General features: G+C 36.7%; 1 protein-coding gene across 1 annotated transcript; it reads right to left on the reverse strand.

Annotated features, from left to right (window-relative positions):
* Positions 1–47,447: 47,447 nt before the first annotated feature.
* LOC149845440 (protein SULFUR DEFICIENCY-INDUCED 1-like) lies at positions 47,448–51,381 on the reverse strand. Its single transcript, XM_089997627.1, has 4 exons — positions 51,207–51,381; positions 48,531–48,743; positions 48,278–48,433; positions 47,448–47,967 (listed from the first exon to the last, which is right to left on the reverse strand). Exons 1-4 carry the CDS (start codon positions 51,360–51,362, stop codon positions 47,551–47,553), a joined length of 942 nt encoding a protein of 313 aa, XP_089853753.1. The 5' UTR covers positions 51,363–51,381; the 3' UTR covers positions 47,448–47,550.
* Positions 51,382–72,089: the final 20,708 nt, after the last annotated feature.

Raw genomic sequence — 72,089 nt, forward strand, 5'->3', positions numbered from 1 at the left:
TTTTTCATAGTTGTCTCCAAAAATGACCTACGAATTTAACATCCCTATCTGATGTGATAGTTTTAGGAATCCCATGCAACTTATATATTTTCTTGGAAAACAAGTATGCTATATGAGATGCATCCATGGTTTTCTTACAGGGTATGAATCTAGCCATTTTTTAATATCTATCTACTACAACAAAAATGGTATTTAATCCATGCAAAGTTTTAGGCAGACCTAAAACAAAATCCATGGTTATGCATTGTCAAGGCTTTTCTAGAATAGGTAAAGGTAAATACAATCCTACGTTGGTAACATTACCTTTATCTATATGACATGTATGATATTTCTCAACGAACCTATTCACATCTTTTCTCATATGGGGCCAAAAATAAATCGAGGAAACTAATTTCATAGTTTTGTCTCTACTAAAATGTCCCTCATTATGTAATTCTAAAATTAATCTAAGCCTAAGGGAACAATCAGGAATACAAAGCAAATTTCGTTTAAATAAAAACCATCAACCAAGGAGAATTCATCATGATTATTTTCATTTACGTCATTAATAATTTTTGAAAAATAGTTATCATTGGCATATAATGAAGTAAACTTTTCAAAACCCCAAATAGATAATTTCATGGTAGAAAGTAACATATTTTTTTTACTTAGTGCATCAGCTACCATATTGTCCTTTCCTGCCTTATGTTTTAAAACAAAGGTGAATTCTTGTAAATATTCAACCCACTTGGCTCTACGTGCATTCAATTTATATTGACCATTGATATACTTTAATGCTTCATGGTCAGTATATAGGATGAACTCTTTATGCACTAAATAATGTCGCCAATGTATTAGCACGCTAACTATAGCATAGAATTATTTGTCATAGGTGCTATATTTGAGCTTGGCTTCATTCAACTTTTTGTTAAAGTAGGCAGTAGGTTTGCTTTCTTGACTCAACACAGTTCCTATGCCCATGCCAGATGTGTCACAGGATAACTTTATTCAGTGCAAAAGTCGTAAAGCATCTTTCATTGTGTCAATCATTAGTTAGTTTGTTGCAACTGAGGTTCTTGATTGTTAGTTAGGTAGTTTTGCTATTTCGTCATTTAGTGTAGGTTGTTACAAGTTGATTTCTTAAAATAGTTTAGTTCATGTTTAGTTTAGTTTAGTTTAGTTTAGTCAATTCAAATCTTGTTTTTACTGAATTCTTTTTATCATTAGTTCATAAATTTGTGTTAGTTGTCTGCGTACTGCTTGTTTTATGTTTTTGTGTTTTGCAAGAAAGCGTTGGAACGGTGAGCCCCTTTTTGTGCCCTAAAAGTATCCTCTGAGGTCCCCTCAAGCCCTCAAAAGCAGTGTTGTGAGAGGCGTACGCCTCAGTACCTGAAGCGTATGCCTCAGAGGCGAGGCACACGCTCAAGGTACTGAGGCGTTGTTGTGATGCGCCCCTCATCAACCTCCGACCAGTTGTGACCACCGACCACCGGAGTTGCTGTGCTGCAGCTGCTGCTCAGTCTTCTCCGACCACCGGACGACCGGCATATCCCTCGCTTCCGTACCAGCTGGGCGGGTGGTCCTTCTCTTACTGCCTCCCCTCCCACCGCTTCACTTCCATTCTAGTTGTGAGAGGCGTACGCCTCAGTATCTGAGGCGTACGCCTCAGAGGCGAAACGCAGGCTCAACGCCTCGCTTCGCCTCATCGCATTTAACAACCTTGCTCAAAAGTGTCCTCAGGGAGCCCTCAGAAAAGAAAAAGTTCAAGAAAACATGCATTACCTCAAGAGGGGACAAAAAGATTTGAAGCACTGAAGCCTTTTCTTTTCGTTTTAGCTTAGGATTTTTAGTTCTTTTATTTTTTTGGGTTTGTAATAAAACCATTTATTTATTTTGTTTAAGCCCTCTACGTAGGGCCATACTTCCTTAGTTAGTTAATTATTTAATTAACTCTTTTTATTTTGGTAATAAAGAGTAGTTTAGCTTGTGTTTAAATACAAGTATTTCCCGTTCCCTGAGTTTGACCTGGTCTCTACCACTAGTGAGAGCCACTTTTTATTATTTGATGTCTGGTTTTCACATGCTTTTCTTAAAAAAATCTTTTCAAAACTACAATGATCTTCAAAAAAGGACATCAAATTTTTGGCGCCGTTGTCGGGGAATGGTGAAATATGAGTATTCACTTTATTGCCTTGTGTTTGTTCTCGTATTTTAGGTTGTTAGTTTAATTTAGTTCTTTAATTAAAATTGTTTAGTTGATTAATTAGGATTGTTTAGTTTGCTTTTCGCATTTAGGCTTAGAACCACGTGTGTGCATACCGTAGAGACAAGCTTACTTTTTTGCACAACCCACCCTTTAGGATTCTCTTAGAAGTAACTCTGTATGATTGGTATCGTGCACATAGATTTCATTTTCGCAAATTCTCTGCTGAGTGCAACTGCATGGTGCTTGTTTATTTCTCGTTTTCAGTATTTGTTTCTGTTACTCGCTTTGTGGTTTGGCCGCTAGCGCGTTAGTTAGGTAGAAAAACTCAAATTAGGATGGTTGTTGCACCAGTCTACCTCGTGTTGTATGCAAGGGCAATGCTTGCTTGACCCCTTTATGGAAGGCAGCCCATATGTATGATGTATCATTAATAGCTTTAGTATTTTTTATGTTTTTAGGTAGTTTTTCTTCATGAGCGTCAAGCCTAGATCATGTATGTATTGCATTCTTTTGCATATTTCTATGAGTTGTGAACTGTGAGACATGTAAAACCTATGAAAAGTCATTTGTATGTCGTATCAAGTAAGGTTTCACAAAGTGGATCAGGTGACTTATACTCCTTTTTTCTCTTATTTATTTTTGTTTTCATATGCATTCCCTAAGTTTTATACAAGCATGGGGAGTGTCACTGAGGACAGTGTCATTCAAGCATGGGGGAGGGTGTAGTTGGCACACCCAAATTTTTTCTGTCTTAGTACTTGCACTTTTGATGACAACTCATGGGTCTACACTTAAAAGGAGTCCATGAGCACACTTGTCTTCTTTTAGATCTTTAGCTACATTAAGGTATTTTGGTATGTAAGCCAGTTTCAACCAGAACCGAGCATAGAATCAACAGCGTGTTGTAAATATTGCATCATACATTTGAAATGATTGGAAATTTCAGCACAAACCTAGGCTAATCTCCAGTGCAACATCATTCACCATGGATAGAGACCGTCCAATTCAGACATAAAGCATTTCATTTTTTTTATATCTCCAACAGAATGTATCCGACAATTTCTTCTTCTTTTCTTTCTTTTTGTTTTTGGGATCAAAAGGTATCAGATAAACAAGCAACGAATAATTTTTTCTTCTTTTTTTTCCCTTTTTGTTCCTGAAATATTTATCTTCTACTGCTTTCAGAATTTTGTTGTATCTTTGACAAAGGATATATAATGTTCCTCATATTGATATATCATATTAAAGGCTACAAGCCTACAACCATGCACAACCACATGGAGCATGGATGCATTCTAAGGGGTTGGTATCTGGGGAGGAAAAAAGAAAACCTGTTTCATGTCTGTACTTAGAAAATAATCAAACATCCTGAAGTTGTCACAAGTTCACCATGTGTCATCATAGATCATGAACTCATGTAATTTTATGGAGTTGTTCTCTTATGAAGGTTGTTGAAGCCTGCTAGGGTTTCTAGCAAATCAGAGAAAAGAGAGAGAGAGAGAGAGAGAGAGAGAGAGAGAGAGAGAATCGTTAATGCCCATTAGGTCTAATCTCACTTAAATAGAGAGATTAGACTATAACACCTTGTTTACAATAATGCCTTTGACCTTTTAAGTAGTTACCAAACTACCCATATGCATATGTACGATGACTGCTTCTCAACAATCCCCCTCAAGCTGGAGCATATATATCAATAATGCTCAGCTTGTCACAACATTTTAAAAAATTTGAACTCGCTAAGGGTTTTGTGAAGACATCAGCAATTTGGTTCTCTGAAGATATGTGCTTGGTGCAAATGTACCCAGTCTGGACCAGGTCACGTACATAGTGACAATCCACCTCAATATGCTTTGTCCGTTCATGAAACACTAGGTTGTTTGCAATATAAGTAGCAGCTCTATTATCACATATCATCTCTATAGGTAATGAGACTTTCACTTGGAGATCAGTCAACACAGATTTAACCTACATCATTTCAGCAACAGTTTGAGCCATAGCCTTATACTCTGACTCGACGCTTGACCTGGCAATGACAGTTTGTTTCTTACTTCTCCAAGTAACCAGATTCCCTCTAACAAACACACATAATCCAGTTGTGGACTTTCTATCAATAATCGACCCTGCATAATCTGCATCTGAATAGGCAGTAACATCTAAAGAAGGGTTTTGTTTAAACCATAGTCCTTTACCAGGGGAGAACTTTAGATATTTGAGGATCATCATTGCAGCCTCTCAGTGAGCCTTTGTAGGTTTGTCCATAAATTGACTTATCTTGCCCACAACTAAAGATATGTCATGTCTGGTCACAATCACATATAATAGCTTGCCAACCAAGGAGCGATAACGGCTACAGTCCACATACTCAGATCCGCTGTGAGGGGGTGAAACACGATGGATGAGGAGGAGAGGGGTGTTTGTTCATATAGGCAGAAGGAGCCCTCGAGAGAGATCCAGAATCATCCAGAAAGAGGGACAGGTCGACCCTCTGAAACTGAATTTCGTTAAGGGCTTTTTCTAAGCACGCCCTTCAATTTGTTGAAATTTTTAAAACAAGGCTCTTTTATAAGGTTTTTCCAAAGAAATGGTTTTTAACAAAAGACTATTTTCAAAAAGGCTTTCGAGCTATTTCTTTTTTGTATTTTCTCTTTTCTATTTATTTTTTTTGCTCTTTTCTCTATATTTTCTATTTTTTTTGTGTTTTTGAAAAAAAAATTCTAAAACTAAGGGATTTTTAAACTATTTTTATAAAAATTTACAAATATTTACAAAATAAGGGTTTTCTAAGAATTCAGGGTTATTCTCGGAAAATTTCTTCAGAAAATGGGTTTGGATCTTGATTTTGAGGAAAATTTCAAGTTTTGGACCTCGAATCAAAAATTATAGGACAGTGGATCCAAATGGACATTGGATGGACTGTTTGAGCCTTTTAGAAATTATTTTGGTAATTTTTGTAGTTTTAGTTTGAAAATTGGATAACGAGGCTCAGATTTGTGTTTGGATAATAGATCCGGATCCAAAATCGAGTCAGTTATAGAAAATAGATTTGATTCCAGTAAATCCTAGAAATAAACTAGAATTTTAAGTGAAAATGACTCAATTTACTCAGAAAATGGGGGCCAGAGACAAAAAAAGAATATTTACAAAATTTTGAAAAATTTGGGGTGTTCACACTACCCCAACCTATTTACTGATGACAAGATGAGGGCATTGAAGTACATGCAATGACACAAGGATGGGTTGCGGGTTCGAGTGATGACCAACCGGCCTACTAATTTTAGTGATGTGATCGATTCGGCTTTCGTACTGAACAAGGAATGAGAAAGGTTCAAGGGAGGCAGTCCAAGAAGCCAGGTGGCAGTAGCAGTGATAATGAAAATGGTGGAGCTCGAAAGCATCTAGTTACTGGAGGTAAGGCACAAAAAGCGCAATTCAAGAAGTAGAAGACCCTGCAGGGAGTCACCGAATCTATCCCAATCAAGTTTGACGTTAGGATGGGTTGAGTAGTGTATATATATATATATATATATATATATATATATATATATATATATATATATATATATATATATATATATATATATATATAATTTAAATATTTATCTCAATTCATGTGTTTTGAATCTATGTACCATAGCTACTTTAAGATCAAATTTCTGTTTATCAAGTTACTTTGGGACCTGATTTTCTGTTTATTGCCGCTACTTAAAGATTTAATTTTTTGTTTATCCCTACTACTGTTAAATTCGATTATTGTTTGAAATTAAGTGACATCTTAACCTTTCTTTGATGAAATTAACCTAGTTTGGATTTTTAAAGAAAATTTGAGAGTTGATTATAAAAATCTGAACCACTAAATGATGACTTAAATAAATGGAAATTGTTTATTTAAATATACATGTTAGTTTGAGGTATTAAGTCTGATTCTTTGCATTTTTTCATTACATGCTGAATCTCGTTAAGCGATTTAAACTTTAGATTTTTTTAAATTAAGTAAATCTAGATTTTGTTAAATAGGATTTCAAATTGGGATGTTATTAAATAAATCTAAGTTTTGTTAAACGCGTGAAAAAAATCTGGAATTTTGTGTATAAATATAAATTTTAAGGTGTGATTATAAAATCAAATTTTGTTGTGGTTGTGAATAAAATTCTGATTTTTTTAATCCAAGAACCCAATTTTTCCAAGTTAGTTCGAAATCCAAATAACTACAGTGATGCTACAAATCAAATTTTTATTTGGTTAAGAATATAGTTTTTTTAGGCTATTATATGGATGCAAATTTAGCTATAAATGTACATTTGTGTTTCATTTCATTTGATCAGATGAGAATATATATTCATATATTTTTATTTATGAGTCATATGTTAAAAGTGCGACTGTGATTTGTTTTAATAACACAGATTATGTAATGGCTATGGTTGAGCCATTCATGGCCTTTTTACGGTTGTGTATTTGTGCTTTGTTATTTAGATAATTGTGAAATGCATTGATATATTGATTTATAATGCTCCTGATCTAATTTCACATATAGCACAAATATTTCACTATTATAACTGACTGAGGTGATAACTCAATCAAATAATACATATTGATTTGCATGTTGTTCTTGCGTGAAAAAATCTTAATTAATTAAGAAATGTAAAAGAGACCCAAACAATGTAATTAATTTTCTTTCTTGATTGCCTTATAAAATGGTGAGATCCTTGAATGGTGGTTATGGGGGACCGTGAGGAGATTGAATTTCATGTGCACTGTTTATCCTAGGAACCTGACAGGTGATTCATGTTCCTAGACATGGTTGTAGAAAACTTCTACCACTTTTCTTGGGCGGTAGTGTTTTTTACCGTTATAGTTATTGATATACCAAGAAAAGTGACATCGAAGGGTGATGATATCCTCATCATCTCGACATTAGGTGATGATTCTTAATGTTCTAACTTAGAGTAATGATTCTCGACGTTAGTTGATGGACATGTGTGAGACCTAGATAATAAAATACAATTTGTGTATTTAAAATACAGTTGGGAACCGCCTTGGACCTTAGGATTTGACCCATTTGTAGTATTTATGAGATTTGTGTAAGATGAAAACTTAAAATGAGGTGCATTAAGCATACACATGCATTCAAAAGTAATGATTAATAATTAGATAAAAATTCATTCATTAAATTGGTTTATGCATTAACTATGCATTGGTTTATATAGCATATGATTTTTTATTGCCTATATTAAATTGGTTTATATTGCAAGTCTGTCTTAGCTGTGAATTGTGTTCTAAGGCTTTCTTAAATTTATATTTGTTTTAATGTATGTTTTTTTTCTTTATTGTTAGATTTTTGACAGGGTCTTGTACTAGAACTTTGATTTCTACCTTATTTTTAAAAACTTTTTTCAGATGTTGAGGCTCAGTCTTAGCTGAACAACGTGATGGCGGGATCGACTTGTTGGAGAGAATAATGATTTATGATTTGGTGTCCAAGATTCTAACGGTTATAAGATTGGATTGTGTTTAAACTTATAAACTTAAAGTTGAGTTTATTAAGTTGATTTTAATTTGAATTACATTTTTAGTTTGATTTAAATCATGGTTTGAAATGGGTGTTGTGTGATGGATATGAAATCTATGATATGCCCAAGGTTTATGGTTTTGCGTTTTCGCAATGATTTAAAAAAACCTAATAAAAAAATTTCTTCAAATTTTCAAAGTTGAGTTTGGGAGCCTTACACTTATAGTTGCTGTATTTTTTCTTTCCTTTCCAGATATTTGTTGGTTCCTAAGTTTCCAGATGATCCAAACCACAAATTAAAAAAGATATTTCCCAACTCCACCTTATACATTTGTTATCAATTTTGATAGCAAACCATGTTTCAATATCCCTTTTAAGGGACCCCCTTATGCTCCAAGAACCCCATATAGGTTAGTTGTCCATTTCCATAGATTTACAATGATCAGGCACCTGACAAAAAGGGAAGCAGATCAGGTCATGCTGAACATGAGCGTTTTTGCTCATGCCGACTTTGTGGTCGTCTGTTTGCATTTTGGATGAATGCCACGTGGTTTTGATGACTTTTGAGCTTTTTTAAAATGCAAATCGGATGGCCACGATGTCGGCATAAGCAAAAACGCTCATGTTCAACATGACCTGATCTGCTTCCCACAAAAAGGTGATTAGCATCCTCACAAGCTCTCACACAAAGCTCACATTAGCTTGAGAATTGAAATCCTCTCTTGGGCAGATTGCCCTGTTTGAGCAAGAGATCTTCTAGTTGCCTCCCAAGTTGATTTAATAGAAAACTCCCTCACTGGTGTCCATTCGAGGCGATACAGGGTTCTTGGAAACCAACATTGTGTATTGACAACTTCTTTTATCGATTCCAAATAGTAACAAAGGGGGGGGGGGGGCTCAACTACCATCAATTTGCTCCCTTTAATTTCTTTTAGGCTATGGCAGATCACCTTCTTTGTGTTGGGAGGGAGCAGATTTACAATAGGACCTCCAAAGCACCATCGATCAAACCAAAACTCAACCCTATCCCCCTTCATCAATCTTTTATCTCATGTAATTAAGAATGGCTTTTGCCCCGTGTTTAACACCTTGCCACCCTAATGACCCTCTTCTTTCCTGTTGGGGGACCTTCTTTAGGCATGGGATAGTACCACTACAAGAAAACACGTTGTTAGCGACGGAAGGTAGCGACTAAATAGTATCGTCGCTCGTTAGCGACGGATTACCGAGCGACAAACATCCGTCGCTATAATCAATGAAGCACACGAAACCAACGACGAACCATAGTCCGTCGCCCAGTCCGTCGCTATTTAGCGACGGAGTTTGCGACATACTATTTGGTCGTTACGACCGCACGATTTGCCGATGACTCTTGCGATAAACTCAAGTCCGTCGCTACTTAGCGATGGACGTGGCAACGGAGAGCAGTCTATCATGGGTTTCGTAAATTTGATTTACGTGGGCTTAGCGACGAAATTAATTCTGTCGCTAAGCCGTCACTAAGTTTTGAATAACCCTAATCCCAGCATGGTTGAATCACTATGACATTTGTTTGACAACTTTAGAACACATATCTGCATGATTGAATCACTATGAATTTTTTTTGTCAGCCTTAGAACAAATATATAAATGATTGAATCAGTAGAAAATTTTTTTGACAACCTTATACACATAAATACATGATTGAATCACTATAAATTTTTTTTGACAACCTTAGAACACATATATGCATGATTGAATCACTATGAAATTTTTTTTGACAACCTTAGAACACATATAAGCATGATTTCATCACTATGATTTTTTTTTTACAACCTCTGAATTCTGTTAATGTCCTTCACTTTATTGCTAGTTTATATGTCATTGGGCCATGTTACTTTGATTGCCTTATATTAGGCGCATTGCATATAATTTAGTTCATTATATTTTGTTTATCAATACTAACATTTCGGTTCTCTTGTAGGATGCTAGAGATGATCAGCGTAGAGGAGCTGATGGAGGCATGGATGGAAGGGCAGATCGAGAAAATGAAGAGGATGATGCACCGAAGCTTGGCGAGAAGCAGCTTTGTGTGTTGAATTTGTTTCACGTACTTGTTGTTTCAAACGAAACTCTTTGTATATGTTCACTTGTAACTAATTAGAACTTGACGAGGATTATACTGGGTTGTTAAATTTGTTTCACTTATGACTTGTGTTAAATTTGTTTCACTTATAACTTGTGTTAAATTTGTTTCACCTGCTTTGTGTATGTATTTTTTGCGTACTTTGTATTTTATACACAAGTTATATAAATTGTATAACAAGATTTTTTTCTCGATATTTATATTTCAAACAATTTTTTTTTTTTTTTAAATTTGTGACGAATTAGTGACGATTAATATTTATCACCAATTTAGCGACAGATATGGGACATATATTTATCTGTCTCAAAAATTGAATCAACCCATGTTTTGCGATAAAATGTAATCCATCGCTAACACATCACTAAATTGGCGATGGATATTAGAGACAGATACGTATTCATCATTAAATTTTAGTGATGGATTATCGATGGATATGTATCTGTCGTAAAACCATATCAGTGCTTATTTAGCAATGAATTAGCAACAGATCATGACATTCACTAATCCATCATGAATTAGCAACAAAATGAGCGACATATTAGTTATGTCGCTAATTAGTGACCAAGAAATTACGACGGACGCTATCCATCAGTAAGCCATTATTGATCCGTCACTAAATAGTTCAGCGACAAATTAACATTGGATAGCATCCGTCGTTAATCTACAGAATTCTTGTAGTGTTCCACCTTATCCCAACTCTGGTGAGACTAAGTAAGGATTATAAATAATCCACAAATACCAAACAAACTAGCAGGAAAATTATATTCAAGATCAAATGCTTCAAAGGTAACCTCTTAAATCAAACAAGATATATAACTAGTTTAAACTAAGGCAAGTTTAATCAAACTCATTTTATAAGTCAGAAGATAAGATTCCAGCAACAATATTAAAAGTCACTCAAACCCGAATAATATGAATAATCACGATGCTACTTCTTTCCAATTTGGCATGGGCACCACAGACAAGGAAGTAGCCACAACGGTTGGTATAAATTTTGAACAACTACTATGGACACATAAACAAGTTCACACACAGATGGAGCTATAGTCTGCACCACAGTCTGGTTGCAACAAGCTTCAACAAAACATCTCAATATAGGAGACGACTAGGGAAGATCCACCATGATTTTTCTTCAACAAACTTTTTCTGGAAAGAGTGATGACCCCCCTCAACATTTTCTTGGCTCATTTAAGGGAGGAAGAAAGGTAGCATGACCTTTCATTGGCCATGTTGGAGGCCACCCCCTTAGTGACTAATGAGAAGGCCAAATTTAAAATACTTTCTTTTAGATGGTCAAGAAGGAAGTGTCCTTCTATTGGCCACCTTAGAGGTGATTTAGGCTTAGAGAGACTTTAAGTGCACCTCCATCTGTACCAATAGGGAGTCAAGCTACACTCATCTTGACTTTGGTCAAATAAGTTCAAATGGGGTCCTTATTGGTGTAGCCATGGGGGAGGCCAATATGGATCTATTTAAGATGAATTGGATCTAGTCCAAGATTCAATTCGTATAAATGGATCTCGAACCATTTTAGAGAAAATTAAAATTGCTAAAAAAAATAAAAATAAAAGTCTATCTTGATACCCCATTCACTCTCTAGTGCCCTAAAATAATCATACCGGACACCAGAATTATCCATATTCGTAAGATTCGACACTTAAAAAAAATACAGAATTGATTCCAATATTCTAAAAAATGGAATCACTACATAAGGTAATTTCTGAGAAGCTAAAAACAAAATTCTCAAAAGCTGAGATGTGTCAAAAAGAAGGAGTTACCTCGGAGATCCATTTGGACCTGAATGGGTCTGAAGGAAATTGGATCTTCTAGGGTATCATATCTTAGATCGGATTTGGAGAGTTGGATTTGCATCCAACTCGTCTTCAATGCCTTGATCATCTGGATGCTTTGTATTACAAAGGCTCATGGTCTTGAGTTTGTGGTGAGAAGTCTTGTAGTTCAAATATTGAAATGGGTATAACATTATCATCATTAATGGAAGGAGCTTTATGATCTTGAAAAGAGAAAAAAATTTCATAAAATTTAGCATATCTACAGACAAATATCTTTTGGGATTCAAGATCATAAACTTTATAACTAACTTGACCATATGGATATCCTATAAAGATGCATTGTTTGGCATAAGTATAAAATTTTTGAGTATGATTGATGTTAAATACATAACATAAGCATCCAAATATTCTTAAATGATCATATTTGGGTACTTTGTTGTATAGCATCTCATAGGGAGTTTTACCTATCAAGGATTTTGAGGGGAGTCAATTTATAAGATATATTGTAGTAAGAACACATTTTCCCCAAAACTGGATTGGGAAATTGGATTGAAATCGGAGGGCCTAAGTCACATTTAATAAATCTCTATGTTTGTGTTCAACAACTCTGTTTTGTTGTGGAGTTGCTATGCAACTATATCGACAGTTGATTCCATTTTTTCTAAGATAAACTTGCATGTTATTTGAAAAAAAAATTGGTTTCATTGTCCGATATAGTGCCCAAAACATTGGTTTAAAATTGATTTTGAATTAATGCAATAAAATTTTTGATGATATTGAATGTCTCAAACTTATACTTTATAAGATACACCCATGTGCATCTACTGTAGTCATCCACTATGGTTAAAAAGAAATGAGCTCCTAACATAGATGGAGTTTGATATGCACCCCATATATCGCAATGTAGTAATTCGAATGATTTAAAAGATGATATAGTCTCATGGGAAAATGACAATCTGGTTTGTTTGGCCTTATGACAAATAGAACAATGTTCATGAGAAATTTTTTCATTAACTTTATTGAAATTAACAATAACTTGAAGTCGAGAATTTGATAAATGTTAAAGTCTAAGGTGCAAAATGGAAGGAGATGAAGCATTCAAGGCATGGTTACCACCATTCTTAAGGTTATAAAGATTCCCTTACAATCTACCCATTCCAATCTTTATCTTGAGTGCGGGTCTTGAAATACACAATGATTTTCTTTAAATACAACGTTATATTTCAAATCACAAATTAATTTACTAACTGAGATGAGGTTGAATTTGAAAAGAGAAACATATAAGACATTATGCAAGGTAATTTTTAATGACAATATGACACTGCTAATGTGAGTGACAAGAGCGAACATTCCATCAGGGAGGCCGATGGGTGGAAAAGAAATCGGCATAGGTGATGAAAGGTTAGATATTGAATTTGTGATATGATCTATGGCCCTTGAATCTATAATCCAATATTAAGATGCAGATAAACAAATTGATGGTTTAGGTATATTATTTGCAAGGTTGGTCATAAATGAAATGCTTTGGTTACTTAGATTGACAATGACTATTATCTTATCATATTGTGTTTTAGTAAGTTTGGGAATCAAAGAACTAGACATTGGCTTTTTAGGTTCGGTTGTGGAGTGACAGGCATTGACATTAGACTGGCTGTTGAAGCGAGTATTGGAAGAACCCCTTGATCGGTTAGGAAAACCATAAAGATAATAACATTTTCCCTTGATGTGGCCTAGACGCTCACAATGTTCGCATTTTGGGTTGGTGTGCGTCTGGGCTATCTTTGACGTGTCGGCTTTGATAGGCTGATTTCTTTGATTGATTGTCACAACAACTGGTTCATGGGCTGGTGTGAAATGAAGGTCATGTTGCCATTCTTCTTGAATGATCAATGAATAGGCCTTGGATATGTTTGGTAATTGTATCATGAGGAGTAATTGACTCTTGATGGCACTAAAGCTATCATTGAGGCCCATTAAAAATTGAATGAGCCTCTCTCGTTGTTGTTCTTGAATGACCTTCATGGCCCCACATGAGCAAGGTGGAATCTCAACATATGTGTTCATAACCCTTTCAGTTTGGTGAAATACACCGTTACTGAATATTGTCCTTGCTTAAGATTGATTATCTCTTATTAAATTTGATATATTCTGAGAGCGTTCGATTGAGAGAACCTCTCACGAAGCTCTGTTCAAACCTCAGCTGCAGTTTGAGCATAGATTACACTAGTTGCTAGGTCTTTGTGAATGGAATTGAGTAACCAGGATAGCACCATATTGTTGCACTGTTCCCACATAGAAACATTTGGTCACGATGATTCAGGTTTTCATGATTGATCCATTGACGAAATCTAATTTATTCTTGGCACTTAGTGCCATAACCATTGCTTTACTCCACATCGAGTAGTTGTCTCCATAAGCTGTTAAGACACTAGGGATATCCCCGGGTTATTTGAGTGATGGAAGAAAAATTGATTGACTGTCGATTCTTGTGTGTTCTCAAATGAACCGGCAACGTTGTGGATGCTATCAGAAGCCATTGATGATAGTTTGGAAATGCTGCCCACGAAGTTGATCTCACGTTACTATTACTTAGACCGATAGGATATCAATCCTCCTAATTATTTATGAGATTTAGCAAAGAAATGAACTACGATGCTTCTGGGGATCTTCAGCCAACCCAATAAACCGTCTACCATAACGAAAAGTGAGAGTCACCAATCATAGAGGTCCCTGCTCTGATACCATGAAGAAAACGGTTAGAAATTGGATTTATGATCAAATTGCTTATTCTTTACAAAAGGTGAAATACATAAATACAAATGTCGATTTATCTTGGTTGACCTTTTTTCCTAAAATGCAGGTAACAAATCAGCAGGCCGTTAACATCGAATAACGACTTATCTTGGTCAATCCAGTCCCTAAAATGTTGGTAATCGATAACAGCAAATAACGATGGGGATAAGCTAACAGCAGATAAAATGTAGGTAATCGTTAACAGCATATAGCGATGGGAATAAGCTACGGTTAATTTGATTTTTACAACACATTTTTACAGCAACTAATAGGTAGCAAACCATGAATGATGCATTTTAGAGAAATTTTCAAGAGGCTGAATAGTGAAGGGGGAAGTCACTGAACCATGTGGGTAATTGGGTATACCCAAGCCTATACTAAAGCCCAAACCTGTTAACATCCAAACCAATCATACTTTAATCCATATGGGTCTACATTTTTTCCAAAGATACATGGACCAGATTAAAAATGTCTCAGGTCTGAGTCTAATTCTTAGACCCAATAAAAAACAGGTCTAATCCAAACCTGACCCGCTACCCATATGGTTCACAGCCTTGAAAATGCGTATTTTGAAATGGTTCAGTTTGAGCTTGGCTGAATAGGTTTAAGGGGTGAATTTATTATTTTTAGCTTCGAAAAAAAGTATATATTTTTTGCAAATAAGACCCTTCGAACTCGGCATGTTTAGCTGGAGCTTGGCTTGACTCAATATAAGAACGAGCTAAGCTTGAATACCCTCTGTTTGGTTTGTTAAGCTTATTCACCAGCCCTAACATGAGTCTTTCATATCAAACCCTCTTATCATGTTCATCACTACCTAACCAGAGCAAATCCAGTACTCGGGCGAGAATACTTGTATAAGTGTTCTGCCCAACTAGGGGGACAACCCTGCGGGATTTGAACCCGAGACTCCTTAGTTAGGATAGAGTGACCCAAGCATCCAGCTATCTCATTTGACAGCCGGTAAGCTGCTGAAATTAGGGAGAAAAAAGGAGAAAAAGAAACCTGGAGCTTATAGCCAAGTTTGTGTTCATCTCTTAACGAAAAAAGATCAGATGCAATGTGATTGCACACTTTTAGTGTGCCGCTGCACCTGATCACCCTCCATCTTGGAGATAGGGTCTGTCAGTTGTGGGGCCGAAGAAATGATGAGGTCCGATCAGGTGTAGCGGCACACTAAAAGTGTGCAATCACATAGCACCCGATCATCCCTCCCTCTTAACGTGGTCTTAATGGCATTGTTTCGAAGTCATTAGGTTTTGATTGCTTTCATTCCTTGATGGCTGGCTGTAATTATCCACGGAGGTTGAATATGTAAGCAATTGTGTGCTTTTTGCTTAAAAATTCCTGAAAGTAGAAATCTTGTTTTTCATAGAAAACTAGAATAAATAATGCTGTCTAATGAAGGGTGGTCATCTAGAAGGAAATTCCCCACCAAAATTTGGAAGACTTGATCAATTTGCATGTTTTCTTCCACTTGAAGACGAGCAACTAGGATTACAATAATGTGTATATGTAAACCGTGTTGATTTAACATGATTTGGCTTCATGCTAGCTGATAATTTTTTTATATAGATTAACTAAGGCTTGCAATTGATATTCACCGTCTATTTTAGGATTCCAGGTCATATCAAATGACTAACAGCTACATGATACAAGGGAAAAAATGCTAATTTTATTAATAAGAATTGAGCCCCGCAATTTATTTATTTATTTTTTTTTTACGATGAACCCTAGAACCCGAGTCACTTGATGAGCCCACCCCCTTTAAGGTAAACCCTGAGTGGGGTCACTGACACTCGAGTTCTAGAGAAGCTCACCAATTAAAGGCACCCATACACCTTGTGGGAGTCGAACCTGAGATGAAGGAGTCGGCACCTGTGTGGTTGGGTTAAGTCCATAAAAACATCAAAAAACAAGCTGAGTCAAGTCTGGCGCATCACGCACTGACAAGGAGAAGCTAGATCAGGGTCAATGAGATTGACCACAAAAGTTATGAACCTCTAAAATGGTTTCTCTGTTATGGGTTTCAATTTTCAAACCGCTTGTGGTCAGCCTTGCAATGGTGGACGTACGTCAGTTGGAAAAGGATGCTCAGCTTGTGTGGCAGGAGCAGTTAGTGCACGTCACTTTGTTTTGGGATGTTGAAAGTTTGAATCCCAATGGTATAGTTGTATAACTAGTAGTAGGGTTTGCTTTACCTCAGCTTTTCTCACACCTTAACGTTAAAGTTTCCCTCTCTTAAAGCGTAGTCCATCAGCAATCTGTGGCAGGGATTTTAATATACTGCAGAAACTCCCTCGTTGGGAAGGCCCTTGGTGCACGCAAAGCTAAGAGTCTGGCAGGAAGGTCCACCCACCGTTTCCGCCTGATGGTTGCCCAGAAACAGACGGCTGTTGGCCGCAGAATAGTAACCAAAGGTTCCCTTCCTTCTTCCTACCATGTTTATCCTTCAACCAATTAGAGAATCTTATGGCCCGTTTGCATGTCACGGATCGAGAAAACCCTCCAGTTTTTGTGGAGCCCACAGGTGCATGCAAACATGGCACCCACTTTTCACGAGGAAAGTGGAGGCCAAAATCAACACAAACCCCTCTTTTTTACCGCGGTTTCAATTCATTTACCGTGGAAGGAGGACTATCACAGGTGGAGACAGCTATCTGAGGTGCACTCTAAGGGTGGGAAGCGCGAAGTCGCTTCTCGTTACATTGAAAAGCACTTCCCTTTCACTTTTTAATTCTATTCTTCTCACTTATTAGCCGCTTCCTACTCACTATTTTTTAAAGTTTTTTATATTAATATATACTATTTTTTTACTGTAACAAGCTTGCACAATCATAAGTATGTTGTTCCTTGCCTTTCACGTCATTTGTCTACTTGTTTCCATGTCTTTTCTTATTTGATTCCTACGTACATTTTTGTACGCTTTTCATGAACTTTTACAATCACTTCGTAATTGAATCTCGCTTGGCACTTCGTGAACACTTGCTTTTCCACCTCTGCTCCGTATCCATTTCGTTTTAGGGTTAAGTATGTGGGGGGTGGGGGAAGGGTGTTGCGTGTTCTCTACATTGTGTATTCGGGGTCTGAATGAGTGTCATGTATATAAGCATGTAGGGTTCGTATTCCCGTGTGTGTCAGCATCACTTAGCATCAGAGTCCGGTGTGATTGCAAAGACTTAAGTACCATTTTCTGCTATTCTCGCCATGAAATGACGGTTTGAGAAAAAGATAAAAATATCTTTCATTAAAAAAAAAAAAATTCGACAGTTCAAAAAAAGGACAAAAATATCCTTCATCTAGAAAGTCGAGGATGATGTTAACTCTTCAAAGTCTAAACATTTCGTTTTCGCCCTAAGCAGTAAACTTTTGCACCATATGCTGTAACAGAAGCTCCCTTTGACAACGCACCCTTTACCATCGTCTACTGCCACCGGAGCAGCCTTTGTCGTAGTCTCAAGTCCAAGTTCTCGCATTTATTTTTAGCTTGTATTACAACACATTGCCGCCTTCTCGTTCCTGCCTTGTGTTACAAAACATTCTCGGGTTCGCGATTGACTAGTTCGATCATTGGTGGGCGTCACAGGGGCATTTGTCGGTCATCTCTTTTTACAGTCTTCTCTTCTTTTTTGTTGTCGTTAGGTAGTATGGAAGAAAACAATGACGCACAAATATTCCAACAAGTGTCATTAAAGCATTGTGAGTACCTTTTCATGTCATCATGCTATTGTTGAAGAACGTATGTCATCGTGAGTGCCATTAAAGCATTGCTTTGTTATTGTAGGTGGATCTTGTCTTTTCAATGGTTGAAAAATGAAGGATATTTATAAGACGTTGAGACTTGTTGACAAGAATGCTTATTTACAGATGCGAGAAAGGGCCTTTACCCCATTCGGTATCGTCCATTCACTCAGTATATGCAATGTATCACAAATCACAATTGTAGTAACATACTACCGATTTGTGAGATATTGTTTTGTTTGTTAATATCGATTTGTAAGCTATTATGCTGAATTTTTGTATCGATTTGAAATATATTTTGCGATATGTATATCGATTTGTAAGATATCATGTGTTTTGTAGTGTCGATTTGTAAGATATTATGTTAAATTTTTGTATTGATTTATAATATATTTTGCGATATGTATATCAATTCGTAAGATATTATGTGTTTTGTAGTGTCAATTTGTAAGCTATTATACTGAATTGCCGTATCGATTTGTAATATATTATGCGATATGCATATCGATTTGTAAGATATTATATATTTTTTAGTATTGATTTGTAAGATATTTGTAGAAAGAATTTTAAAATATGTGTATGCAGAAATACATTGTTGCGAGCGTGCGGTGGCGATTTTTGTATTCAAATCGCTGCTCATTTAGCAATTTTTATTGAAATCGCTTCACAACGTCGTAGATATAATTAAATTGTTGTCACTTGAATCGCTATCGTCAACACACATGTATGGCAAATCATTTCTTTTATTGGCATGGTAAGTAACAACTCGATGCATAGTATAAGCAAATAAGAAATCGCTATTGCTTTTATATTGTGATTCATTCAATCATTTCTTTGACTTGCTTAACCTTATCGGTATCTATTTAACGCAAAATGATATCTTGCTTATGACAGTGGTGAGCTTATCACCTGGTTGTAGTGAAGATGATTTATCTCAATCATTGAAAAGTTATGGAGAAGTGAACATGTGCACTAATGATGCACATGATAAGAAGGGTGCATGCATTGGATTCACTCTTGACTTGAATGTTCCAGTAGAAGAAATGCAATTCGATACTGATGTATACGATCATGACAGTACACTTGATAAAGGTGCAGGCACTAAGAATGTACATAATAGTACACTTGACTCTGTTCCCATAGAAGTAATGCAATTTAATAATAAGGAAGCTGCATATAAATTTTATAATGATTATGTCTTAAAACTTGGCTTCAGTGTTTGGTCAAAAAATGCACAGAGTGTCGTGGTGAGAAAGGCATATGTTTGTTCTAAAGAAGGTTGGAAGAAGTCAAGTGAAAACCCAACAAGGAGCAAGCCAGATTCAAGATGGATGTCCAGCAAGAATGGTGTTAAGAAGACTTTCGAATGGGAAATATGTAGTTCATACTTTAATCAGTGATCATAACCATGATTTATCTGCTTCATTTATGACTCCTATGTTAAGGTCACGTCGTAAAGTAACTGAAATGCATTACACCATGAAAGACATACAATTTGTGCACGCACATAGATGGTGGTCGTGAGAATGTGTCATTCACACCTATGGATCTATGAAACCACTTGAGAAGAAAGATGACATATAATATGAAGAATGGAGAAATATGTTCTTTGGTTGACTACTTACAGAAGAAATCTAGCATCGACTCTAGTTTCTTTAGTGCAATGCAACTGGATGAAGATGGATATGCTGTGAATATTTAGATATACGACCTTGAATATTGTCTGTGGTTATAAAATTTATATGCAGAAAATGAGAAGTAAGCATTGGTATGTGGAAGACTACTTTTGTGCATGTATGATATGCACACAAAAAGTTGAATCTATGCATGCCATACTGAAAAAAACCTTGTATTCATGTTTAACAATGTTTCGCTTCATGAAACAATATGAATTATTTGTAAACGGTCTTAGACAGAATAAGCTTGAACAAGATGTGAAATGCTTCAATATATGCCCTTTAACTTTGGACATGAAAATATTGATGCGATTTACAGATTTGTATACACTAACTGTATTTGAATAGATCAAGAAGAAGGTTATACAGGTCATGAATTGCAATATAGAAGGACGCGTGCAAACCGAGAATATGCAGAAATACCATATTGTATGGGAAGGAGAAGAGCATTCGAAAAGGCAAGAAGCACATGTTACATACAATATTGACAATGAAACAAGTGAATGTGCATGCAAAATGTATGAATTCAATGGTATTTTATGTCATCATGCATTAAAGACACTTAATCAAGAGAAGATACCTGAGTCATATTTAATGCGAAGATAGACGAGACAAGCAAAGGTTGAACTGCTAGATACAGATAATGTCAGTCAATCTGGTATTAATGAGAAGTGTCACATAGCCTCCCGTTACCAACAACTATGTTGGTCACTTATTCATGTTATATATTTGGCATCGAAAAGTGAAGAAGCCTATGTATGCATGAGAAAAGTGTCAAGAAAGTTACTTGAAAACGTGCAGTTAATTCACCATCAGTCTGTTGCAGCTCATGAAGACTGGTCCAAGAAAATGGGAGCGAACAATGAAGGTGAAAATCATGCTTCCCTTGACACTCATGAAAAGTTGCACTGGAGCGTAAACATCATCTTCAACAAGTTAGGAGTGAACATTATAGATTATGATGGAAAAATTTACCTAGTGAAGGGTATCAAAAGAAAACCTGCCTTTGATCCCAGTCGTCGGAGGACAAAGAGTGAACTAGAATTGGTTGGCAAGAAAAGGTCTAAGAAACAACCAACCTCTAAGCAAGCAACCAAGCCCTTCGCATGAACAGGCATGTAATACATTATATTGCTTCCCATGTAAATTGCATTACTTGCAGCTTATCAATATCTAACTTGTGTAATTTTCAACATGCATCAATACCCTACAGACGTGCACTACAACGTTGTAACCTTCAATCCTCCCGACCAGTTTTTTCAGAACAATAGCTTCAGTTTTACAAGTCTTTTGGTATGTAATCAATGTTGGGATGATGTTTGTATTTCTTGTAAAACTTAATGTAGTGTCTTATATTGTTCGGTTTCATAAAAGGCTCAGATCAATTCGAAAGCGAGCTATGGAACACAGGAATTGCGTGTGAATTTTGTTTAAGTCTTACCATAAAGTTAGTTGTTATGACTCTTTGCATGACCCAATTTTCACATTGTCAGATTTGTTAAGAGTTTAACAAAACAGGAGTTGAATATGCTTAGACACTGGATAATCTTATTAAGAAAGAGTATTTGGATGAAGCCATTTTCATGAATCATGAGCCACAAAAATAGAATTGTTTGTTTTTGTGGATCATCGTTCATGAAAATGGCTTCATCCAAAAAACTATGGAACACAAAAATGGCATATGAATTCTGTTTAATAATGTATCTTTCACATGTATAAATCGTTGTAATATGTATCATTCACATGTATAAATTGATGTCTCATCTAGCCTACAGAGCTATAATTTTGATACCGTAGGTAAATCGTCATTGCTCAATGCTTATATAATTAGTGAAAATTATTGTCTCATCTAGCCTTCACATATACAAATTGTTAAACATATACTATATCATCCATATTGTATGGGATGACCTTTACCCCATCCGGTATTGTCCATTTACTCAGTATATGCAATGTATCACAAATTGCGGTTGTAGTAACATACTACTGATTTGTGAGATATTGTTTTGTTTGTTAATATCGATTTATAAGTTATTATGCTGCATTTTCATATCGATTTATAATATATTTTGCTATATGTATATTGATTTGTACAACTGGATGAAAATTGCAATGTGCATGAGTACAAATCGCGATAAAAGTGCATGGACAAATCGTTGTCTCGTCTATAAATCGACGTAAAATTCAACAAAAAATTTGAGGTAAATTCGAAGTGATTTATAGCATGATACCAATTTAAGTTTTATACAGAAACAATATTTTAGTAACAGTTACAAATCAATGAGTAAATCATGATATTATATATCGATATCATTCACAAAGACAAACAAAGATATATCATTATCGTGGTAGCTTCTTAAACACAAATCGACGTTATTTACAACCACATTCATTTACCAAAAATATTAGTATCTAGTTACAATACATCATGACCAATGGCCGAAATGACTGATTAATAAATGGCCAAAAAGAAAAACAATAAACAAAGCCACACGATGTATAGACTTAGTAAAGAACAAATCAAGAATAATTCAATGATACAAATCGAGGTAACTTTATAAATACAAATCAATTTCGTTCACAAAGACTAATAAAGACATATCATTATCGCGGTAACTTCATAAATATAAATCAATTTCGTTCACAAAGATATATCGTTGTCGCGGTAACTTTAAAACTGCAAATCAATGTGATTTATAACCGCAATCATTTACGAAAAAACCTAGTCTTTTTTACCTGACCACAATGGTTTGGCTTAGACAAAATACATGGCCATCATCATAAAAAAAACAGATATCATCACCAGTAAGTAATTATATGGATGTTTTGGTGATCGCTTCTGTAAAAATGGGAGTCTCTAAAAGATAGATATGCATTTGACAGAAATGTCCTCCCATAGATATTGTAACTAAATACTAATATTTTTTGTATATAAATATGGTTGTAAATCATGTTGTAAATCATGTGGATTTATAGTTACGAAGTTACGGCAAAAATGATGTCTTTGTTTGTCTTTGTGAACAAAATCAATTTGTATTTAAGAAGTTAAATCATTTTGTATCATTGAAGTAAAACATGAAATCCTTAAACCTAAACCCCAAACCCTAAACCCTCAACCCCAATCGCCCGTAAAAGCGATTAAAAAATATCATTGACATAGACATAGCCTGTAAAAGCAAATCGTGATAGCACGTAGCTTTCATACGCCATTGTGTAAATCACGATGGTATGTATTGTTCACTTAGACAAAGCTTATTGTCTAAAAGACAAACATCATTGTGTAAATTGTGATGGTATAACGATTTACACAATGACGTCTATGTCGGCCACAACTGGATGAAAATCGCACTGTGCATGAGTACAAATCATGGTAAAAGTACATGATTAATGTTTGTACAAATCGTTGCAGTCATTTATCAATGTTTGTGCAAATCGTTTCAGCCTTATATAAACGTTTGTTCAATTTTAATTTACGAAGGCCGATTATTACAATGATTTGTTCAGTGACATTTGTGTGCTACACTAATTAAAATAAATTTATACACTTATAGAATGTCATGTTACAAAAAAAAGTTCATTTTTACTGTACACAACGTTAATCGCTTTTACAATTTTCATTTACGAAGGGCGAACATAACAACAATTTGCTTTTACTACACATAACAGTCCAACTTATTGACATGTTTAGTAAAATTAAAATTTTATTTATTTTAACCCAGAGGGATTTACATAATTTGTATACATAGTCTTACAAAATTTGTATACAAAATTTAGTTGTAGAGTCTATAAAATCTGTTAGAAGTCAATGTACATCATATTACTCCTGGAGGGGGGAAGGAGTCTCGTCGTTCGTTGCCTTCTAGGTTTTCTTGTCGGTTGGGTTTTTTTCTCTTTCATAGTTAGAAACCTCATCACTTTTTTGCATAGTTCTGTGCAGAATTCAGGTATATCATCCTGCAACAAAAATGTAATGTGACACCAATATATAAATTGAGTCCCTAATAATAGAGGATAATAAAGAGCATACAATATCAAAATCAGGTTTTTGTCCATTGTATATTGCTTCAATATACTTCATTACAAATATGCCACAATCGACGCCATTGTTTTGTAAAGGAGCATCATGTGTTGAGCGAAACCTTCACTCGCCAATGTCGACACCCAAAACGTCTTTGACGAATCCTACATGTGGTTAATGCAGAAGCAAGTAAATTCCTGGCCACCGTACATGATACGATACCCTTATAGAAGGAAACTTACCAAATGCAAAATGTCACAATGTACACCAGCATGAAAGTTCAATGAGTTGTAGCACCATATTTGTTTTTTCTGTAAATTCATCACGTATAAGTCCCAATGTTGAGCAGTTTGCCAGAGTGTAGGAATCAATATCTGCAAATTGATAAAATATCTTACAAATCAATAGTACAAATCATGTTAGGACTGTTATGCCTAAACCTTGGACAAGCGGTTTCTTTACTTATCTTTTCACTTGACCAAAAGTCTCCACAGTGATCATCGTTACCCCAGTATGGTAGTCCATCTTGAAATCCAATAGAGTATGACAATCAGTGGACGAAACTTTGTTGAACGAAACAATGATAATAGTAAGGTTAAAACACGAAGCAACAAGAGTAAATAAAAAATAAATAAACATATAAGAGAACCGATATACCACGAAATAAGGGGTGACGATGTGTCTAGTATTAGTTGTTGCGTTGCTTTGAATATACATGGAAAAATCGAATATAGTCTATTTGCAATAAATATGCATGTTAACACATACATACCCATGGCATACGTAATATATAACTTATAGTAGTTTCATATGTATAAAATTACTTATAGTGTTTTCTTCTGCAAATTTGTTTTGCAGCCGTTTGATGTTATCTTGTAGCTCTTTGCTGAGTTTTTGGGTACCGCTTTTTGTGGATGTTCTACTGACATTAGCAGAATATTTAAGAAACAATATTGAAATTCCTTTCTACAGTACACAACACAAATCAAATATATGCCATAAAAGAGACAAATTTTGAAAAAACTTGTCACGAGGTTTAGACAATATATGCCTGATTTGCCATCACTGGTCGTGTAACTATCATCTTCTCCTTCCTCGACATCGATACCCCCTTTGCGATGAAGCAGGTTATATATTCGATTCACGAACATGTCATTTATAAAGAAAACGTCGGTTTATCTGTTCCTTGTTCATGAAACAAAGCGAAGCGACACCGTCCTGAACTTGTGTGTTGAGTCATTCATATATAAAAGAAATGTCATTTCACATACCATCAGTTTTCAAAAAATACCACCAGTTTTTAAAAAGCACGAGCAAATAAATTGCATTGCACATTAATTAAATTAAAAAATGTCATTTCATCTGCCTTTTTCAAAACTAGTCAATGTGATAGGACGTATCAAGCAAATCACGATAGCACGTATAATTACAGTGAAATCGATTTGCAACTAAGTCTCGATTTATAGTTTACTAAGTCTAAATATTGTGTTAATTTATTTATTATTTTTCTTGACATATCATTCACATTAACAAAGCTCGTAACAACAAATCGCGATAGGATAAATCGTTCACATTACCAATAAATATTATGTTGATTTATTTTTTCATCCACTTTTTCATCTTTTAACAGTCATTGTGTAAATCAAGATAGAAAAATCATTAACATAGACAAAGCTCGTCAAAGCAAATCACGATAGAACAAATCATTGCAGTGAAATCGATTTGCAACTGTAACTTAAATCGGTATCAAGTTGTAAATCGATTTGTATTTAAGAAGTAACCTCGATTTTTACTTTATCTATTGTAAACATTGTCTCAATTTTTTTATTGTTTTATTTTTCTGCCTTTTATTAATCAATCATTATGTAAATCACGAAAGGATATATTGTTCACATAGACAAAGCTCGTCAACACTAAACCCCAAACCCCAATCCCTACACCCAAAAATTCAAAAACCTAAAACACAAAGCTCATCAATCGCGATATTATATATCGATATCATTCACAAAGACAAACAAAGATATATTATTATCGCAGTAGCTTCTTAAATACAAATCGACATTATTTACAACCACATTCATTTACCAAAAATATTAGTATCTAGTTACAATACATCATGACCAATGGCCGAAATGACTGATTAATAAATGGCCAAAAAGAAAATTAATAAACAAAGCCACACAATTTATAGACTTAGTAAAGTACAAATCGAGAATAATTCAACGATACAAATCGATGTAACTTTATAAATACAAATCGATTTCATTCACAAAGACAAAAAAAGACATATCATTGTCGTGGTAACTTCCTAAACCCTAACCCCTAAACCCCTAAACTCTAAACCCCTAAAACCCTAAACCCTAAACCCTAAACCCTAAACCCTAAACCCTAAACCCTAAACCCTAAACCCTAAACCCTAAACCCTAAAACATAAGACCCTAAACCCTAAACCTAAAACATAAAACCTAAACCTAAAACATAAAACCTAAACCTAAACCTAAACCCTAAACCCCAATCCCTGCAACATAAAACCCAAAACCCTAAACCCTACAACCTAAACCCTAAACCATAAATCCTAAACGCTAAACCCTAAACCCTAAACCCTAATCCCTAAACCCTAAACCTCAATCCCTAAAACATAAAACCACAAACCCTAAACCCTAAACCCCTAAAACCCTAAAACTAAATCCTAAAACCTAAACCCTAAACCCTAAACCCCAATCCCTACAACATAAAACCCAAAAACCTAAATCCTATACCCTAAACCCTAAACACCAAAACCCTAAACCCTAAACCCTAAATCCTAAACCCCTAAAACCCTAAACCCAAAACCCTAAACCCTAAACCGCAAACCCCAAACCCTGAATCCTAAACCATAAAGCCTAAACCCCTAAAATCCTAAACCCTAAATCCTAAACCCTAATCGCAATTGGGCATATGATGATGTCTATTTTCTTTAATGATGATGGTCATGTATTGTATCTAATCCAAGTCATTGGTCATGATGTATTGTAACTAAATACTCATATATATTGTAAATAAATATAGTTATAAATCACATCAATTTGTAGTTATAAAGTTACTGTGACAACAATATGTGTTTGTTTGTCTTTGTGAACGATGTTGATTTGTATTTATGAAGTTACGTCAATTTGTATTTATGAAGTTACCTCGATTTATAGTTTACTAAGTCTAAACATTGTGTCAATTTATTTATGAATCAGTCATTGTGTAAATCGCGATACGACATATCGTTCATATAGAAAATGCTCGTAAAAGCAAATTGTGATAGGACAACAAACCCTAATCCTGATTCTTACTAATATAGCATTATTATATAAATCATGATTTTTATTTATGAGTGCTAAACGTGAGATGACAATTTATAATAATGGGTTCTTACTAATATAGCATTGTGTAAATCATGATAGGACATCGTTCACATAGACAAAGCTTATAAACGCAAATCGCGATAGGATAAATCATTTTCGCTTTATGTTCGTTGTTGTGCAGATTGTGATAGAACACCTATAAAACAGTGATAGCCATTTGCAACTTTTACTGAAATATTTATATCAAGTTGTAAATCGATTTGTATTTTACTAAGTCTAAACATCGTGTCGATTTGTGTACACATGGGTAAAACCCTAGTATAGATTTGTGTAAAACCCTATTCTATATAAAACCCGACCCGATCCGACCCATTGTCCATGTCTAAAACCCTAATATATTTAACCTCACTTCCTCTTTTCTGTTGCAGTACAACTTCTTCTTCTTTCTTTTTTCTCCTCTGCCTTCTTCTTCCTTATATTTTTCTTTCTTCTTTGTTCCTTCTACCTGTGCTTGATAGATGGGGTTTGATGTTGATGATACAGTTATTTTATGCCGTGAGGAAAGATCTGGATAATCTTCGATGATGATTATGGTTGTTATCTTCTGTGTATACATCGATATATTCATGACACATACGACTGTGAAATATTTGTCATGAAGTATATCGAAGCTTACGCAGAATATAACGACCATAATCATCTTCAATCGTTGCCGCCATACCGGAGCAAGCACATATATTCTGCATGATAGACAGGGGGTGATGCTGATGTCCATCTATTTGATCTATTCCTACTGTCAGTACCTCCATTGTTCACAAACAATACTTCACAGTTGAAAAAATATCTGCCTAATCTTCGATATACTTTATGACAAAATGGTGCAGTGAGAGTATCCTCAGCTGCACATAGAATCATTTTGAGCTCAGTTTCTTGGAGATGATATCCTCAGTTGCACATAGAATCATTTTGAGCTCATTTTCTTAGAGTGGATGTATCTGCAGTTGCACATAGAATCATTTTGCAGCAGAAAATAAACACGACGATGAACTATATGGATGTTTTAGTGATCTCTTCTATAAAAATGAGAGTCTCTAAAAGATAGATATGTGTTTGACGAAAATGTCTTCCCATAAATAGCTTTTCATGATGTATTGTAACTAAATACTCATTTGTTTCGATTGTTCTATGTGAGGTTCTATCTGGGATGAGAAATTGAGAACTTTTGAAATAATTTGATTGAGTGTTAAATTCCCCCTTGGCTAGTGATAAATGCATGACCTGAAAGACCATTTGTTTTTACAGTACATTTATCTAGCCTTTGCAAGGCGTATCAAGTTAGTTAAATGTGCTAATGTCACCTTAAACAGCTAAAGATGGTGTCATGTTTCTCAAGAATGGTTGGCTAACATTTGTCGCATGTCACACTACAAGAAAAATGCTAATTAGCGACAGCTTTTTTCCGTCGCAAAGTTGCGATGGATTAGCGAGAGAAAACTATTTGTCGCTAACATTCAAAATATTTACAAAAGTAGCAACAAAAATATTTCCCTCGCTAAATCTGTCGCTACTTAGCGATGGATTAGCGACAAAATTTTTTTGTCGCCAAAACACTACAAAAAATACTAATTAGCGAGGGAATTTTTCCGTCGCTATTTAGCGATGGATTAGCGACGGAAAAATTTCCTCGCTAATTTCGTCGCTAATTTTCGATTTAAACCATCCCACCTGAGGCACAAAATTTTCCCTCCCTCCATTTTTTCCTCCCCCCGTTTGATTTAAACCGCCCTTCCTCTGATGACGCGCAGCAGCCCCCCGAGCCGTGACACTGGCGTCGGCCCTCCGAGCGTTCTCCTCCTCCCGCTACCTCTCCCCCGCATCGTCCTCCTCCTCTTGACGGTGCCCCTCGCAGGTCTCCACCGCCCGTTCTGCCTCTCCCTCGCCTGAGGCCCTCCAAGCGTGACTGGCGTCGGCCCCCAGACCGTCTTCCTCCTCTCGCTACCTCTCCCCTGTGCCGTCCTCCTCCTTCCGGCGGTGCCCCTCGCCGGTCTCCTCCTCCTCTCGCTACCTCTCCCTCGCGTTGTCCTCCTCCTCTCGGCGGTGCCCCTCGCCGGTCTCCACCGCCCGTTCTGCCTCTCCCTTACCTAAGGCCCTCCGAGCGTGACTGACATCGACCCCCGGACCGTCCTCTTCCTCCCGCTACCTCTCCCCCACGTCGTCCTCCTTCTTCCGGTGATGCCCTCACCGATCTCCACCGCCCAATCGGCTGTCTGCAGTTGCCCGCGTCCCTTCTCCCACCGTGATTGGCTCACTGCGAAAGAGTGTCCCGACGCCGAAACGTGTCGGTTCTGTGCAAAAAAAATTGCTCCTTGTCAGAGAACGCGTCGTGCCGGCAGAGAGCAATTTTTTTTAAAAAAATTTAACGATGGATTAGCAACAGATATTATCCATCGCTAATTTAAAATAGCGGACTCACGATGGATCATGCTTGTCGCTAATCTGTCGCAAATTAGCGACGAAAGTAGCAACGGATGAGTTCTGTCACTACTTAGCATCGAAAAATTCACGATGAAAGTTATTCATTGCTAATCTGACGCTCATCCGTTGCTAAACTGTTTAGCGATGGATTATATCAGATTAGCGACAAATTTAGGTCGTCGCTAATCCACAGGTTTCTTGTAGTGTCATTTCTTGCAATTTGGAGAATTTTTGGTGTTCAAGTATAATGGTAATTTAAATTTTGATGTTAAGATATTTGGTAGAAGTGGATGTCAAAGGGCAGCTGCATATCTTGGTATAAGTCTATGCATGAGAAAAGTCAAGCAGCTCTTATACATTAGGAGGAACACATGGGAACAAATCTATGCATAATCAAGATGTATAAATGTGCTGCAAAAAGACTTGCAAAGAGATAAAGACCTCCATTGGTAGATAGATTTGTCTTTTATCATTCCCAGTGATGATGCATGAATTACTCGTAAAGATAACATATTATTCATGCATAAGTGCATCATTTATAGGTTTAGAACTCGCACTTAGATGCATTTATCATGATTGAGTTATGGTTCAAATTTTGTTTGAATCAGACTTAAAACAAGAAAGATATTGCAATTACAGTGCATCAATTCGGACCTCGGAGCAAACCAGGTCAAAAACTGATCCAAATGGCCAATCTGGGCCATGGATCAATGCAAAATACACTGGATCCAACCCAATCCAGCCCCATTCTTGATTTTGAAAATATTTGCTAAATACACTCTCCAAAAAGGGCCCCCAACAATAGTTTTGTTTTTAATCCTCTTTTAGAAAATAGTGAAAAATGGGTTTTTGACTATAAATTTGAATGCAAACCCTAATTCGTTGGTTTTGCTTTGGAATGTGTGCCTCCCTTGAGCCTAATTATTGATCTTCCATCTTCTCTCCCAGCCACCATGCCATCCTCTCTTTTTCTTTGGGTTTTTGCATGGAATTTCCATGCATTTCCTCCTAACCGCCCTTCTCCTTATCCAATTCTCTCTTCTTTCTTCATCCCTTTCACTTCTCCTCCTTGCTGCATATTAACATCACTTAACTGTGTTTTGTAGGTTTGGTAGAGCTTGGATGCATCAACCATGGCTGGGGTGCCATCTGCCCCACCAAGGTAAGCCGACTCAACCTCCATCCGGCCCTTTTTCCACCTGATACACTCAGTTCACGCATCCACTACTCGATGCACTTCAAGCCTACCTACTGCAGCAAAGCACAACAAGGTGAACATGATAACAGCACCACCAAAGGTTTTTGGATGCACTTCCTTCGCTCAATCTGCTCTTCCTACCCTCCCACTCGTCGGACGGCCTCACAAGGTTCGTTATCTTCTCATCCCCCTCTCTTTTAATGTAAATCCCAATTGTGCGTGTGATCTTATTTTCAGTTGTATGTGTTTTATGTTTTTTAGCCTTAGTATAGCATTGGTGCACAAACCAACACCCTAGACCGAGTCTAGGTCTACTGTTTTTTGTTGTTTTTGGACTGATTTATGTTTTCAACTTCATTGATATTGATTCCCTTATTGGCACCCAAACCAACTAGATTGATTCTAGTCGGCTGAAGCATTTTGTTTTTAGAATTTTAATTCAGTTAATGAGTGTGAGTAGTTTACGTTTCTGAGTGCATAGGACTGGATTTTAATTCTGCAAGCTTGTTCTCTTTTGCTTAAATTCTGTTTTATTTTTAAGTACATTCAAATACCTAAAATCGTGTAGAGTGATTCTACCCGATTCTTAGGCATTTTGTGCAAATAAAATTTACATAGTTAGCAGTGTTTGAATCTCTATAGAACTGTTGTTAATTAGCTTAAATTCCTTAGTAGTTCAACATTAGATTACGATTTGCTTGCTGTGTTTCAATTAGCATTCCAGTAGTAAGTTTAATTTAGGTATTTTTGCAAATAGCGTGTAGACTGTTGTTCTTGTTTTTAAATAGCATTTCTGTGTTAGTATAACAGCTACTTAGTAGGTTATTTCAGCACTTTGTTAGGTTTGTTAGCTGAATAGTTGCATCAAGTAGGTAGCACTTGCATTCGTTTGTACATGTTCTTACTTTCTATTTGAATTGCATATTGATGTTTAGGTTATACTGTTAATTTCTATTTCAGCAGGGTAGTGTGTTCATATACTTGTTGTTAGTAGGCTGATTTAGAGTAGAATTAGTCTTGTTTTGCTGGGATAGTAATTTGGTTTCTGGTTCTAGCATTGGCTAAAGGCACTCGATTGCTAAGTGATTTGCATATTGTAGAGTAGCTTAAATCCATTTGGGTGTTGTTAGATTTGTGTTTTCTATTATGCATTTAGTAATAAATATTTAGGATTTGTTGTGTTTTGTAGAGTAGGTAATATGGATGCTATTAGGTCTGTTTCATAGATTTTGATGCTTGTTTGAATTGCATATTATGTTTTAGGTTTAATTGGATGATTTTCGGTTTTTAGCATAGTTATGGTAGTCATTTCCTAGTTGTTAGTAGAGTAATTTAGATGCTAGTAGTGCTGTTGTGTTGATTTCTATTCATGCAACTAATTCGGTTTTGTGTTAACATTAATCGGGTTCATTTTTATGTTAGTCGAGTAGGTGTTTTGCTTAATAGCTTAATTTTTCTGTTAGCTCACTGTTACAGTAGGTTTAGGTTCTAATTAGTTAGGAGAGATTATGTTGATTAGTAGATAAGCTTGATTAGTAGATAAGCTAGATTAGTGATTTTTTTACTGCTTATTATCACTTTGTAGTGTTGAGGCACCCCTCTACCAAGAATCGGTTAGAATCATGTCTACCTGATTTGGGTGACTTCCAAGAGGGTTTAGGCCATTGATTTCTATGTTATTTCCTGTTCAGCAGTAGCTAAGAGTCAGTTGGTTTAAATATCACAAATCGACTAGAGCTACTCTAGTCGATTAAGGTGTTTTCTAAGCTTTTCAGTATGTTGTTAGATTCGTGTTTCCAGTTTGTTTCTAATTTCTATTAATTAGTATTTGGTTCGATATAGGGTGTAGGTAGGTTTAAATAGTTGTTGCTTTAATGCTTTCACTTTATCGCAACTATTTTTGCTCTATATGCCAAAATCGACTAGAACCTCGTGTCTAGTCAGAGTTGGTGGTGTTTAAGAGAAGCCTTAGCAATTAGATTTTCTATTTTTCTATAGTTTAACCGTAAGCTTAGGTTAGTCATTGGTGTATGCACGAGTTAGTTCGATAATTAGCATTTTACGGTTTATTTTCTGGTAGTTTTGCCCTTTGCGATTTTAGATTTTCTAGATAGGCCTATCTCGTATTTTTCATTGAATTTGTGACACCTATATCTGGAGCTTCTGGAGTGATATGCGAGATCCAAAAGCTTCACTGAATTTCTGACTTTGTCAAAAATACAACAAAACAAAAATCACTCTAATCGAACTCTGTTTAGGCCGTCTACGATTTATTTTCTGGCTGCCTATCAGAAATTAGGGTTTCGTGTAGCGTGGGGGCAAAATAGTCATTTTCTATTTTACGTAGTTTTTCTAATTTTATTTTTAAGTGTTTTATTAGAATTCTAGCATTAGTGGAGAGTTAATCTTAGCGTTAGTAGATTTAGTTTAACAAATTAACTCTAATTAGTCCTCATTTTACGTATAACTTAGTTTAATAGTTATTTTTAGAAATCAATGTAATCGTAGTTGCTTTAAGTGTTTACGTATTTTTACTAACTTTGCCTTTGTGTCATGCAGGTGATATTAAGTTGCAGTAAGAGTAATTCATCCCAGTGGTCGAATGTTGCATCAGTGAAATGATGAAAATGCCCTTGCATTTGCGAGCTTAAGTCACTGCATGGTTCCTTTTCATTCTTGTTCAATTTTGATTTCATTTTAATATTTGGTGTAATTGAACAACTTCAATATCAATAAAGTGCAATTTTGGTTTTAATTTGAGTATATCATGGTCTCTGTGGATCGATCTGACTCACCACTTATGTGAAAAAATTGGTATTATTATTTGGTTGGCGATTTTCCGAAACAATTTCAATGATAAAATAATGTTTTAAAAATAACATTGCTAAAAGTTTGACCACCCAGTGACTAGCGAAGGTCATGTATTGTAACTAAATACTCATATATTTTATAAATGAATGTGGTTGTAATGTAGCATTGAAGTTAACTCGATTTATAGTTTACTAAGTCTAAACATCATGTCGATGTATTTATTATTTTTTCTTTCCGCCTTGTATGAATCAGTCATTGTGTAAATTATGGTAGGACATGTTGTTCACATATACAAAGCTCATAAAATTAATTCATAAGAGGACAATCAGTATCAAGCAAATCACTATAGCAAGTATCGTTATAGTAAAATCAATTTGCTACTATTTTAGGATTTGTAGTTTACTAAGTATAAACATCGTGTCGATTTGTTTATTGTTTTTCTTTTCCACCTTTTATGAATCAGTCATTGTGTAAATCACGATGGACATATCGTTCACATAGACATAGCTCATAAAAGCAAATTGCTAGAGGAAAAATATTATTATATTATGATACTTAAAGAATTGTGGTTCTAAGTAGATTTATATTTATTCGGCTTTTATCAGTTAGTGTAAATCACGATAAGACAAATCGTTGTACATATAATGTATCTGAATTGTTATACCAGATATTATCCCATCGCGATTTACACAATGACTTCTGTATCTTTGAAGTTAACTCGATTTATTCTTTACTAAGTCTAAACATCGTGTCGATTTGTGTAAATCGAGATGAAACATATTGTTCGCTTAGACAAATCTTGTAAAGGCAAATCGCAATAGGATATTCAAACAGATTTAGTTTGATTATTTGATGGGTTTTGGTGTCATGGTTGTACAGATCGTGATGTAGCAAATTGCAATAGTACGTAGTCTTTATACGTACAAATTGTTTCATCATTTTATCAATGTTTGTATAAATCGCAATATAAAGAATGATCATAAAAGCAATTCATAATTTGTGCAGTACACAACGCTAAACACTTCTTCGATTTTTTTTAATGAAGGCTGAACATTACAATGATTTGTTCAGTGGCACTTGTGTGTTATGCTTATTAAAAAAAGAATTATATATTTATAGAATATCATTTTATAAAAAAGAATTATAGAATTACAACAACGAATTATAAAATTATAATAAATAAATATCGAGATAAAAAAATCATATAATGTTTATTCAATGATACTTGACGACTCAGATGGACTTTGACATACAAATCGTCTCTTTCTTTTTCTTGGTGGACTCTTTTTCCTCGATGGCCTCTTGGTTCCCGCGATCTTATTAAAACCACTGGTAATCAGCTCTATCAGTGACCGCATTTGCCTCCCCAAATTCCTTACCTGCTTCTGTAACTTCTTATTCTCCCTCTCTAGCATCTCAAACATTGTGGCAGAGACTACCTTCTTTTTTGTGAATTGTGTTCGCTCCTCATCGTGTATTGTAACTGAGGGAATCGTTGTTGTAGCTGGAGGGACACAATGGACGTGTTTTCTATGATGGGAGATGACATAATGGGGAAAGAAGGGATGCATGGGTTCCCAACATTTCCACGTTGCTTATTCTCAATCTCCAGATTTCGACGCATGGGTTTCCAATATTTTTTGAAATAGTTGGAGTCATATTGTTGTTCTTTATAATCATTCACTATGGCACGAACACCTCCTTTATTCTAGCTATCCAATTATTTTCTGAAGCAATCGTGCCAATTCACGTTCTAGACCCCACCACTTTTTATCTTCCTTCTCACTTCCATAGGTTGCTTTGGGGTAGACTGTCCCAAGCCAGCTTATAAGAGAACTCGACTACCATGTTGCAACTCAACTTCATAATTGCTAAACAGCCAAATATTGCAGGCAGACAGTCTCATAGCCTGAACAACAATTTCTTGGTCCTCGTCCTCCCCATCTCCATACTGTCTCCACACAACCTGTATATTGGAGAGTATACTAACGATTACAATGATTTACACTAATGAAAGTTAAATGCTAAAACGATAACGATTTATACTAAGGAATACAAAATCCTGTAATAATGGTTACTTAAGAATGCTAACGATTATAACGATTTACACTAATGAAAGTTAAATGCTAAAGTGATAATGATTTGTACTAAGAAATACAAAATCCAACAATGATCATTACTTAAGAATGCTAACGATTACAATGATTTACACTATAAGAAAAACATTAATTAGCGACAGATTATTTCTATAGCAAAGTTGCGATGACTTAGTGAGAGAAAAGTAGTTGTCGCTAAAATTGAAATTTGCTGCAGATTTAGCGACAAAAATATTGTCTCATACTCCGTCGCTACTTAGCGATGGATTAGCGACGAAAAAGTTTTATGTCAAACTCTGTCACAACATAGCGACAGATTAGCGACATAAGTTTTCTGTCGCTAAGAAAGTCGCTACTTAGTGATGGAGTTTGAGACAGAATGTTTTTGTCGCTAATCCGTGGCTATTTTTCGATATAAGCTCGTCTAAGCTGCGACATTCTCTCTCCTCTCTCTCTGATTTCCCCCAAATCGAACCCTAATCATACCGTCTCCGCTGCTTGTCTATGTCAATCCTCCTGTCCGACCACCGCCTCCCCTTTTTTGGTAGCTCCACCGGTGCCTCCTCATCGGTGACCTACCTCGTCCGGTCACCTCACCCCCCCCCCCCTCCTTCCTTTTGGTTTCTCTCCCTCTCAAGCCTCCTCAGTCATTGGAGCCCCCTCTCTGCGCTCCCTCTTCTCACCGGAGCCCCTCGTCTGCGCTCCCTCTCCTCGCTGGAGCTCGTTCGTGCTCCCTCTCATCGTCGTATGCACTCCCTCTTCCTCAGGTGATCCCTCTCTCCCCTGCGTTGTCTCCTTATTCTTTTTTTTTTCGTCTTGGTCTGGCAGGGGCCATCGTCCCTTGCCTCCTCCTTTTCAAGAGTCGCAGGGGCCTTTTGCCCCCCCCCCCCCTCTCTCCCTTTTTTTCTTGGTCATATATAATTGTGCGATGCTTAGTGCTAAGCATCGCATGCGGGTAAAAATGAAATGCAAAAAGAAATAAAAAAAATGCAAAGGCAATAACATGCAAATCGGGTAAATACCCGTGGTGAGTAAGTATGCAAGCATATCACAAGTTATTTAATTTCTTGGATGCCATAATTTTCTGTTCACACACTCACTTAGTTGTGGATATCTAGGTCTGCTTTGATGGAGTTTGGAGATCATGCTAAGCATGATTTTAATGTATGAAAATAGAAGTGCTCTTATTTTTGGAGTTCGGATTCCACGCTAGTCATGGTAGTAGTTAATGGGATATTGTAGTGTATTTGTTGTAGGTACATGTTTGACATTGTTTTGATATGATTGATTTGAACGTATTATAATATTTGATGTAACTGTATACATGCTTGCATGCAGTTATTTTCAATTTGATTATATCTTTCATATGAAATTATATCTTGAAAACATGCTTCAAATGAATGTATCATGTTATAAATGAGTTTACACATGAAAATGAATGATAAGTTATTAATGCTTCAAGCATGCTTCAAATGAATGGTTTTGCACATGAAAATATTAAGTTATCACTGCATGCATCATTATTCTTGTGATTGAATGACATCATATATATATATATATATATATATATATATATATATATATATCAAATCATTACATCTACCACGAATGCATGATAAATTTGATATTTTCTTCATCATAGCATTCTTATGATTTTCTTTTAACTGGTTAGGATAATATCTGTAACATTATAGAACAAAATGATTGCAAACCATGAATGGATGTACCGTAGGATAGTCTACAATGAGGTATCGCTTGAATATATGGATGGTGTTGACAGTTTTATTGAATTTACAATGTCAAGTGTCAGTATAGTGGATTGCATAGGTCGGATCAGGTGCCCCTGCACAATGTGTAAGAATAATTGATTTGCAGAACCTCATGGCATTAGACATCACCTATACATGAACGGTTTTGTGAGTGATTATCAGAATTGGATGCTTCATGGTGAAGAATTTTAGAACAATTTTGACGCATGGGTGAATATGGTACACGATAATCCATATGTGGATTTGATATTTGATGTCGTAAGACCAGAACTGAGTTCTGCTATGGGTCCTAGTGATGTACTAACTGGGGTAGAGGAAGAAGCAGCAAACGATGCAGCTAGTAGATTTTATGATTTACTTAAAGATGCTGATGAGCTACTTTAGAATAGTTGCAAGAGTCACACTATCTTGTCTGCAGTTCTCCAACTAATGAATTTGAAGTTTGAGTATAATTTGAATCAATCATGTTTTGACCATCTATGCTCTATTATGAAGAGTATGTTGCCCAAAGATGAGAAATTGCTACAAAATTTCTATCGTGCGAAGGTTATAGTCAACGCTTTAGGTATGGGGTATCAAAAGATAGATACATGTCCAAATCACTGCATGTATTTCAAAGATCAAGAAAATAGCAGATCATGTTTGTCATGTGGGCATCCTCGGTTCAAGCCAAAGACAAGAGGTAATGGTAGCACAAGGTCAAAAGAAGTGTCATACAAGTCACTCCGCTACTTCCCTCTCACCCCTAGATTGCAACGATTTTATATGTCTTCGAGGACAGCTACACACATGAGATGACATTCAAATAAAGTTCTATATGATGAAGACAAGATCACGCATCCTATTGACGTGGAAGCTTGGAAGCACCTTGATCGTACTCATTAGATCTTCGTAATGGAAGTAAGAAATGTTAGGCTCTGTTTATGTACAAATGGATTTAATCCATTTGGGGGTAGATCAACCTCATACTCGTGTTGGTCAATATTTGTCACCCCATACAACCTTCCTTCAAGCTTGTGTATGAAGCATCAAAATCTTTTCTTGTCTCTATTGATCTCTGACCCGACATCTTCAGGCCAAAATCTTGATGTATATTTAATGCCATTGATTGATGAACTGAAAATACTGTGGGATGACAGTGTTCTCACTTACGATGCCTACAAAAAACAAAACTTCAATATGAAGGTTGTTGTTCTATGGACAATTAGTGACTTCTCTGCATCTGGTATGTTATCTAGTTGGAGCACACATGGGAGGTTGTCATGTTCATACTGCATGAAGGACACAAAAATTTTTAGATTGACGCATGGAAGAAAGTCATGTTGGTTTGATTGTCACAATCAATTTCTACCCAGTGACCATTTTTTCTGACGATAAAGGAATGTGTTCAAAGCAAGCAAACTGAAATAGGAGGTCCACCTACATGGTTGTCTGGCATAGAGATTTTAAGATGATTGCGATACTTTCCATATGGACTGACAGATGCCCGTAGTGCCAGGCCTTTTTTTGGATTTGGGAAGGATCATAATTGGACAAAAAAATCTATATTTTGGGAACTACCATATTGGCCGACCTTATTGATATGACATAATTTAGATGTGATACATATAGAGAAAATATGTTTGATAATGTGTTCAATATGGTAATGAATGTCAAATAAAAAATGAAGGATAATCCGAAGGCCTGTATGGATTTAAAAGTAATATGTAAAAGATCAGAATTGGAACTCAAAGAGTATAATGACAAAGTACTGAAACCAAAGGCAATGTACGTGCTTGGATCAGATTAAGTAAAGCAGGTATGCCAGTGGTTGAGACAGTTGAGATTTCCAGATGGATATGTCTCTAACATTGCTCGGGCTGTGAAGATAGATGAGTGACAATTATATGGGTTGAAGAGCCATGATTGTCATGTTATCATGCAATGGTTGATTCCCCTAGCATTCCATGATATGTTAGACAAACCTATATGGGGTATTATCTGAGTTGAATCAATTTTTTAGTACATTGTGTGCATCAAAAGTTGTAGTAACTGAGGTAAAGAATCTAGAGAATTCTATCGTCACTACTATTTGTCAGCTAGAGAAGATATTTGCTCCAGCATTTTTCAATGTTATGGAATATGTGATCATACACTTTCCATATGAACTTAGGGTTGGTGGTCTTGTGCAATATCGGTGGATGTATCCATATGTGGAAAATAAGTTTGTGGCATGGTTGAAAGAGTTGGTAAGGACAATGACATGCATTCTTTCTGTATAAACAATAATATGTTACTTAATTGGTCGTGCTTACAATCATTGTTTATGCTTGTAGGTTTGTCATGGTGATGTTAATGACCAAGGAATATGTGATTTACAAAATGGTCTAACCAAAGGTGTGCAATGTTATAATGAATACATCGTAAATAGTTATTGATTCCATACAGAAGACTACGTTGTAAACAAGTGAATGATGAATAGTGGCATGTGTGTCAAGGGTAGCAGTTACGGTAAAAATGAACTTGACTACTACGGTGTTATAGAAGAAATAATAGAGTTGACTTACTTAGGCATAAATAACAGGGTAACATTATTCAAGTATCATTGGTTTGATCCCACGATAACAAGAGTCGACAAAGCCTCAGGCATTGTGGAGGTGAATCATAAATCAAGGTCTAGAACATATGAACCATTCATATTAGCATCGCAAGCTCAACAAGTTTACTATACTTCATATCCGAATACAAGGAAGTCAAATAAACATGAATATTGGGCGGTTTGCAAGGTGAAGTCTAAACTATACCCCGAGTATGATCAGTTATAGGAAGACAAAATTGTTAAAGAGGGTGATTACTATAAATCAGATGATATGTATGACTTCTCTTATGGTCACGATGTCACACATGGTCTGCATGTCACATCTTCATTGTCTGATGGCACACGTATGGAAGAATGTGATCCAAATTATATACTAAGTGGATGGGCGCCCAATGAAGAACAAGAGGATGAGGAGGAAGAAGAAGAATATGAAAGTCAAACAAGTGATGAGGAAACATACTCAAGCTAGTGAAATACATTTTATAATATATACCTTATGTTTGATGTGAATGATTTGAATGTATTGCAATGTTTGATGTGAATGATTTGCAATGTATTGCAATGATTTGAATATATTGCATTGTTTGAATGTATTGCATGAAGTTATTTTCGATTTAATTATGTATCCATGAAGATATAGAGTTGTTTAACTGATCCAAATAACATTTTTATTTGTTAGAATATGGTTCATAGAGGTTACAGTGGTCGAGCACCCAGTGGTAGCCAGTCTCAGCCTTCATCTTCACGGGCTGCTTTGATAGGTATATCATTTAACTAATTATATACTTAATTAGTTTAAATGTGCATTGTGTGAATTTTAAACTCAATTTTCTATAGGTGATGTTTTGCCTGCACATGACCTACCTATACCATCTATTCATACACGTCATGAGACAATGCTTGATGCAAGGTCTTCTCAGTCTGACACACGATGACTCATTCAAATAGTGTATATTGATAGTTGACTATAAGTATTTCATTGTCACTTGTCCAATACTTATCTTATAAATAGTGTATATTGACAATCGATTGTTAATGTGTATCAATTCATGTGTAATGCGAGGTTCGAGCCACAAAAAGTAGTACGAGAAATTAAGAAGTCACTACTGTAGTATCTTTCAGGACCGATTGTTCAATGGAAAGAGTACCCGAAGGACAGATTATTATCATCATTCATGGTATGCAATCGTTTATCATACCAAATGTGTTTCATATTTAATTTTTTGATATAGTCATGTGTGTTAACTTTCTAAAAGTATTTGTAGGCTTCACATCGCTTCGCGACTGTAAACGAGGAGAAAGATGCGAGGGTAATATGGCAGAAGGTGATTGCTAATCGATTTGTCGACATGCTGCATAATATGAAGACTGCAGCAATAAAAGCAGTTGGTGGAATAGATGATCCACTGCAGTGAAAGGGCCATGGCCCTTCCACTATCAGGAGAGATTATTGAGAGAGAATGTGTGACAAGAGGGCGAGCAATAAATTTCAAAACTACTTAGCAAAGGCTGCACAAAACTGAGCGAAGATACTTGATGTCCATCTACACACAGGTGGATCTAGGACTTTTGAGAGCCACCAAAAGAAAATGGTAACTCATCAATATATATTGTCAAATTTATAAGTTTTTCTGCATACTTTTTAATTGATTTTTTTAGCATTTAACCTTGCAAGAAGCAGAAAAAAGAGGCATTGTGCCTTATAAGGATGTGTTTGTTGAAACACATAAACGTAAGAGTACGAGAGAGTTTGTATCAGAGAAGGCGATATCGGTATATATTTATTGTATTAATAAACATTGTAATATATAAGTTACTATGAATTACATTATCATAAACATTATAATTCTTAATTATTAATTCATATTGTAATCATTACTTTGTAGGTGTTATACGAGCAATAAATGGTAGAGCGATATGACGATGACTCTACTCAGCATCCGCCTTTTGATTCTACAGCATGGGTGACTGCAACCGGTGAACCCAAAAAGGGTCGTGTGTTCGAGTTTGGGAGTAACATGAACACCACACTAATTGTTGCCTTCTGTATCCAGGGTTCTCAGAGTTCTCCCGCTAGCATCAACTCCCACCGTCTGATTGACCCTGTTATGTCTTGGAATGGTGTCTGTCAGCATCTTAAGGATAAAATGCATGACTTTTTACATGAAGTCATTCACAACCTTGTCTATAATGAGTTGTGCAACTTTTTTGGGGACATGGGAACTTTGTCTAAATTCAACATGAGTTCTGGTGCCCATCAGGCATAAAGATTCATGTAATTTGTTTCATATCGTTAGATTTCAAGCTAGTATATGCATAATTGAACATATATAAGCATAATTTCATCACTATAAAATTTTTTGACTGCCTTATAACACATATATGCATGATTGAATCACTATGAAAGTTTTTTGACAACCTTAGAACACATACAAGCATTCTTTAATCACTATGACAACTTTAGAACACATATGAGTATGATATTAGCATATATGAAAGTTTTTTCACTGCCTTATAACACATATATGCATGATTGAATCAATATGAAAGTTTTTTGACAACCTTAAAACACATATATGCATGATTGAATAACTATGAAAGTTTTTTTACTGCCTTAGAACACAAATGAGCATGATTGAATCACTATGAAAGTTTTTTGACAACCTTAGAACACATATGAGCATGATATTAGCATATATGAAAGTTTTTTTACTGCCTTATAACACATATATGCATGATTGAATCAATATGAAAGTTTTTTGACAACCTTAAAACACATATATGCATGATTGAATCACTATGAAAGTTTTTTGACAACCTTAGAACATATATAAACATGATTTCATCACTATAAAATTGTTTTACTACCTTAGAACACATATATGCATGATTGAATCACTATGAAATCTTTTTACTGCCTTAGAACACATATATGCATGATTGAATCACTATAAAAGTTTTTTAACAACTTTAGAACATATATAAGCATGATTTCATCACTATGAAAGTTTTTTGACTGTCTTATAAAACATATATGCATGATTGTGATACATAACACATTTATTTGACAGCTTTATAAATATTATATGCATGCGTGAATCCCCGTGACTTTTTTTTGACAACCTTAGAACACATATCTGCATGATTGAATCACTATGAAACTTTTTTTGTCAGTCTTAGAACACATATCTGAATTTTGTTGTTGTCCTTCACTTTATTGTTAGTCTATGTGTCATTCAGCCATTTACTTTGATTGCATTAGACTAGGTGCATTGCATATAATTTATTTCATTATATTTTGTTTATCAATACTAACATTTTGGTTCTCTTGTAGGATGTTGGAAATGATCAACGTAGAGGAGCTGATGGAGGCATGGATGAAGGGGCAGATCGAGACAATGAAGAGGATGATGCCCCGAATCTTGGAGAGGATTCGATTCATCTATTTAATTTGTTTCACGTACTTGTAACTAATTAGAACTTGGCAAGGAATGTACTGTAACTTATAACTTGTGTTAAATTTGTTTCACCTGTTTTGTATATGTATTTTTTATGTGTATTTTATTTTTTATACGCAAGTTATATAAATTGTATAATGAAATTTTTTTCTAAATATTTATATTTTATTTTAGTTTTTTTATTTGCGACAGATTAATGATGAATATTATCCATCGCTAATATCCATCGCCAATTTAAATCAGTCGATGTTTTATGATGGAATTTAATCTGTCGCTAATTCCTTGCTTAATTGGCAACGGACATTAGCGATGGATACGATTTGTCATTAAATTTTAGCAACGAAATACATTCCTTTGCAAAACCAAATCAGTCCTTATTTAGCAACATATTAGCGATAGACATTACTCATTGCTAATTCATCGCTAATTAGCGATGGATTGGTGACAGATAAATTTTGTCGCATTTTAGCGACCAAGATTATGCGATGGCTGATTTCTGTCATTAATCCATCGCTAAACACATTAGCGACGAATTAACGATGGATAGCATCCATCGCTAATCAGTATTTTTCTTGTAGTAGAAAGTTAAATGCTAAAACGATAATGATTTGTACTAAGGAATACAAAATTCTGCAATGATCATTACTTAAGAATGTTTAACATTAGAACGATTTGTACTAATAGAGTGAAAATTCTGCAACGATGATTACTTAAGAATGCTAAACATTTCAATGATTTATACTAATGAATAATAAATGTTGAAATGATTGTAAACAATTTTAAACAATTTACCTCATTTAATTGCAGACCATCTAAAATGAACTTAGCATTATCTTGCTTTATATTTATTCTAGCCCACCGACCGATCTTTGGAAAACCACAAATCACAGGGCCACATTAAGGATGCAAGGCGATAATATGCTCCTATAACCATGCCTACAAAATCATATATATTAGTAAGACTATAACCTTCAACTATCTTAGTCTACAACTATAAAATATGTAATAAACAATTACCTGGACAAATGGCCAAAACCCTACAATAGTTTTTGTACCATTACTCGCACGATAAAGTTGATTGTACAAGTGTGCGAGCATAGCATCACCCCATGCATAATTGTCGACTTTATTTAAGTCTTCCAAGAATTGCAGTCACATGTAACTTATTTTCGAACTAGATAAATTAGAAAATAAAGTAAGTCCAAAAAAATAAAGAAGGAAGCCGCGCAATTCTTGGTCAGCTCTTTCATATGCACATGTAGCAGACCAGCCTTCTCATTTATTACAGAAAGAATAAACTTTCATCGATGTAGAATTGCTTCCACCAGAAATACATTGCCTCTATTCCTCCATCGACATTCCTAGAAGGGTCATGTACTTGTCCCTTGTGGTATAGTTTGAATCCCGTAATAGGACAACAACTCTATGACACTTATGACTCGTAATCCATGTCATATCCTCTAGGGTCATGGTGATCTCAAAAGAATCAAACTGGAATGTGTTTGTCTTATTATTCTACTTATTTACCACGTGGGTCATGGTGTTCCAGCACGTTTCAAAAGAATGTTGGTCTAGAAGGCCGCCGAAGTGCATATTTTATATTTGATCATTCTAATATTCACTTAGTTATCCATACCATAACAGAACTACAGGCCACTGACACCGCCCTCTGAGCTTTTCACCTAGTTCTCTACTTCTCTTGTGACCTCCCTATAACACAAAATAACATATTATTCGTATCAAATCAAAATTAGTCCTACTTGTACTTCTACATGTCGTTGTACACAGTAATCGCTATAAATAATAATCGTTGCACACTCGCTATACATAGTAATCGTTATCACAATAATCACTATATATAATCATACCTATAACAGTAAATCGTTCATAGTAATCGCTATTATAGTAAATTATTCATAGTAATCGCTATCACAGTAATCGTTATACATAATCATACCTATAACAGTAAATCGTTCATAGTAATCGTTATCACAATAATTGCTATACATAGTAATCTTTATCACATTAATCGCTATACATAGTAATAACTCTCATAGAAAATCATGACAGACATGATCGATTTACGTACCTTGGTCACACTTTTCTCCTCTTCATTCTCTCCCTCCATCCTCTGGCTTTCTTCTTCCTTCGCACCTTCGGCTTCTTACTCTGCTTTTCAATTACTTCCTTCATTTTTATTTTCTTCTCTTCATCCTCCTGCTTTTTTCTTTCCATTTTCTTCTCTTCCTCCTCCTGCTTTTTCTTTTCTCTTTCCTTCTCCTCCTCCTCCTGCTTCTTCCTTTTTCTTTCCTTATCTTCCTCGTCCTCCTTCTCCTTCCTTTGCCTTTCTTTTTCTTCCTCGTCTTCCTTCTCTTTTATTTGCCTTTTCTTCTCTTTCTCGTCCTCATTCTCGTTCCTTCGCCTTTTCTTCTCTTCCTTATCCTGATGCTTCGTTCTTTGCCTTTCCTCTTCCATCTTCATCATTTGCCTTTCCTTCTCTTCCTCCTCTTTCTTCAATTGTCTTTCCTTCTCTTCCCCCTCCTCCTCCTTCTTCCTTTGCATTTTCCTCTCCTCCTCCTTTGTTTGCCTTTCCCTCTCTTCCTTTTCCTCCTTCATTTGACTTTGCTTTTTATTCTCATTCTTCTTCCTTTGCTTTTCCTTCTCTTCGTCATCCTTCTTCTTCTTCTTCAGTGATCGTTCTTCCTCATGCTTTTTTTTATCTTCAGCCTCAATATCTGATGAATATTGCTCCGCATAATACAATTCCAACCCTTTGTCCCTTTATTTATCATTCTCAATCTTCATTATAGTTTGGTACTCTTCTTAATGCTCATATACATGGGAATGGCAGATCGTTTCATTAAGTCTCATGAAATCGAATGGCAGGGGATTTCTTGTCTGGCGATCTTTAGACATTGCTAACTTGCACAACACATAAATTTAACCGCATCATTATATGTTACAACCGCCTCCCTAAGTATATAATATTACAAATTATCTCATTCGTTAAACAATCACCAACATTACAAATCGTCATAATATTTGGCTTCATAAGTAAACATTGTTGTAAGATTTAGCAAACTTAAGCACAAATCGAGGTAACTTCATAAATACACATCGCTACTGTTTTAAATGTATAAATCGTTGTTGCTTCAAACTTACAAATCATTGTAGCAATCACAACCTTCATAAGTACATATCATTGTAACGTTTGGGCTTTATGCATAAACATTGATGTACGATTTATTAAACTTAAGTACAAATCATGATAATTTCATTAAATCGTTGTTGCTTCAAACGTATAAATGGTTACTGCTTCATAATAAATCGTGCTAACTATTTTTCGATGCCCATAAGGTGGATAGGTACAAATCGATTTGTTTGAGTATGAAAATAGGTGTTATTTAGCATGAATAGTATAACCAAGATTTAACATTCAGATTTACAAATCGATTTGTTTGCATAACGAAACTCACCGAAACGATACAAGTTTTGGTAATCCGATAGTGAAGGAGAAACACTTAGAAGGTAGACAATATATTGTGACAATATATTGCTTTACTGCCAATTTTATGCTTCAAAAATGCCGATAATAAGAAATTGTGCCAATTGCAATTTTAGGCTTCCATTGTCCCAATCTAGTAGACGACAACAGGCAGCCAACAACCATCCAAATTTTTGTATTTATATGTCATGTTAATAGTCAAAGCACTCTGTTCGGTAATGGAAAATAACTGGATAAAATTTCATTTCACACCTCGACATGAGACCACAGAGATCTGCCCTGGTAACAACAATAAAACCAATCAACGAATCTCCTGTGGTCGTCATTATCTTTTTCCTCTCCCCACTAACCCCCCCCCCCCCCCCCCCCCCCCACACACACACACACACACACACCTCTTTTGGTACAGACAGGACGTAATTATCTGTGAGAACACACCTACTATTTACAGATTCCCGTAAATCGCACCACTGATCACAAGACATGCATAATTAACAAGCCACTTGATTCCTGTAAGGTGTGATTTCTTCAAAGATGGGCAATCTCTTAGACCTCGTCGGAACCCAGTCGTTCGTTAGCATGTCTAACCCACCAAGAATGATCTCTTCAAGATGATCGAACCCGTCTTGATAATCACAGCTACCATGCTCACTCACTCCTAATCTTCCCACTTCTTCCAGCAATTCTTCAGCCCGAACAATCGACTTGCCATCTTCTACTCCGCTGTATCTTCCCTTCATGACATCTTTCAGGATCGCCCGTGCTTCTTCGTATCTTGATTGCCTAATGAGGCAGAGGCTTAAGTTGCAGGCCTTGTTAGCATCCGGCTCGATCGCTTGCACCTTCCTGTATACTATCTCTGCAGCTAAGTAGTTCATTTGCTGAATGTATGCCCACCCCAAATTACCCTGTAAAAGATAGCAGTTTAAGCATGGTGCTCCAAAAATCATCATCAAAAGCTCCTAGTTTCACTGCCACAGCGTCCTTGAGCGCTACATCTTAAGCACAGCTTATAAGAGCGGCCAAGGCAAGCATTCAATTCAAGTAATATGGAACCACCAACAAGCCTAAAGAACCTACCCACAAGACTAGTTCCCCACCGGGCTCGGGTGAGGAAAGAAACATTGAAAACTCATGCGAACTCAGACCTGTACTTCAACTATTCCCACATGGGCTTGATCCCATCTACCCGGCAACAAGAATGGGTGAGAAATTTACCAGCACTCTGGTGGTCTCCTGTCTGATAGAGACCTGAAACTTTTTGCCATGAGAGCGTGCGGATTTCGTTGGCTTCCCGTTGAAGGCCTCGCCTTGGTATATCATCCGAAGCTTCTGCTTCAGTAATTCTATCTGCTCATCTACTCTTCCACATTTCTGTTCCCAACAGAATTATTGAACAAAAGAAGTCAGACTAACCAGGTTATTTGTCACACTGTCACAGTTGGTGAAATTCAATTCAATGTTCTTTTACCTTGTAGAGATCGATGAGGACGTTGTCAAGGGATTCCTGAGCTCGCTTTGAGCATAGATGCCTGAATGACTTGACCGCTTCAATGGCTTCCTCTGCTCTGTCCTGCTGCTTCATCACAACAGCCATGTCTTTCAGAGCACTGTCAACACGGTCCCCTGCATTGATGGCCTTCCAGAACAGAACGATGGCAGCTTCTGGGTCTTTCTCAACCAGCTACAGATAAACAAAATTACTTGGAATTTAGAACATCTCATTCAAATGCAGGCATATAAGATACTCTGAAGAAAGCATGCTAGACAGTGCAATAAAGCTATCCCTCTCAAGATGGACGTATGGGAAGGCGGCAAGGGGTTCTGAAGAAGGTAGCCTACAGAGTACAGCAGATCAGTGTTTGGTGAGCCCATCCCTCCAACTGAGGCATAGCCTACGATGAATATTCAGGGAAGGTCAGCCAATTCCAGCAATTTCAATGCTTCTTCCATCACCACATCCTATGGTCAACACTCAACAGAAAGGGAAGGTGGGCCCGGTTGAGAAAAACTCAATACTTGTATCATGCGTGCCATTTTTCAAATAAGTTAAAAATCGACTAAATGCACATCATGTCCGTGTGCATGAGGTCATTTCATTTGGGCGATGAAACTACTTCAACAGGGCAAGTGTGCAGGAGTTTATTACTTTTTATAGGCCTCTCAAAGTTTACTTTTCAATACGTAAAACCATGAACTTTCCCAAACTCAGGTCAGACGAATAAATCCTGTGAAAGTAGGAACTGAGGAGCTTAAGAGCTAACAGATTTTGGTCAGATATATTTCATATTCTGAAAAGCTCAGCTGGAGGATGGCCTTTCTTCACCACAGTTTTCTTATGCCTAGGCAGCTACGCTGTACTTTTTGTTCTGAACCGATTCGTTTTGTGCAGCTCCATGCTGAAGGGTAACGAAACTACTGGCGATACCGTCAGTATTAGGTTCACACAGAAGGCAGGGCATGTGCATGAGCAACACACAGACCAAGTTAAACACGCCAACCAAGTTCTACTCCATATTATAAAGTGAACAAAACAAAGAAAAATGAAAACCACTTCAGAAATAGCTAGTTGGTTGCGCGCACACCTGTACCTTAAGGAAATTGACGTGGGCTGTATCCATCAATTCATACTTGATGTTTGGACTTTGGACAACCAGAGATAGTCTCACTTTTTCAATCGTTAGTTTTTCTCTATAGGTGGGTGCAGCTAACCTCCTAAAACATAGAGGTTGATATCCACCGTTCTTTCTTTTTTTCAACATTTACACGGAGAAACCATCGTCAAGATCAGACAAGCTCTGCCTGCCGTACTTACGGTCGCTGTCTGCAACTCGGTGGGCTTACCCCTTAAGCCCAGCTTCGGCTTGCGCAAGGGATTTGAACCTAGACCAACTGCCTAGCAGCCTAGGTCCCATCCCCCTACGCCAAACCCATCTGGGGCATATCCACCCTTGAAAATCAAGTTTGAAAGTGTGTGTGTGTGTGTGTGTGTGTGTGTGTGTGTGTGTGTGCAGCTTTCATGATTTTTTGGCAAGAAAATCTCGAGTTCCTAATTTTTTAAAAACATTATGGAAATTTTATGGAAAATATAAAATAAGAAGAAATCTTAACAAAATTATCATAAAAAAATCATGAAACCACGAAGGGATAGATCTAGCTTTTGTTGGCTAGGTCCAAACGACCACAATACTGAAGTGCCGCGGTTTAGAACCATGATGGTAGAATTATTTAGTTTTCATAGATATCTTTCTCCCAACAAAATTTTAATAGGACCAATTTCACAGGATTTGTCTCATTAAAAAAAAAAACCCTGGATGTCTAATTCTTGCTTCTTAATTGTACATTCCCAACTACTTTTCCTCAAACTTCATCTACGTTTCTTTTTTCATATCACTTCAACAAGCAATTCTCAATCTAGCAGCCAGTATGCAAGTTCAATTAAAGAAAAACAGTATCCCATGTGGTAAGCGGGGTCCTGTGCCAAGCTGAAGGCCCAGGTTCGAATCCCTCTGCCACATGGGGCTTAAGAGATATCTGGTAGGGGTCTGCCTAAACCCCAGCTTGCCTTTCAAAAAACATAATAAATAAACGAATAAATAAACAAAAAATAGAAAAGATGAGATTTTTCACTCTAAGAATCCCAAAAAAAGCTTTGCAAGAACTCTTCAGAGATTCACAAAAAAAGTCCAAAAAAATCGAGAAAAGAAAGTACAGAAAACGAATAGAAGAAAACATTATAAGTGAACAAAGAGAAACACAAAGTTTCTCGAACAATGCCCAAAAGGCTCGCCATAATATCCAAAAAAAAAGACGAGAAAACGAAAGTTCCAGGACCGAAATCAGCAAAGAAATCTCCAACATCACAAAAACAACTCGATTTCCGGATAAAGAAGTTCAAATTTTCGATCAAACTCGACAATCTACACGAAAAAAATCCACAATTTCTCTCGAAAAACGACTGGGATGAAAGATTCACAAAAAGGAAGGAGAGAAACGGCTTAAAAGCAGAAATTTCCACGCATCAGAATCCTTGCAAACAAAAAGTCTACGCGTCGAAATCCCTATTCCGGTAGAAATCCACAGAAACGGATACTTAGAACATCAGGTTTCAGATCAAACGTGGAGAAAAGAGGGAAAATCGACCGACCTGGACGTGTTTGGCGCGGACGTAGGGGCTATCGCCGACCGGAACCTTGTGGATAACGTGGAACAGGTCTCTCCGGCCGCCTCCGTCTGTCGGACTCTCCGGTCCGGCGACGGATTTCCTCGGGGACGGGAGTTTTCCGGCGGCGGCTCCGTTCATCTTAGCCTCGCGCAAGAAGGAAAATGGGCAATTCCCGCCCCAACCCACCCCTTTAATAAATCCTCGTGAAGGATGAACTTGGACTGGAAAGCAGTCAGGTTCACGCTGGCTGGTTGGAGTGTCATGAGATCCTTTCCTTCAGTGCCACGTCATAACGGCGCGAAACGCTGGCGCCATCACACCGCCAGCGCCACGTCTCGGGTGGAACGGAAGATCAAAAATAGACGGAAAGGAACCTTGACTCTTATATGGACGATTTTGCCGTTGACAATTGCGAGACAGCGAGATTTACGAGGGTGACTTCGTATTTCCTGGGGTGGAGAAACAGTGGGTGTGTCCTCAAGTTAGGAGTTGACTAAAATGGCCTTTAAAAAATTATGTAATGACGTTCGGTTTTTAATGGCTGTATATCGATGATGGGGAAGATACCGTGAATTATTTAAAGGGCAATTCAGTAATTTCGTTATGTGAATACGACCATGGGATGGGGAGCGTGCCCAGAGTATCTTTATATTGCCCAAGAATGCGATATTTATAAAGTATCATTTATGTTGAACGTATCACGTTTTTTATTGCGATATTAACACGATAAATAACTTCTGATAAATATTTTCAAAGGACTTATGAGACATGTATTTGCTACAATCAATTGTAACTACAATAGACTTAACAATTTTGCTTTTCTTTTACCAAATCTAACCTGATCTGCATGCCCCCTTTTATGGCGACCAACTTTTGGATCGTCGGGATCTAATGTGTGCATAGGCTTTTACCCCGATGGAAAAATCAACGGCCGTAAGAGCACTAAAATTTTCTGACTAAAAAAATGTTTTCTCATTGAAAAAACATGATCCAAAGGTAGATTCTCAATAAATCAGTCATGCTAAAACACATATACTAAAATAACTTGCATCATGAGATCTCATCTAGATTTTTAGTACAATCGTTTGTAGCAAATATGTAACCTAATTTATGATGCTTAAATATTTATATATCAGCCACTGTGGCGGTCGCCCAACATGATGGTTGAGATGAATGCGTCAGATCCTGGATCAAACTCTGTAGACACACGGGTGTGTCTATAGCTTTCAAAGGTAAACCACGTAAGGCAGGATAGTCGTGGGTCCCACCTAGGGTTTGAGGGTTGGGTCCATTAAGTGGCCTGGTTTTCAGTGAAGGTTTCTTGTCATAAAAAAAAATAAAGAATTATATACCATAAGAGCAATAATCCAGCTGGTATGGGTCATTCCTTTGTGTTCCTCTGACCAAACTAAGACTTGCTTGGTTACAATATTGTGAGCAGGTTTTTGGCTGATTGGATCTGGGTTTTGTCGAAAAGGAACATTTTACCCGGTTCAATGAACTGTAATTTCAGACCCAAACCTAACCCACCCTGGCTCATGGGCCATCGAGTACCTGGGCCCATGTCTACTACCCCTAACCTCACCTAACATGGTGTGACCTTTTACCAATCCAATTATCAAATTTCCATAGTTTCCATGCAATCGGTGGGTGAATAGATATAAAAATTTAAAACAGGAAAAAATATAAGTGCACATTTTCTCTTGAAAAAATTAATTTTCTATTTTTTCACAAATTTATCTGCAAACTATCGATAAAATTTAGTTTTAAATAAAAAAAATAAAAATTTACAAACAAACAAAATAAAAACTAAAGTGGGAAAATAATATAACTAGAGTGGAAAGTGGTGACTCCAGTTTCACTTTCCACTTATCACCTGGACGCGGTAGTCGGATGAAGATTATGCACTTGAAAGGGTAGCATATACACTAAATCTTGGATTTGATAGCTACCACTAGGGGTGGCAATCTGGTCGGGTTGGCCGGTCAGAATACCTCAACACGAAGACGATTGGATGTGGCAAACACAAACACGACCCATTTATTAAATGGGTAACCCAACACGACACGGTTAACCCGTTTAATAAACGGTTCGGGTCGACACAACACGATTACACGACACGGTGACCCGTTTATTAAATGGGTTAACATAGACATTTTTGTTTACGATTTGGTTTGGTTCGGACTATTGGTCAAATAGGAGTTAAGGTTAGATAAGTTAATATATATATAAACGGGTTGCGGGTTGACAGGTTCGTGTAAACGGGTTGACCCGCCCGTCTAACCCATTTATTAAACAGGTCAAATGGGTTGGCGGGTTGGCATACGAACATGACCCATTTAATAAACGGGTTAGGCATGTCGACCCGTTTACGACACGAACCCGTTTAAGCCAAACCCTAACCAGGCTAAGAAGCAGAAAGTAGAAAGTAACTCACATTTCATCCCAAATGCATAAACGCCCATCTCAATTACCAGTTTCCAAACATCTACTACCGTTTTAATTTGACCAAGTTTTTTACCAATTGCATTAACTTTCATCCCAGCTACAACTTTAGAATAGAGCCATGAATGGGAAGTGAGGTCTTCTCTGCTTTGTATTTACACTAAAAAATGGGATTGATAGCTACCTTGCGGTAGCTGTCAAAATCCAGTGACAACTGTCACTTTTTCAAATGCATAATTTACATCCGACTATCAGTTTCCAAACAGAGAAAACAAATGGAGAATTACTGCTCTCTAATAAGCATCCCGTTGACTGGGGGAGAAGATGCTGACCGTTAGATTTTCTCCGGGTGTGGAGGTGCCTTTAAGGGCATGGGTGTCGGTGAACCCACCTGGAGTTTACCTCACAGGCAGGCAGGCCCATTAAGATCCAGGAGGATTCTTGGCCACAAAAAAAAGCATTCTATTGTACTTTGAAAATATCACTAAAAGAGAGAGATGTTTTTATCAAGTGCTTTAAAACAGTCAAATCTCTGAGAAAACACATTTAATTTGTTTTTCACATTATTTTCTGTTTATTTGCTTGCTGAATATGTATTTTTTTTTTAGATTTTTGGTTAAAAGTGCAACAAACATAAAATTTTAAAATCTCACAAAAAAATTCAGTGACAAAAATTGCCATTTTAAGGGGCCGATGCTTGAATTGCAGGAAGCAGTTAGAGAAGGGGTAGCGAATAACACTTTCATCCAGTGATGCCAATGGATCAGATTTTAGGCTCTATTTGCAAAGTGACCATCGAAGGTCACCGGTGGAATCCAATGTTATCAGTATCGGCCGGTACATGTCATACCGGCAGAAATTCGATATGCTTCACCCTGAATCGGCTATTTTTTTAATAAATGTAAAAAAAATACTAAAATTTATTTTTAATATTATTTTGATGGTTTCAATAGTATCACATTATGATTGACACAATATTTTTTTATTATTTTCGGACCAATACAAAACAATTATCGTACTTATGGTCTCTGTCCATGGCGTAAAACTCCGGGAGCTTACCTCTCGACTCTAGCTAAGGAGTCGCCAAGCGCAGAGGGTGACGCCCATGAGATTTGAACCTAAACTGCACATCAATCGGTGTAGGCCCCCATCCCACTACGCCAAACTCCTTGGGTCTCAATTCCTTGCAGCTACCACCAGGATGAAGTGGTAATTGCAAAATGATACATCCGTTATACTCCCCATGGTCGCGCACTTGTGACCTTCACAGTTCATTTATTAGGGTAAAAGCTGCATCCCAAGTTCCCAACTATCGAAGTGAGGTGGATTCTAAAGAGTGCTCCCAAACAAACTTGAGGATTTGCTAAATCCATAACCATTATGGAATCCACTTTTTCAACCCAAGAGGCAGTTTCCAAACATCGCCACTATGTTTAGTTGAATTTGGTAAGCCAAAACCATATCCTATTATAATTGGATGTGGTTATTGGTTTCTGAATGCCAAATCTGATGAATATCTGGATTTGATGGACATCTGAATCCATGTAAAAAACTAGATTGGGTGTGATTTTTTCATTATCCAAATTCAAATCTTCTTAGTCAACATCTTATTTGTCCGACATGGTGGTATTTGACTACATCTGACCCGAATCCGAACCGTTCACATCCCATTTGCTTCCCGGTTTGGCAGGACACCACAATCCTCCATTTGATGTGGGACATGAGGCCCAAGTGGGATGGAAGTCTGAGGACACAATTGTGTGTGATTGACACCCTGGATAAGCTTGTCTACAGGGATAAACTTATCTAGGGAAAAAGATGTGGTCCTCTATGCTACTTTTTTCATGCTTTTTAGAGAGATTATCCCCTCAGAACGGTGCAAAGATTGGGGAAAATTTTCTTTTGCGTTCGATGGTGCATGAGAGCCTACTGAAAACTGAAAGTTCCAGTGGGGAAACTTCGCCGGCAACATCAAACACATGTTTTCTACCTTAACAAAAAAAAAAGGACAGCTGTACCAACGGGGCTCCATTTGTCTACAGAAGCAGCTAGTGCACATCACATTGTGTTGGGACGTTGCAGGTTTAAAACTCAATGGTATACATCAGTGGCGGAGCCAGAAGTTTTTTGTTGGGTGGGCAGACTTCGGATGGTGATCATCTACCTCTGTCGGTGGCACAGTGGCACGAAGCTTCCATGGTGGTGAAGATCATACATCGAGATCGAAAGCCTGTTTCGGTAGTTGAGCCACCTCCTTCTCGGTGGTGATCCAGCAGCAAGCCGAAGGTCTTCCAACTGAGGTGCCTCCTCAGCTCTCTCTCGGAGGGGACGGTCCTGGCCACAGCATCGAGGCAGAGCAACTCTGTATCGCAGGGAGGCGTGATCTCCACTCCTGCACGACCCTGCTCTGATCTTCTTCGACAAGCATTCGCAAGGAAAGAATGCAACCTCCAAATCGTGGGGAACGAAGAAGAAGACCCGAGTCATATCATATTTCGACTCGGTTTCTAATTCTGGGGTGGGCGACCGCCCACCCATGCCCACCCCTGGCTCCGCCACTGGTATACATGTATAACTGGCAGTGGTCTGCCTAACCCCTGCCTGACTTAAAAAAAAAAAAAACGACAGTTGTGCTGCACGTGCTGGAGACGGCCGTTAGCTACATCGCGTGTTCGAGGGGTCTCAATGAGCGCCACGTATGTAAGCACATGGGGCTTGTATCCTCATGTTTGTCAGCATCAGTTAGCATCGAAGTCTGGTGTTATTGCAAAGACTTAAGTACCCTTTCTTGCTATTCTCGTCATAAAACAACGGTTGGAGAAAATGACAAAATGTCCATTAAAAAAAGGAAAACGATGGTTCGAAAAAAGGATAAAAATATCCTCCATTAAGAAAGTCGAGGATGATGTTAAATCTTCAAAGTCCAAACAACGAAATAAACCTGAAACATTCTTTCTTTTTTTTTCGTTTGAACTTTTCGTCGTCATCTTCTTCTTCTTCCTTCTTTGTGAAACACTGTATTAAGGGAGACAAAGAGTTACCCCTGGAGAAGGCCATGAACATCAACCCTCGCACTCTCTCTCCCTTCTCTAATTTCAACTTCTATGCACATCCAGCAGACGATCCTACATTGCTCCATCAAACACCGACTGACCTGCACATTGACTGTAGCATCGTTCAACTTGATGAGTTGTGGAGCTTGATTTAGAGTTTTTGCCCTTACAGGAGGGGGTTTGGGGGCTCCTCTCAGCGTGGGTAGCATCATTCAACTTGATGAGTTGTAGACCCTGATTTAGAGTTTTTGTGCTTACAGAAGGGGAGTCCGGGGGCTCTCCTCCGGTGCGGGTCCTGCTGCGCGGTCAGCGGGCGGGGGGCAGCGCCCCCCGGACCAAAATTTTTGGGGGTCTTGTATAATTTTTTTATTTTCTTTCCCTCTTTTAACTATTGAAAAAGAGCAATAAAGCGTTTTGTTTAATCGTGGGGCTCATGTTTCCTTTAGTTGTTTCTTGCTCAAGGTTTTTGTAACAACCCTTCCCACGATTTTTCTATTTTTCTTTTTCTGTTTCTTTCTCATGATTTTTTCAATGACTCCCCTACAATGATTTTTAGTGTTGTCGGGTCTCCAATGAGCCTCACAACGATTTATAGTGTTGTCTGGTCTTTCAACAACGATTTGTAGTATTGTCGAGCCTTCTTACAGCGATTTGTAGTGTTTTCGGGTCTCCAACGAGCTCCACAATGATTTATAGTGTTATTCGACCTTCCAATAGTAATTTGTAGTATTATTGGGCTTTCCTATAGCAATTTATAGTGTTTTTGGGTCTCCAACGAGCCCCGCAACGATTTATAGTGTTATCTGACCTTTCAACAGCGATTTGTAGTGTCTTTCATAAATCACTATAGTGATTTGTAGTATTTTTTGGTCTCCAACGAGCCCCACAGTGATTTATAGTGTTGTCTGGTCTTTTAATAACAATTTGTAGTATTATTGGGCCTTTCTACAGTGATTTGTAGTATTTTCGGGTCTCCAACAAGCCCCACAATGATTTATGGTGTTATTCGACCTTTCAACAACGATTTGTAGTGTCTTCCGCAAATCATTATAGCGATTTGTAGTATTTTTTGGTTCTCCAACGAGCCCCACAGCGATTTATAGTGTTGTTGGATCTCACTATAGCGATTTGTAGTGTCTTCCGCAAATCACTATAGCGATTTGTAGTGTTATTCAGTAAGCAAATCGCTACTCGAATTGTAAAATTTATATACAGCTTCCTTATTATTAAACTGCATTCCTTCTACCGGAACATAGTCTGAAAGTGCACTAGGATCGAGGCAACGAGCACTAGAGGGGGGTGAATAGTGCTTTTAAAAATTTGTCTGCGGAATATAGAATGATTTTGCAAATCTCAAAGCAAACACACAAAGAACACAAGATTTTATCCTGGTTCGGTCTAACCCGACCTACATCCAGTCCCCAAGCAAAACCCGCTTGAGATTATCCACTATCAACCTTGTAAACTACAAGATCACACAGACCATAACTGGTCCTACTTTCAGTAACAACTCTACTGAAAGCAAACAACTCCTTTACACCAAGGAGTCCTTCTTTTTACAGAAAATAAGTAACAACTTACAAAACAACCTATGAGCCCAAAAGTATACGATCATAATACAATTCAAAACATGCTTTATGTAAAATTGGTCGAATAAGAACACGGTTTAGAACATAACATGCTGTATTAATTGCTTCAGCCCAAAAGTATTTTGGTAAATTTTTATCTTGAGGCATGGTTCTAGCACATTCTTGCAAAGTTCTATTCTTTCTTTCAACAACTCCATTTTGTGGAGCCGCTCTAGGAAAAGCAAAGTTGTGAGATATACCATGTAAATCACAAAACTTTAGAAAAGATTCATTTTCAAATTCACCACCATGATCACTACGAATTTTAATAATGGATGTAGATTTTTCATTTGTAATTCTTCTACAAAGTTTAGAAAATTCTGAAAAAGCATCATTTTTACTTTTTAGAAAAATCACCCATGTAAACCGAGAATAATCATCTATTATAACAAAAGCATACTTGCTACCATTCAAACTTTGAATTCTAGATGGTCCAAACAGATCTAAATGTAAAAGTTCAAGAGGACGTTTTGTTGAAACTATATCTTTTGCTTTAAAAGAACTCTTGATTTGTTTACCTCTTTGACAAGCATCACATAAGTGATCCTTTTTATATGGTATTCTAGGTAGGCCTCTTACAAGATCATTCTTGGATAATTTTGAAATAATTTTAAAGTTAACATGTCCAAGTCTCTTGTGCCATAACCATTGAATTTCATTTGAAACAATAAGACATTTTTCATTAAAAGAGGGTAATTCATCTAGATATAGTTCATACACATTGTTTCTTCTTTTACCTTTAAAAATGATCTTTTTAGATTGAAAATCAGAAATTAAGCATAAATCATTTTTAAAAGAAACATGAAAACCTTTATCACATAATTGACTGATAGATATTAAATTATGCATTAAACCATCTACTAAAAGAACATTTTCTATCAAGGGCAATTTTGGATTACCAATACCTATCACTTTTCCCTTGTTATTGTCACCAAAGGTGACGGTTCCTCCATCCTTATTTTGGAGGGTGAAAAATAACTCTGGCCTTCCAGTCATATGTTTGGAACAACCGCTGTCCAATATCCATTTACTCCTTATGTTGTGTACCTACAACAAAATCAGAAAACAGAGCATTTGACCCCTTTCTATTTTCAATTCCATGAGAGTTAGTCTTAAGAACCCATATCCATTTGGATTTTGGTTTCCTTTGATAATAAATATTCTTTCTATAAAAGGATTTAGAATAAACATGTCCAGAATAATCATATCTAGATGCATGTCTATTAGAACTAGAAAGTTTAGTTTTATGAACAAAAGGTTGAGAATAATGTCTTTGATTTTTCACCACATAGTTTGGTCTATTTTGAGTATCAAAGAAGCTATATCCCAATCCGGTTTTATTAACCGAGCATCTTTGAGAACCAAGAAGTTTTTATAGATTCTCTTGACCATTTGTGAATTTGGTCACTATAGAAAGAAGATCATTTGACTTTTCTTTAAGACTAGATATTTCTTTTTGTAAGAGATTGGTTATAACTCCAATTTCTTTTATCTCAAGTGCTTGGCAAGAATTTTCCTTCTTGAGATCTTCTATTTCTTGAAGTAACACTTTATTTTGAGAGTCAAGAGTTAAATTTTCAGTTTTTAACTCTTTATTTTTAGAACTAAGACTCTTAAATTTAGCATATAAATCATTAAATGCTTTAAATAACTCATTATAGTCAAATTGACTTACCGAATCTTCTTGTGCTACAAAACACATGTTGGCGACTTCTTCATTTGATTCTTCATCGGAAGAGGAGTCACTATCATCCCAACATGCTTGAAATGCCTTTTTCTTCTTGAATTGGTCCTTGGGCTTGATTTTGAGAAGAGCACAATCTTTCTTGATATGTCCTGCCTTTTTGCAGTTAAAGCACTTGACTTCATTGGGAATGGAAGAATCTGCTTTCTTTATCTTTCTTTGAAATCTTTCCTTTTTGATGAATCTTCTAAATTGCCTTGTGATGAGGGCAATATTTTCATTTTCATCTTCTTCTGAATTTTCTGAGTCAGAAGTAGCCTTAAAAGCAAGAGATTTCTTCTTAGGCTCTTCTTCTTGTCTGTCTTGAAGTTGAACCTCATATGCCATTAGGTTACCAACTAAGTCTTCAAGAGTGAGAGTATTGAGATCATTTGCTTCTTCAATAGCAATGGTTTTTCTCTCCCATTCAGGAGTTAAACACCTTAGAATCTTTCTGACTAAATTCACTTGTGAATATTCTTTTCCAAGGGATTTCAAAGTGTTAGTTATATCGGTCATTCTAGTTACCATATCCGATATAGATTCATTTTGCTTCATTTTGAACAATTCAAATTTATGAACTAAAGAAGCAATTTTAGATTCCTTTACCTTTGACGTACCTTCGTGAGTTACTAGAAGAGTATGCCAAATTTCATTTGCTATAGAGCATTGAGAGATGCGATTGAATTCTACCTTGTCAACGCCACAATATGATGCATTCATGGCTTTGGCATTCAGTGAAGCAGTCTTCTTTTCATCATCTGTCCATCGGCTGAAATCAGTTGATGGAGTTTGGTACTTTTCTGAAACAACTCTCCAGATATTGAGATCCATGGATTGCAAGAATATTGTCATTCTTACTTTCCAGTATCCATAGTTTGTTCTGTCGAAGAGAGGAGGACGAACAGAGGAGCTTCCTTCTTTGTGTTGAGATGTTGTAGTTGTCATGCTAGATGATGGTCAAATCAAAGTAATAGCAAACCTGTGCTCTGATACCAAATGAAAGTGCACTAGGATCGAGGCAATGAGCACTAGAGGGGGGGTGAATAGTGCTTTTAAAAATTTGTCTGCGGAATATAGAATGATTTTGCAAATCTCAAAGCAAACACACAAAGAACACAAGATTTTATCCTGGTTCGGTCTAACCCGACCTACATCCAGTCCCCAAGCAAAACTCGCTTGAGATTATCCACTATCAACCTTGTAAACTACAAGATCACACAGACCATAACTGGTCCCACTTTCAGTAACAACCCTACTGAAAGCAAACAACTCCTTTACACCAAGGAGTCCTTTTTACAGAAAATAAGTAACAACTTACAAAACAACCTATGAGCCTTCCTTTTGAATGCAAATGAGATGCAATTGGCTTTTAAGGTTGTTGAAATACTCTACTCACGAATTCACTATCTCTCAAAGTGATTTGAGTGAAAAACTGAAGTTAAAATATCACATGAGAGAAAACAAATACTTGAATGAATAGGAGTGAAAAGCAAGAAGTAATTCAATATAATTCTATTGAATTTTTTTTTTTGATATTTGAGTGTAGAATGCACTCATATTTATAGCTGAAAGTTTTCATACGTTGAGAGTATGAAAGGGTGTCAAAACTGTCCATTTCGAACGATCAAAATGTTTGAAAAATGAAAAGATACGCCTTTTTGAAGTTTCAGGAAAACGACAAAATTAGTCGACTGAAACATCAATTAGTCGACTAATAGTTAGTTATTAGTAGATTGACCGTTATCGTCGGTCGATTGATCTGTTAATCGAGCCGTTTGAAAATCTGAACTTTTGAAACTTAGTCGACTTGAGAAAAGTTAGTCGACTGATAATATCATCAGTAGACTGAAAAACCTTTTAGTTGACTGCTGCTAAAATCTTCTGAAAAACAAACATTCTGTTCGGTCGACTGATAAAAAGCATTAGTCGACTGCTGCTAAATTTTTTCAGAAAACACATGTTCTGTTCAGTTGACTGAAAAACCATTAGTCGACTGCTGCTAATTTTCCAGAAAACAGACATTCTGTCCAGTCGACTGATAAAACCTTCGGTCGACTAATTTGACAAAAATGACTTTTTAGAAAATATGGCGCGAAAGGATTAGTCGACTGATAAGTCTATTGGTCGACTAATAAACATGAAAATTTAAGAAAAGAGTTTTCAAAAAAAATTTCATAAGGGTTCTTTTTAGAAAAGTTTTTCTAAAGACTTTTAAGGTGAAATGCAACCTTAACATGCACTCTAAGTAAGGCTCTTACAAGAATCTAAGACTTTTAATGAATTAAACATTTGCACACTAGTTTTCAAAGATTCTTCACTGAATTCTTCAATTTCTTCATAGCCTTAGCTGAAATACAGTTGATTTCACTTGCTCATCATCAAAACCTTGTACTTGAAGTATCATGTATGGCTTCATTGTCGTAACATAGTCAAGTGTACTTTCATGTACATTCTCAGTGCCTACACTTTTATTATGTGTATTGTCATGATAATCTATCTCATGATAATCTTCTCTGAACAACTATGGTCATTTTATTCTCCATTTTAACTAAAAACCAGACCCCTATTATTCTATGTTATTTGAGTTGCACAACATAGAATAATAAGGGTCTGGTTTTTAGTTAAAATGAGAAATGAAATGGTAATAGAAATCGCTAAAAATTTACAAGAATAAACTAGACTCAATAACAAAGACACTACTTTTTACGGATTTAGAATATGATCTCCAGTTAGGGAGATATGGCCCTAACAAGTTGGTCCTAATTCGGGTAGCGATTTACAGCGATTTGCTTACTGAATAACACTACAAATCGCTATAGTGATTTGTGGAAGACACTACAAATTGCTATAGTGAGATCCAACAACACTATAAATCACTGTAGGGCTCGATCGAGACCCAAAAACACTACAAATCGTTATAGTGATTTACGGAAGACACTACAAATAGCTATTGGAAGACCGGATAACACTATAAATCGTTGTTGGGCTTGTTGGAGACCCGAAAACACTATAAATTATTGTAGAAAAGCCCGACAATAATACAAATCGATGTTGGAAGGCCGAATAACACTATAAATAGTTGTGGGGCTCGTTGAAGACCCGAAAACACTACAAATCATTGTAGAAAGGTCCGACAATACTACAAATCGCTATTAGAAGACCGGACAACACTATAAATCGTTGTGGGGCACGTTGGAGACCCGACAACACTAAAAATCGTTGTAGCGGAGTCATTGAAAAAATTGTGGAAAAGAAACAAAAAGAAAAATAGAAAAATCGTGGGAAGGGGTGTTACGAAAACCTCGAGCAAGAAACAACCGAAGGAAACATGAGCCCCACGATTAAACAAAACGCTTTATTGCTCTTTTTTTATAGTTAAAAGAGGGAAAGAAAATAAAAAAATTATACAAGACCCCAAAAAATTTTGGTCCGGGGGGTGCTGCCTCCCGAGCCCCTGCCAAGGGCGGCCCCTCTGGACCCGCCCACTGACCACGCAGCGGGACCCGCACCGAGAGAGAGCCCCTGGACCCCCCTCCTGTAATTAAGGGCAAAAACTCTAAATCAGGCTCCACAACTCATCAAGTTGAATGATGCTACCCATGCTGCGAGGAGCCCCCAAACCCTCCTCCTGTAAGGGCAAAAACTCGGAATTAAGCTTCACAACTCATCAAGTTAAATGATGCTACTCACGCTGGGAGGAGCCTTCAGACCCCCCCTTCTGTAAGGGTAAAAACTCTTAATCAGACTTCACAACTCTTCAAGTTGAATGATGCTACCCACGCTGGGAGGAGCCCCCTTCTTGTAAGGGTAAAAACTCTGAATCAGGATTCACAACTCATTTAGTTGAATGATGCTACCCACGCTGGGAGGAGCTCCCAAACCCTCCTCATGTAAGGGTAAAAACTCTGAATCAGGTTCCACAATAGTCAATGTGCAGGTCAGTCGGTGCTTGATGGAGAAATGTAGGATCTTCTGCTGGATGTGCACAGAAACAGAAAGAGAAGAGAAAGAGAGAGAGAGAGAGAGAGAGAGAGAGAGAGAGAGAGAGAGGGTTGATGTTCATGGCCTCCTTCAGGGGAGATTTTTTTCTCGGATAATCCTGCAGTGCAGAGTCTGAGTCTTAAATAATCATCTTCGGGGCACTTAAGTCTTTACAACCACTCTTTTTCTAGAATCGTCATTTTTTTTGGCACCAATGGAGGAGAGGGTACTTAAGTTTTTGCAATCGCATCAAACTCAAACGCTAATTAATGCTGACAAACATGGGGATACGAGACACACATGCTTAAATACGTGGTGCTCATTGGGATCCCCGAACACAAGATGTAGCTAATTGCCCTCTTCGGGGGAGAACATATAACCTGCTCGCGGATTTGTGTGGATATAAACCTTCAAACCAACAAGGGCTCCGGTTGTCTGGTAGGAGCAGTGAGTGCACGCCACCTTGTGTTGGGATGTTGCTAAGTTCAAATCCCATTGGTATGGTTGTATAACGTGTAGGAGTCTGCTTATAACCCCAGCTTTTCTATTAAAAAAAAAAGAAAGATATAAAACCCGTCAAAGGTAAGGTACATAGGATTTGCAAACTGGGTCCAAATTCTTTGGATCCGTAACTATACTTGCTTCAACTTGCACTTATGTAGTATCCCATTGTTTACTATTTTAAAAATAACATGTTTTGTGTCCTTTTAGCCGTGTCCTTGTTACATAGGATGAACTAATTAATCCATGGCTTTATACTTGATCTGGACTCATACATTATCTGTTGCAAGCAAATGTCGAACCTGGTCCTAGCCAAGAAATACTGATTGACATCTCGGTTAATGGACCCGGTGTAGGATCTGACCCATTAACAGCCATGGCACAAAACCGAGAAGTGCCATGTTGACCGTAGCCCTGTTGTGAGCACTCCCCTCCCATGTCCATCGAAGATGGTTTCTTGTTGGCTTCGACACCTCTGGTACCTAACTTGTACAGCCTTCAATTTGAATGTCTTAAGCTGACCCACCTAACCAAGTGTATGAAGCCCATGTCAACACCAACGGAAGGCTAATGTATGTTATGTTGACCCACAATTGGGTTTCTGTCATTCCATCGGCCCCAATTATTCAAATTAAGGGCATGTTTAGACCTAATTGGAAAAGGCAAAGGCCATTTTGGAGAGAAAACGCTGAAAGCTTTACAGGTGGCAGACTGCGGAGACCGTGTTTTGTAACTCACTCTATGATCATTGATTTTTTGTTTTTGAAAGGCAAGCAGGGTTTAGGCAGACCCACCAGTTATTCAACTGTACCACTGGGTTTTGAACCTGCAACGTCCCACCACAACAAGAAGACTTGCACTGGCAGTTCCAACCAACCACGCTAAGCCCCCCTATCATTGATAAATTGCAAAAACTGCCCAAACTTTCAGATACATATAGAAAAGTTCACAACTTTTAGTTTCTTCCATTCAATCACCTGCTTTTGTTAATGCGTTTTAAATGCTACAAGTTTACAATATATATATATATATATATATATATATATATATATATATATATATATATATATATTTCATTGGTAAAATAGGCCATCTTATATTCTTTTGTTAAAGAAATAAATATTAAGGTTATTTTAATCAAGTTTTGACTCAAAGATGCATGGCTGCCTTTTGTAATTTAGTCAATTATTAAAGACTAACTGAAAAGTTAGTTGATATCAGTTGTCATTTGTAATTTAGTCAATTATTAAAGCAATTTTCTCAAATAGTAGACATCCACTTATCTCCATTGAAAGCAAAACAATTAAAACTTCAAAATGGGAGATGAACCCAGTGGCGGAGCCAGAAGTTTTTCGTTGGGTGGGCAGACTTCGGGTCTTGGGGACACTGCTATGGTCTTGAAGGACAATCCATTTATTCGGACCAGTGGCGGAGCCAGAAATTTTTTGTCCACCCATCGTCAGAAGAAATTCTGGTTGTGCCTGATAGATCTGACATGCTCTTCTAGAAGTGGCCTCCCTGGCCGGAGAAGGCGATGGCCATCAAGTTGATGGTACTATCTGGTTTCATCATTGAGGGCCTTCATGGCATCGGCTTGCCCGTGGTCAGGCTACAACACACTTTCAATCCCTCTTTTCCTCCATATAGTGAAGCAAGCATAGTGTTTTGCATGGCACCCATAACCAGATTTAGGTTCCGGTCATCCATATCGCCATTCCTGTGATTAGGACCTCACCGATGCAAGTTGTTTTCATCAAATTGGACTCTGTGTATGTGATCTACATCATCCATTTAGTGAAGATCAGCATTTGAATAGACAAGGACTTTTTGTTGATTCAAAAATCAATAACCATTAATAAAAACATGTTTTTTTTTTTTGTTAAAGAACACTGTCAAAATAAATTGAAAATCATGTTTTTTTTTGTTAAAGAACACTATCAAAAGATTGATTTCTATTAAATCAACCGTGTTGAACCCATCGATAGGGCCAGATTGATCAAAACAACTTAGTACCAATGAGATCCCAGAGGGAGTTATGACCACAAAGGATGATACAGGGATGAGTGAAGTCGGGTCCCCCATAAACGTAGGTTACACGGTTTCACAAAGAACAAATGACAAAAGAAGAAGCTGGGGAAAAACACACAGATCTTTGTTGAATATTCACAAGAGAGAACTCCAACTCCCACGAACTAATAACCCGTCTCTTCTGCAGTTTTTACACAGTTCAATAAGGTAAAAAAATTAAAGGAAAAGATTAGCACTACCATCGTCAAAAGAAAACACACATGGACACATATTCTTTCTTTAACATAGTCAGAAGATATTTTTTTTTCCGGTTTCTAATTCTGGGGTGGGCGACCGCCCACCCATGCCCACCCCTGGCTCCGCCAGTGGATGAACCAATGAGGGTTCTCACATGAACAACTTTTTTTAATTAACATGTGAGTTCACGGAGTTCAAAGATGCTTGATTCATTTTTCTAAGTGTTGAGGATTTAAGGGTGGTTCTTTGGAGGACATGGGTGGTCATAGTGGGTTTGCTTTTAGGAGAGTAGCAAAAATAAGAAATGCAAATTTCTTGTCTCTTCGTGATAAAGACCGGGGCAGGGTTAGTGGTTGTAATTGGTGATATTGCTAATGTCACCCAACGTTTTATACGAGCCGCTCTCGCTCATGATTTCCTCCTTTTAATTTTTTATATTTTTTCAACCAATAAACAATAAAATATCACCAACTTTTGAGACTACTGTTAAAGAACAAATGCTTCGACTTATATCAATCTATTAGTGGCGTTCGAAAATCTGAAATATAGCAGCAGTACACAACCTTGCTTAATATTCCACTGGAGGTAAAGTGCTAAATTGCACTTTCCTCTCTTTTACGCTACGAACTACAGACATTTTCGCATTTGGACTAATTATGATTGCAAAAGTTTTTTTTAGTTAATTTTGCCCTTAAAACAAATTACAAGGCAATGAATAATGGAAACTTTTTTAACAGAAATCCTAACATTTCCGGATGCAAGAAAATTGAGCTGGTTTTTTAGAACTATTGGTTTTACATCATCCAAATTCTTCCACATCATTTTTCTTGTATATTGCCTGTGGCTATGTCCTTGCATTCCATGGTAGTATGCAGTGGATCGAAGAAACAAGCACGAAAAAACAAAAGGAGAAAAAAATAGTTACACACGAAAACAAAGATTTTACGTGGTTAGGTGACAACTGCTTACGTTTGCGACCCCACTAAGTCTTTTTCTCTATTCGATTGAAATATACAATACAAAGGAGGATGCCTCTTTAAAATATAAGGAGCATGAATTTTATATGGAGTCTTCTAGTGTTGTTGCTCGATATAATAAAGAGTTAAAGATAAAATTACATAACTACCTTAAAAAAAAATTGTTTGGGACTAACAATCCCAAATCTCCACCTTACAGGCATGGGGTTGATCTTCCTGTAATCACCCACAAACTTACCATGAAGTTGGATCAACGAAAATTAGTGATTTATATCCAAGTAGGAAACATGCTTCACACTCCCACAATTGTTTCATGTTTTAGTCACTACCAAGAAAATATGACAAGCATAGTCAATTTATGTTTTCTTGCTGAACTTGCCCTTTTTGTCATTTTAAAAAATTAGGCATCTTGGTTTAAGTTTTAATTTGAAAAAAATCAGAAGTCATGTAAGTATAGCATGAAAAAATCAGGCACCATGATTTCAACCAAAACACTATAAAAGAACAAAAATTGTCAAGAAAAAATTTTTGGTCATGTTTGACATTTTTTTAATTGGCAGCTAGTTAAGGTAATGTGCCAAAAATTAATGTCATTTACATCATTGTCCATTTTTTCCCAATTGCTTGTCCTTAAGAGGTAAAGATTTTGTTAAGTGGACCTGCGTCCGGCTAATACATGTCAAACAACTATACTAGTCGCATGTGAAGAATCCTAGTGAAACAAGAATTTGAAGTAAACCAAGGAGTCTTATGTTGATACTTGTATAAGAAGATGTCTCTCTTAAGTGAAACATCCAGCAGGACTCATCTCCATCATGAAAGTCAACACAAGAATGACTGAAAGAAGATAAGTAATTGTAGAGTCCTTGATAGACTTGATTGTACAAATGAGAAGTTTAATCCTATATTGAACCTCTCTCTTGTTTCTACAAATAAAGTGCACCTCCTCTTCTTTTTTTTTTTTGCATCAAGTAGAGAGAGTCTCTATGAACGTAGGTCATGATAGACCCAACCACATAAAACGTGTTCTTTTGTGTACGTGCTTTCTCAAAATTGTGCAGTTTGAATCTTTCCAATTTTTTTGTTTTTGTTGAATAACAAGCTGGGGCAAAACTCTCATGGAATTCAAACTCATAGCCCTTAATTGTTACAACACGACCTAACCATCCAGCTACCTCATTGCATTGGCTTGGAAAGTAAGTTATTTCTTCAATGGTCCTTTTCTCAATAAAAGAAACATGGAGAGAGGATTCAGTGGTTTTGCCCCTTTTTGTTTTGATTATGCCAAGTAACTGTAACAAAGCTTTACCATGCATTTTTTTTTTCTTTTCAAAATAATAATTGTAGGTAAAAAATGGGTGCAGTCGGAGAAGTATTCGACCTATCATCATGAGAGCATAGGTTTGAATGCTCAGAATAGTCGCTTTATGCAACAAACAGAAGGTTACTTTCATCTTGAGTTTGCACCTCCCAACATCCCAGACACGAGACTGCACCGTGTATAGCTTTTCTTTATACCTTTTTTTAGGGTTTCATATCAGCTACTACCGTTTATGAAATTCTTGTTATAGTTCTAACTTTTCCAGACAATGATCAAACAAATACCACTAGTCAAGGGTTAGTTTGTTTCATGCATCTTTCACAAGAAACTGCTGAAGCTTCTTCGGCAGGATTTTTCGAAAGGTGGATGATGATGGGTGTTAGTCGTGGTGATGAGATGGATGGTGAAAAATCACACGGTTTTTCAAGAGGTTGGTGACGGTGGTGGTGAAGCTTTTCCGGCATGGTCTTTCGGGAGGTGGGTGGTAGTGGTTGTGGTGAGATATATAGATGATGGTGACATATGGTATAAAATCATTGTGTGTGTGTGTGTGTGTGGTGGGGGGTGGGGGGGGGGGGGGAGTGTTCCAGGAGGTGGTGGTGAAGATGGATGGTGGTGAAATGGAGAGAGAGCGAACCCACAAAAGTTTCTTAAAAACATTCCTCCACCCGCTTGAAGGAATATTTCTTATCAAAATAAGTACTTTTTAAAAAAACTCTAAAAAAAAAATCTCTCGTTTGAGAGGGTAGGAAAAACTATATTGATTTTTCATTTTGTATTACTTTTCCTATATCTTTTTCACTTTCAAATGTGTTGAAAATGCATAAAATTTAAAAAGTTTATATTTTGCCCTTACATACAAAAACAAATGATTGCCCTTAAAAACAAATAAAAATGATGCAAATGTTGGCATTTCCTGCAAAATCAAACACAAAAAACATACTTATAGTTGCCATAGAGTGCACGTGCAGGGTATTTGGCATTCTTCTCAGCCGGTCGACGCCCACGATGAGCCCAAGCCTTAGGTCGACAGTGAGCATGACCCTATACCACTTAAACCTTATGTGGTATTTGGGGTAGGCTAATTGTTATGAATCTCTCATCATTTTCATGGCATCCTACCCCTTATATAATGGGGGGAAGAAGCAGTTAGGTGAATGTGGTCTCTCCACATTCACGTAACTCCCACCTTATTATATGGCTCACTAAAGGTGTTAATCCGGGTCACCCAATGGGTTGGACCCAGATCCACTATGTTCAACATTCTTCCACTTGACTCATTGACACCAAAAGTGCACTAAATCGAGGTTTATACTATTATCTCGATTTAATTCTTTATGTAAGTTGACATGCTACCCTTTATCACAAGAATGAATCATATGAGTCATGGAGATGAACACTCCTTTATGAAATATCATATTTTCATGTACTACATTATAATTCACTTTCAGTGCTTTAGCATGTTGAAATTACCTTTATGAATAGGTCAGTCTCTTACCTATTATATTGGTCCTTTAAATATTGTTATTATGTTATTCTCTTTAACCCATATGAGAGATCATTTATGCAAAATCAACAATTTACAAAGCTATAGAGAATTAAATTCATATACACAAATGTGATCACATAATGTATTGTCATACATCAGAAAGAATAAAAAAAAGACTCATCTCCTTTACATGTTGGGAATACAATCCCGGTGCTAGCCCTTTAGTAAGGGGAGTCGCAGTAATTTTCTTTGTCTCAATTGTATCAATACATACCAGATGATTCTCAGTCATTTCTTTAATAACAAAGTATTTTAACTTCATGTATCAACACAAGGCGGAGCTTTTGTTGTTATTTAAAAAAATACGATTGCTTCATTGTCACAAAAGATCTTTAGTGGTCTCTCAATAGAGTTCATAATACCAAGACCTATAATGAAGTTTCTTATCCAAATAGCTTGTGAGGAAGTCTCGTATAAAGCACTAAATTCTGCCTCCATGGTATGAGCATCAGTGGTAGACTTCTTTCCACTTTTTCATGAGACAACACCACCCTCTAGTAAGAAAATGTATCCAGTAGTGGATTTTCTACTGTCAATACACCCTCCTAAGTTCACATTAGAGTATCCAACGACCTCAAGGTGGTCAGCTTTTCTATAGGTCAAGATATAGTCTTTCATTTTTTGTAAATAGCGTAAGACCTTCTTCGTTGCCTTTCAGTGCACAATGCCTAGATTTGACTGATATCTACTAAGCATTTCCATAGCAAATGTTATATCAGGACGAGTGCTGGTATGTGCGTACTGCAAACTCCCAACTGTCAAGGCATATGAGACAACTGCCATATGAGCCTTTGTAATATCATCCTGAGGACAATCCTTTAAGTTCAATTTATCCCCTTTCACTATGGGTGCCGAACTAGGAGAACAAATTTCCATCCTATATCTTTTAAGAACCTTAATGATATAGGATTTCTGAGAGAGGCCAAGGACACATATAGTTCTATCATGACAGATCTCGATTCCAAGGACATAAGTGGCAAGAAAATGAGAGAAAAAAAAATCTTTTGTTTCATGTAATAGACTCAAATCATTAGTTGCAAGGAGAATATCGTCAACATATAAAACCAAAATTATGAACTTACTCCCACTAGTCTTTATGTAAATGCACTAATCAATAATATTTTCAATGAATCTAAAGTTCATAATTACTTGATTGAACTTTTTATACTACTGGCAGGAGGCCTCTTTAAGTCCATAAATTGACTTCTTTAACTTGCAAACTAAGTTATTCGAGTCATATATACTGAAACCAGGAGGTTGTTACATGTATACCTCCCCATCCAGATCTTCATTCATGAAGGAATTTTTCATATCCATCTAATGTAGCTCTAAATCAAAATGAACTACGAGGGTCATAATTATCCTCAATGATTTCTTAATTAAGACATGAGAAAAAGTCTCATTATAATCAATGCTCTC

This window comes from Nuphar pumila, chromosome 2, assembly GCF_984573655.1.
Source record: "Nuphar pumila chromosome 2, dmNupPumi1.hap1.1, whole genome shotgun sequence".
Taxonomy (NCBI): domain Eukaryota; kingdom Viridiplantae; phylum Streptophyta; class Magnoliopsida; order Nymphaeales; family Nymphaeaceae; genus Nuphar; species Nuphar pumila.

What these genes read in the sequence shown, in the direction of transcription:
- LOC149845440 (XM_089997627.1), bottom strand. Translation starts at nt 51,362, where the DNA reads ATGAACGGAGCCGCCGCCGGAAAACTCCCGTCCCCGAGGAAATCCGTC. An exon ending in TCCGCGCCAAACACGTCCAG is followed by an intron (nt 48,744 to 51,206) that starts GTCGGTCGATTT and finishes GTTTATCTGTAG; the next exon opens with CTGGTTGAGAAAGACCCAGA. An exon ending in TCCTCATCGATCTCTACAAG is followed by an intron (nt 48,434 to 48,530) that starts GTAAAAGAACAT and finishes TGTTGGGAACAG; the next exon opens with AAATGTGGAAGAGTAGATGA.